Genomic DNA, 72089 nt, shown 5'->3' on the forward strand with positions numbered 1-72089 from the left:
CTGAGACCGGGACAGGAGAGGGGTGTGGCCCAGGAATCTGGACTGGGAGCCTAAAGGTGGGTCCCACAAGCCAGGTGAGCAATTACCTTGGGTGCAAGAGAGTACAGAAGCAAAGCCCTCCAGCTCCGCAATCAGGCAGGTCCAGGTTTGAATGCTGGCTCTGAGTCCTTGCAAAGCAGTTAGGTGAGCCTCAATCTTCTAACCTTCTAATCTGGAAAATCGGGTAACACTTACACGCTCTCATGGAAGTGTCTGTAAAGCACAATCATAACAGCTCAAGGACAGTTGATTCTTCTTCCATAGATGAGCTCAAAAGCCCCCAGACCTGCTTGTCTGAGCTGCGGTCACCTCTGCCCTCTACCCTGCAGCCCTGCAGCCCTGCCTCAAAGGAGGTTTCCTGGCTCAGCCCCCTCCTGGCACAGCCCCGTGACCCCTCTTCCCTCCCAGCTCCTTCCTTCCAGTCAGAGGAGACCCCAGAGAGCCCTGCACCCCCGCAGAGGCGGAACAGCAGGAACTTGGAGGAAATCTTGGGACTCTCTCCGGGAGTAAGTCAACAGGGGGAGTATGCGTATAAAGACGAGACAGTGTTCAATTATTTTATGGTACGACAGTTTCCACTTTTCTTCCTGTTGTTCTCCAAGAGGTATGTCCACGTTATTGAACTGCAGTCATTCAGTAGATCTGCGAGGTACCTGGGAACAGGCTGAGGGTTCTCTGTTTCCTAAATGAGAAGACAGAGCAGGGAGATGTGCGTGTGATTACCCACGGCTGGTGGCAAAGCTGGAGCTGACTTGCAAGGTGGAACCTTAGGTCCCAATCACCCATCAGACCTCGTGGCTTCTTGGGAGCCTTCTGCCTATAAAGATGAGAGGCTTGGGTGGAGACAGGCTGGGGACCCTCCACCTTGGAGGTCTTCAGGAACAGGGACCTCTCCTTTCTTTTGCTGTAAGAGAGCACGTCTCTAGAGACTGAAGGATGGACAAAATTACCTTTGGAGAGGGACGGAAATTGAAAGGAAAATAAGCAAAGGAGGTGCCCGAGACGAGGAATCACGCTTTCCCTCAGGAAGGGGGGAGATGCCGGCTGGGAAGGGGGAGGGGTCACCTTGTGGGACATTTTCTGCTTTGCTGGGGGTTGGAGCAGTGTGGGATTGCAATGACCTCTGAAGCCTTGGGACTTGCAGTCTAAGGAGATGGAGGGAGCGATAAGGGTGAGCTGGGGGTGTAGATGTGCTGATAAGAGGCTGGCAGAGGAAAGGAACACCTGCCCGGGAAACGCTCAAGCCCTAATGCTAGTCCTGGAGGGAGTGGAGGCGGGAGGGCCCGGTCAGAGCCGCACAGAGCAGGTGTGCAGGGCTGGCCACCAAGGGCATGGTCCTCGGGTCCCGGAGGAGGAAAGGGGGGCCCCCTCCATGCGTGGGCCTCCACCTCTGGGTCTCCCCCTCCCACTTGCGCTCCTTTGCCTGCACTGTCCTCTCCAACGAGAGGGGCAGGAACAAGCTGCCTGAAGGGGACCAAGCTGTCCCTCCTGTCCTACCTGGCAGGATTGAGATTCAGAAATGGCCTTCCTCATCTTTAAGGAGTTCTCTCCTCTTCCGTCCTCTGGCTTCCCTCCCCGTCCCCCCATACCCTTTGTCACGTCCTGCATCGCCATCCTCTTCTCCCTTCTCTCCTCTCATCCGTCCTCATTCTCCGGCAGCTTTCTGCAGGCAAGGAGTCCTACAAGCTCTCTCCCTCAGGTAGCAGTTCCCCTGCAAGATGATGCCTCGGGGTCCAGCACGAGTATGCAAGAGCTGGTCCAGGGCCCCGACTTCCCCGTCTTATCCCAGAGACCCTTGGTGCCAAGGGAGCCAGATCTCTTTTTCTGATGGGATGAGAAGGAGGAAAACATATAAACCCAGATTTCAATGTTTAGGTCATACCCTCCCACCCCACCTGCCCACAGCCATGTAGGGGAAGAATCTGAATACCATCCTTTAAAAGATGAAGAGGAATTGTCATTGGATGGTGGAATTATTTGCCTTTTTCGTTTTTCATAATTTTTTAACACTCTTTTGTAATAAGAAAAAAATGTGAAGGGGTTCCTGGTTTCCTACAAGGATTTATCTCCTCAGCACAGGGTATCAGGCAGGCGGGTGGTGAGGGAATGGGGGCAGTGGTAGCGGTGCCACCCGGTTCTTTCCTCTCCAGCCGCCCCTGTAAGACACCCCCGACGCCCAACTACCCTCCCCGGGCAAACTCACAGAGCCGGAGATGGCTTCTCATTTAGCCTTGAACCAAGAGGCTCCTCCCCCAAATAGCCAGGAGGTTGTTAGTGATTTTTTTTCCATTCAAGCATCATTTCCTGAACCTGCAGGTCAATGAGTGCAAGGGACAGGTGAACAGGGTCACCTGCTTACTTGAATCTTGCCTCTCCCATCATCAAGTGACCTCCTGTACCGCTCCCCAGTCACCCTGTCACCTGGCTTGGATCACCAGGAAGTAAACAGGAGGACGTGTCGGCTGTCTGGGACAGTCTCCCGATAAGCCCGTCTGATGGCATGGGCGGCATCCGTGGGAGGGAAGCTCCACGGGCCCTTCCATTTCTGCGATCCCCTCTTTCAGGAAGGGTACGTGTTTCTGCGCACATCCTCACCCCTGCACTTGGCGGTTCCTTCAGTTGCGGGGTACATGGATGCCAGGAGCGGTGTGAGCTGGTGGTGATAGTTCCAGCGTGTCTAAGACCCCCCTCCCACCTCTCCTGGCACCCCCTCCTGTCGCTCATGGCCAGTATCTGTCTCTGGTTTTTCAGGGTGGGGCTTCATCCTGTCTCCCCATCTCTCTGCTCCAGGAAGCAGACGCTAATAAGCCACAGCCCATTACCAACAGGTCTGTGCTCACCAGGGTCATGGGCAGGGGCAGGCACTGGGACGTGAAGGCAGGTCTCTTGAGATCCATTACTTGGGATCCTTGCCTCTGTCTGCCACGCTGATTTTTCTCTGAAGACTGTAACTCCTCCCACCCTTTAGAGATGGAGTTTAGACACTGGGTCTCTAACAACTTTTCCTCTGTGTCTGAGTACAGGAGGATGTGGAATGAGGGAAGATGGTGTTCAGTCTACCAGTACAAGAGGGCAATGGCTAGGATAGAGGGAAGTCCGGGAGAGGACGATGAGTGAGAGAAAGGTTTCCACTTGGGTCCAAGGCACTCTGCTCTCTGTCTCTCTCACACCCAGAGCAGGTACCCATCCCCTCCTCCACCTACGCCCTCCCCCTCCTTCATTTCTGACGGAGCTGAGTTTCATGCACAGCCCAGGACTTGAAGATCCCCATTTCGACATCCGGTCTGGGTCTCAGTTTATGCAAGTCGCTTTCCTTTGAGAAAGGCTGTACAGAGGAGTGGGAAGGTGTGATATTTAGAATCTAAAGAATCGGCCAAGAGCCCTGCTCTGCACCTTATTATCTGTGTGATCTTCAGTGGGCGAATCATTTCTTTTGTGAACCTCAGTTTCCTCATCTATATAATGGGTATGGCAATACCGTGACTTTGAGTCCTGGTTACTATGCGGATCTAATGATATAATGGACATGAAAGGACCCCACAAACTCTTAGGTCATTGCTGTGGCTCTGCACAGAATGGCCCACCGTGGTCATCCTGGAAGCCTCAGTTGCCCCCTGCTAGCCACTCTCCACGCTCTTGCCTGCCAACGGAACTCTCCAAGAGGACGGGATGAGGGTCAGGCCCACGACTGTGATGTCACAGAGCTCATGACATCAGAGGTCCTACGGAAGGGAAGGGGAGAAAACGGTGCTGGGAAGGGGTAAGCGCCGGGACAACGGACAGGGGAGGGAGAAGGGGGTCCTGCCGGGCCCTGGGGACTAGGGAAGGCCCATGACTTCCCTGGGCTCCCAGCTCTGCAGGGCAACATTCCTGGCATCCGTCCTGCTGCTGCTGCTGTGGGTCAAGGGGGTGAAGCCTCAGAAAGGGAGCCCAGACCTGGACGAGAGGAGTCAGAAAGAGAAAACACCCTCTACAGGTAGGTGAAGAAGGGGGACGATGCCTGAAGCCGGGGACCAGATCTCTTTGGAGTCAGATCACTGTTCAGGCCAGAGGGAAAGCTGAGATAGGTCTGGGTTACGGGCGGTCACCCCAGGCCCTACTACTGCAGTGTGAGTGTCCTGTAAAGGGCCTAGAGCCGCGGTTCCTCGCCAGGGCCATACTCAGGGTGTGCCGGGGCCAGCTGATGTGCATGGGACCCTGTGAATACGGGAAGAGGGTCTTGGAAGTTCACCCTTCTCTACGTTGGTCCCTCACTCCCCAAATGAGGTAACACCTTGGAGGAGGCAGTTTGAATTGGCAGTGGGGAGTGTGTGCCCTTGAGCTGGGGCTATGGCTGCACAGAGACCAGAAGAGACCCCCCCGGATGGAGCATCGCCTCTGTGGTCAAGAACAAGGGTGTGGGCAGTTGGGCTCCCAGGTTCCCCAATGTCTTCCTCTTTCCAAGGTGGGCCAGGGGCGGGGGGCGGGGGGGGATCAGAAACAGTCCTTTCATGCTGTCCTCCGTCCCCTGTTTCAGACCAAGATGGAGAACAGTTTGCAGAGCACTTTGTGGCCTCCTCGGTGGGCGAGCTGTGGCAGGCAGTGGACATGACCCAGCAAGAGGACGAGCAGACGTCAGAGGCGGTGGCAAGCCGTGGCTGCCTGCTCGACCTCGCCTTCTGCTTTAACTTGGCCGGCACCATGGTTTTCCTGTGAGTGACCTGGAGGCGGAGGCGGTGGCCTGATTCCTGGACGAGGACCTGGACATCTGCCTCCGCTTCACGGTAGCTTACTGACCACCTCCCCGTGGGGCTTCGGAGAGCTTCTCCCGAGGGTGACGTACATGCGGCCTCCTGGCTCTTGCCCACGACCCTCCCCCTCGGGACGCAGCATCAGAGAGACCCCGTGCTGGCCTCTCAGCGGCCCATGGCCCCTGCCCACCTTCCTCCCCACCCTCTGAGGGCCATCTCCAAGAGCGGAGACACCGGACCCCTGCCCTTCTCTCTCCCCCAGCCTCTCCTGGCTTTGTTCAGGACAACAGATGAGGGGTAGGGAGGCAGCAACAATGAAAGTAATAACAATCAAATCCTGGAAACAAGTGGGGCAGCTTAATTTTGTCTCTAACCGGTTTCCGCCGACCTTTAGCTCATTCACTGGTTCTTTCCTTGTCTCACGTCCTTGGAACTCTGCTTGGCGGTTTCTCCTCTGATTTTCTCTGACTTCTAGGCATCGGACATAGCAGGAAAGTGTTCTTAAGTGGCAGGCAGAAGCCAAGGGCCGGCTTTTATTTTTGGAACAGAAGGGGAGAGGAGGTATTGTCCTGATTCCAGGGATGGGGCAGGGAGATGCTGATACACCTGTACTGAGGTCTCTTTGGGAGCCAGCTGGGTTACCAGAGTTGGCAGCGGCTGGAGGGGTTCATGAGGGTGCCATGGGGACAGTGGAAGTGTCTGGCGAAGGCTGGGCTGTTGCTCAGGGGCCCGTGGATTCGAAGGGTAGGAGGGCTGTGAGTGTCCTGAGGATCCTGGGTGCTGGGGTCCCTACACATCACCTGGGGAGAAAGAGAGGTCCATACAGGGTAAGGAGAAAAGCAGGGTATCAGGGTCAGCAGGACACGGCAGACCTGGTGACCAGGTGGTAATGAGGGACAGCAAAGATAAAAGCAGGGATAGCAATGCTCCGAGGGCCACGCGGAGAAAGGAAGATATTTGCCATTTGCGGGTCATTTAATCTGGCAGTGGGTATCTGGGGAGGGCTGGTCTGTGCAATCATACCATTTGTAAGTGCCCCAGAGGTGGGTCTGCTGTAAGAACACTGTGTGGGTCTTTAAGTGCCCTGAGGAATTGGGGGCACGATCTGCCGAGGGAGAAGATGGCACTTAGCGGGGCTCCTGTCAGGTGGGGACCCCACTGCGTGGCGAGGTCTCCGAGGAGGAATGTGGTCTACAGATAGTCTGTTAAGGCTCTTTTTGAAGGGATCTGTGTTTCCAGAAGAAATGAGAGAAGATAAAAGTCGGGCTCATCTCAAGGAGGGATTTGGGAATAGAGTTGTTTTCCTTTTTTTGAAGGCACTGCTGAATTTGGTAGAAGAATTTATAGCAGGATGAAGGGATGGTCCCAAGGGGACATGTGTGAAAGGATGACATCGGGGATTTGTGCAACAGAGGGTTGGTGGCATTGGGGGGAGATGCTTAACAATATCTGAGTGTTAACAATAGGGTATTTATCTGACATGGACTAAGCCCTGGTGGGAGGTGTCGGCTGCCTACCTGGGCATAGCTTCGGAAGAAGAGTTGCCAGGGGCTGAGGTTCAGGCTGGGCAGGGTGGTCTCCCCACGGTACCATAATAGCCTCTTGTTGTATGCCTGGATATGGGAGTGGGATGGAGAGTCGCCCTTAGGCTCTAGACCCGTGGCCATCTGGAAATCTGATGCCCTACACGCAATATCCAAAACCAGTTCATGGTCCTTCTTTCCAAGTTCTGCACTGACACGCTGCTCTGAGCCAGGAGAAAAGGTACTTGCCGTGAGATCTATGGATCTAGAAAAGAGGGCTCTATGGAGTCGGAGGGGGTCCTCAAGTTGCCACCTGTTCAGTGGGGATGTGAAGGGCAGAAAGTTTTGCTATGTTTGCCTGAGGGATGGTGGAAGGAAAAACTGGGGACAGGCTGTCTATTCTGCTGGTAAAAATAGATCGCAGCCCTTGGGATGTGAGTTACCTGCAGTGCAATGGCCAGTCCCCCCGTGTCTGCAGCATCCTCCAGGAATGTGCGGGAGCCATTGAAGAAGGTCCCGTTGGGTAATGGAAAGGCAGCATAGTGGCGCTCCAGGCACACTAGCGCCCCCTGTAGGGCATGGGTGTCACAGGCTGGGCAGCCCCCAGGGAATACTGTTGAAAATGGGGCAAGGGAATGAAACGGTGAGGCGTGATGCAGGGGTGAAGACATGGGGGTACCACAAACTGGGCTGGCTCCCAGGAGCACTGCAAAGGCTTCAGAACTGCACGCCCCCCACCCCGGAACCCTCGCACAGCCTCCCTTCTCCCCCTCTAGGATGCCTTTGGGGCCTTCACCTGGGTTCCCGATGGCCCCATCTCCCAACGGCCCGCTGTTACTCACGGAGCTGGTAGAAGACGTGCAGCAGCTCATGGGCCATAACGCTGCCGGCAGCGCCAAAGTTCACAGCTCTAGGGAGCAAGGGCTTGTCTTACCCTCAGAATCCTTCCAAGTTTTTGGCCCCAATTCTCCAACCATCAGTCGCATCCATCATTCATCATAACATTGGTCCACTGCTCTTGGGAAACTTAGAATGGCCCATACCTGGGGTAGCCAGGGTGGAAAAACGGGGGTTGGAGGAGTCCGGCTGGGAAGACCACCACATGGTCAGGTATTGAATAGTAGGCATTTACGCCCCAGGGGAGCACCTGCCACCTGTGGAAAGAGTACATATGAATACCAGCTCTATCATTTACATGCCGTCCTTCCCAAATACTGTCACTGTTCCTGTTTCCCTGAGCCTCTGGCTTTCTTTCCTGCTGATTTTGGACGGCTATCTTTGGGATGCGGTGTCTGTGTCTCCCTCGCCCTCATACCTGTGGTTGGGGAAAGGCTGCAGGAAACTCCGGATGACTCTAGCTCGGCGGGATCGGACACAGCTCAGGAAGGACTGCAGGAAGCTGGGTCCAAGTTGTATCTGGGAGGAGGCAGGAGGCAACTCGAATACACGGAGACAAATGTAGATGCACACTGATATACCCTGATGCGGACATCTGAACCCAGACAGATAAGCCCTGATGCGCGGACATCCCCGGAATGGTGGAAAACCAGCGCCATGACACCAGTGCCTGCGTGGTACAAACAGGCTTCACACGTACCAGCACACAAATACTCAGGCAAGTCACACGAATGCATGGATGCGAGTGCTCACACGCGCTCAACGTGACCTGCAAAGATTCTACTCTTCTGCTGGCAAGATCCATAGTGTGGCTATCCAGCCATCAGGCCCCAGCAGCACCAGGGCAGGGAAGGGGTTTCTTAGGATCAACTAGGGAAAATGACTGTCTGCCACTCTGGTGGATCAGGGTGGGTGAAGAAGTTGAGGGTTAAAGAGTAACTGGCAAGGGCAGGAACCCACATCGTTGTATTCTTGTCTGGCTGGGTCTGGCTTCAAGGCCCATTCCGGGGCCCCCATCTTCACCTGCAGCTGGGTGACCTGGGAAGAGACACAAAGGTGGAAGGAACCTAGCTGCCCCAAGTGTTATCAGAAGGAATCTCTCCTGCTCACTGCCCCGTCCCTTCCTCTGGTAGTGCCCCCAGGATGTGCGTGCGGCATATTGGTGTTTATACTTGTGCCCTTGGCCTTGAGCACGCTCCTCCAGGCCCTCTGATCTCTTGATCCAACACTCAGTTCACACCTACTACACGTTCCCACACCGTCTCCTTCTCCTGGCCTTACCTTGTCCTGGACCTTTGCCCGGGTCTCTTCATCCATCCAAGGAAGCATTTGGAAGCGAGCGATGAGGGCATCCTTGATTGCAGTGAATAATTCCATGGCCTGTGGGCAGGACGGGGCAGGGAGAAAGAAACAGGATCAAGTTCAGCCTCAGTGCTGGGCCCTGCCCACTGGGCCTCTAGGAAGGGGCCTCGACCCTGAGGGGCTGCCAGAAGGAGGAAGGTCTCAGACAGAGAAAGTGGAAAGTGCTACCTACTAGGTGACCAAAAACTCAGGGTACGGAGAGCTGTGGGGATGTGAAGGAGGTACCAGGCACAGAAGGGGAAGGTGGGAACTGGTCACGCCTGACACCTGACGGGGTAGACAGCTCCTTTCCGTGACACTGTCCTTTCTCTCGGCCAGGCAATCGTCTCAGAAAGTGGCGGGAGGAGGTGGACCACCATCCCCTTCTCTGCTCTAGAGGGCCCTCGTCCTCACAGCCTGTTTCTTACAGCCTGCATTTCCTCTCTCCATCTTCCAGGGTTCCTCAGCTTCGCAACAAGCTGAAGCCTGCCCAGCTTCACACCCTGACTGTGCACTGACTGCTTCCTCAGCCATCTACCACCGTGTGTATTTCCTTTCTTGATGGAGGAAAATGGATGACGACACTGGGAGCCTGAGTTCAAATCCTAACTCTGCTATTTGGTAGCTGTGTGATCTTGGGCAAGTTTCTTAACCCCTCTGTGCTTCAGTTCTCTCTGCTTTAAAATTATAATAATAGTAGGAATTAAAGTAGTTGGTGCAAAGTGCTTATAAGAGTATCAGGCACATGGTGGGCACTGAAAAGTGTTCAGTAGTTATTTATTGGCACTTCTGAAGATGATAGCATTCCATTCTGATGTCATTTCACGTGTTGTTAAAAAAAAATCATAGGTAAACAAGGGGTAGGCTTAGAGGTCATGCAGTTCAATTTTCTCATTTTATGGTTGAAGAAACACATGAGCAGGAAAGCTGGGCGACTTGTCCAGGTCAGTGTGTGTCGTGCGGACTTCGTGTCTCAGAGCTAAACCATGCAGACCCTAGGGATGGAGCGTGTCCCTCTCTGGGTTCTCTAACTGGCTGGTTCTCTGACCACAGAGACCATCGAGAAGAGCAAAGTCGCTAGAACTAGGAGAGGATGGGTTGGCGGGGAAGGGGCGGAAGGACGTGGGCTGGGGAAGGGCCCTCACGTACAGCACTTCGGGTGCTGGGGCCGAAGGCCTCACGGACAAACAAGGCTGCCAGCGTAGGCTTGAAGAAGGCTGCTGTCTTCTCCACACACGTCATCCAGCGAGGGTGGGCAGGCTACAGAGACAAAGCTGGAATGAATGGCTCCCGCCAAGGCGTCTTCCTCATCCACTTTCCCAGGCCCGTCTCACCTAGACCTTCACCCCCAGAGCACGCTCTCTTTGCTGGACTTTCTGGGTTTGTCTCCCTTTACTCTATAACCCCTTTTGGTGACACACATGGGGTCATGCTGCTTGGCAAAGAGGGGCTCACATCTCCTCCGGGATTAGTCTCATGAGCCTGGGTTGGGCAAACTCTCCTTGTTTATTGCCTATTGAATATGAAAGCCAGGCCACCGGGAGGCATCCTTCTGGATGACTGAAAGGCTCCTGGGAAGGACAGAACTAGAGCCAACCCTCTCACTTTAGCAGGTCTGCCTGCCACCCTGTCCCCGCCCACCACGCCTGCCACCCTGTCCCCACCCACCACGCACAGAGCCCGGCGGAGACTCCCATCCTCCCAAGCTTCTTTACTTAAAAAAGAAATTGAAGAAGGAAGAGACTCCCTGCCTCCTGCCTTCCTACCCCACTCTCCAAATGGTTATTGAGGATCATATGGTAAGACCTTGTCTTATAAAGAAGGAAGTTATCAGAGTAAAATTGGGTTTTAGATACCATATTGTTTGGTGGGAGAAGAAGAAAAAAGAAAAGACTAGGGGCTTCCCTGGTGGCGCAGTGGTTGAGAGTCCGCCTGCCGATGCAGGGGACTCGGGTTCGTGCCCCGGTCTGGGAGGATCCCACGTGCCGCGGAGCGGCTGGGCCCGTGAGCCATGGCCGCTGAGCCTGCGCGTCCGGAGCCTGTGCTCCGTAAGTGGGAGAGGCCACAACAGTGAGAGGCCTGTGTACCGCAAAAAAAAAAAAAAAAAAAAAAAGAAAAGACTAAATATACGAATTCAGAGCACTAAGACACTTTCTGCCAGATCAGGGAAAAGGATATAGGATGAGAGGATGGACGTCTTCAACTTCAAAGGCAGAGAAACGGTTAGACAGAAAATCAAAAGAGGGGACTTCCCTGGTGGCGCAGTGGTTAAGAATCCGCCTGCCAATGCAGGGGACACAGGTTCGAGCCCTGGTCCGGGAAGATCCCACATGCCACGGAGCAACTAAGCCTGTGCACCACAACTACTGAGCCTGTGCTCTAGAGCCCGTGAGCCACAACTACCGAGTCCGCGTGCCGCAACTAGTGAAACCCACGCACCTAGAGCCCGTGCTCCGCAACAAGAGAAGCCACGGCGATGAGAAGTCCTCGCACCACAATGAAGAGTAGCCCCCGCTCGCAGCAACTAGAGAAAGCCCGCGTGCAGCAATGAAGACCCCACGTGGCCAAAAATAAATACATAAACTTATTAAAAAATAAAAAAAATAAAAACTCAAAGAGGGCCTTGGCAACTGGGGTGTTTTTTAACACATGTTTGACCAGAGACATATTACTGCCACAGGCGTTAGTTTCTGCAAAAATCCCCCGGTCAAATAATGTGCTAACAGCAGGATGGAAAAACTAAGAAACATAAAAGAAAGACGTTGGGGTGGATGGCTTTGAAGAGACGACCAAGCGTAGGCCCAGAGATGACGCAGGGCAGGTGAGAAACAAATTCAGGAAGCTGGCCTAAGGGAAAGCTGAGCTGCGACTTAGGAAAAACCGGCTAACATGCTAATTTGGGCTGAGTGGGCTGAAGTCATAAGACTTCATTCCTGTAACTTATTTATTTCCCCAGACGTCCTGGCAGGTCAGGCAGTTAGGCTGCCACCACGCATTCCGGTCCCTAAGGCTGGAGAGAGTTTATGGGGCTTCCGACAAATGAGGAAAGAGAAAGGAAGGCCAGCACTTCTGTCATCGAAGACACTCCCGGGCCTGCCTATTAGAATGTTTATCATTTTGGAGGTTGCTCCAGACCCGGGTGCCCACATCTGTGCGTTCTTGTCTGTCCCCTCACCATGAGACCTATTAAGGACCTTCTCCTGTTGAGGAGAAGGGACTCAGACACTTTCCATAGTGTATTACTTGGAGCTCTGAAACTCACAAATGTGAAATGCAAATAGAAAGGCAACCTCGGTCTGATAGCAATGCCTGGGTCAAGGGCAGGTGCTGCAGGCCCCCGATGACAAGCTCGGCTCTGAGGCTGCCTTTCATCAGACTGCTACCAGGGGTGGAGGGCTGCACCCGGGACAGGAGCAAACACATCAGCCTTGAGCTTGGTAGTGTGGACCTGCCTGCCCTTTCTACACCTCCTGGTTCTTGAGTTGTTTCCTGATCCCTTTGGCTGGTGCCTGCCCTTCTCTCCAAAAGCCTTTGCCTGTTCCATGCTGTTGCCCATAGCTCAGGCCACGGCAGGCCCTGACCTGGTTCCTGGAGAGTGTGGACACCACCGCGGACCACCCACTGCGCACCCTGTGCCACTCTGGGATTCTTTTGGTCACACTTGTGCTGAGTCATATGTTCTACGTGCGGGAAAATAACTTCCAGAATCTATAAATGAACGTAAGTCTCAGGAGTGGAGGTTGGCAGGTTGTATGTTCACTGCTGGGGGTTATGAGTATCTGAGCTGTCTCTCAAGACGTGGAGTGATAGAGTATACCACATTGATTGAAAATAGAGAAAAAGAAAAAAAATCATTGCTAAAATATAAAGGATAGAAGAAATACTTCAAACCCAGGATAATGAGGCTCAAAAGATTAATTTTAAGGAACAGAAAAATGTTGCGGGAGTGGGAGTGTGGGATTAGCAGATGCAAACTATTATATACAGGATGGATAAACAACAAGGTCCTACCGTAGAGCGCAGGAAACTATATTCAAAACCCTGTGACAGGGGCTTCCCTGGTGGCGCAGTGGTTGAGAATCTGCCTGCCAATGCAGGGGACACGGGTTCGAGCCCTGGTCTGGGAAGATCCCACATGCCGCGGAGCAACGGGGCCCGTGAGCCACAACTACTGAGCCTGCGCTTCTGGAGCCTGTGCTCCACAACAAGAGAGGCCGCGATAGTGAGAGGCCCGTGCACCGCAATGAAGAGTGGTCCCCGCTCGCCGCAACTAGAGAAAGCCCTCGCACAGAAACGAAGACCCAACACAGCCAAAAATAAATAAATTAATTAATTAATTTAAAAAACCCCCAAAACCCTGTGATAAACCATAATGGAAAAGGATATGAAAAAGAATGGATATATATGTATAACTGAATCGCTTTGCTACACAGCAGAAGTTAACACAACACTCTAAATCAACTATACTTGAAGGAAAAAATCTTTTAAAAAAGAAAGAAAAAAAGTTGCAGATACAAGCTTAGAACCATGAGTAATGACAGACATGATAAAAATCAGGAAAAATTCCAAGAGTCTGGAGAGAAGCAAATTTTTGCACAATTTTCAGTAAGGGGAAGGTAGATTTTAGAGATTACAGGTGAGTCAGGAATCCTTAATGTTAATTTCTAAACAAAATTCTAGAATGAATCATTAAACTGACTATTTTTGAACACTTGGAAAATAATGTGTAACTCCTGAGGGCCAGCATAGCACCACTGAGGACGAATAATATCAAAACCCTTTTGAAATGTCATCACTTTTAAAGGATCATTAAATTAGGACAAACGGTAGATCTGGAGTCACAAACTCAAACAGGGGCCATGAGGTAACCTAAGTGAGAGCAGCAGTCCAACGTCAGAACCCCAGGACAAGGGGTACGGCAAACCGGAGAGAGGGACGCAGCCCTGCTGGCTGCATCACTCAGTTCCAGTCATTTGTCGCCCCTGGAGACGGTTAGCTCCGTGTTGCCAGAGCTTCACATTGACAACAACAAAAAAGGCTGGAACTCTGAGTCTTGCTGTGCCATCACCTAACAGTTTATAAAAAGCTTCAAAGGCCAACAACACACACCTATGGGCCAGATTCAGCCTCAAGGACCACCGCAGTGCTCCCTCTGTACAGAGAATTCAGTATTTACGAACTGTGGATTATTAACTTAAACCCTCATACTTCAGTTGCGCCAGCTATAAAAATGAGCCTAATGCCTGTTCTGCCTTCCTGTTCCGCTTTCCTCACAAAGCTACTTGGGAGAGCAGGGGAAACACTACGTGGAACGTGCTCTGTAAATTCTAAAGTTCTGCCCCACTCTGTTGGCATGGTTTTGATTTCAAGATAGCAGTTGGTAAAACCAAAACTTACATCTTTGTGAAATCGATGGAGAAATCCACGTTAAATGACAGTGTGACTTGAGTGGATTCTGACTGACTGGTCCATAAGGGAACATCAGTGATTACTGACTCCAAGTTAGTACGAGCTTCCCCGACCACCCCCCCGCTGGACATCGAAGCACGTCCTCACCTAGTATGCCTCTCTCCCTTTCCTGTTTTATTTTTTCATAACACTTAATACCATCCAATATGTTTTTTTCAGCTTACTGTCATTCTGCCTCCATTAGAATATAAGTGTTTGAGGGCAAGGATTTTTGTCTATTTTGTTCATGAAGATTCCCAAGGGCCTAGAGAAGTGTCTGGCATATAATAGGGGCTCAATTAACATTTGGTGCATAAATGAACTGACGACTCTACGCTAGGTCTTCAATAATCTGACCCAATACTCTTCCCTCTGCAGAATTTTACCAGTAATCTAGATGAAGATGCTATAAATAAAACCATGAATGACCTGAGGCAGAAATAACAGATCATTGAAACAAAGGCTAAAATTACCTGAATAAATTGGGATGTTGCGCTGAATGTAAACAGTTCACGTTTAACGGGCAAAAATGTGAGGTTCTGCTTTTAATTCCCCAAACTCGGCTTCTCAAGTTTAATAAGAGGAAGATCTGGCTTAACAGCCAGGTTCATTGACGATATATTCAAAAGTCATAAATAAAATACGGTCAGATAATGAGACCTAACAGGCCTTCTGAATGAGGGCATTATCCATTAGAATTCGTTCAGAAGAATATGGTTAGACATCTGTAATTAACAACCACTGGATAGAAATACAAATTTTGATCAAATCAAGGCCAAAACCTTGGTGGTATCTTTGACTCCACTTTCACTCTCACACCACACATCTGTCAGGAAACACTGCTGCTTACCTTCAGGATATGATCTTTTAAAACATAAAACAGATAAATCCCTCTATAGGCCCCTGTTACATGCAGAGAAAAACCCAGGTCCTTACAGTGACCTACCAGGCCCAGGATGATCCCCTCCTCCCCTCTGATTTCCTCCCTACTCTTACCCTATTTGCTTTCTCTGTTCCAGGTGTGCTGGCTCCCAGGCTGATTCTCAAACCCCCCAGGCCAGGCTCCAGCAGCAGTAGGACAGCCTTGCCTGCAAGCCCCATCACCTCTGCTCAGCCAAAGCCACCAGGAGGATCCCTCACACTGCACCAAGCCTTAGCCAGCCTGCCCCGTGCCTTGTTGCAATGAAACGACATCCCTGTCTCCGCCGGAAAACCCGTTCTTCTCCCTAGACACTGCTTCCGTCCTACCTCCCGTTCAGATATCCCACTGATCATTTAAACCCATCCTCATCTCTCCCTCTTAGGAATTCCAAGAGTATCTAAACCAGAGTTTTCTCAGAACCCAGTGACGCCCATTCATTTACTTAGCGTATGACTGCTTTTGTGTTACAAGGACAGAGTTGAGTGGTTGCAACACAGATCACATAGACCACAAAGCCAAAAATATTTACTATCTTGACCTTTATAGAAAGAATTTGCCAAAGCATTTTTTGTTACCACCCACTATTTCTCAATCCTGCACAGTTTGCGGTTAAAAATATGGCCTCCCGGGTCAGACAGACCTGTTTTGGAGTGTGTTCCTTCACTTAGGAGCTGTGTGGTCTTGGGAACATTACATGTCCTTTCTGAGGACCTCAGAGGGGTTCTGGGAGTAGTAAATAAAATAAGCAATGCCTGACACAGAGTAACTACTCCATGTATTTCAGCTTTTATTATTAATATGTGTCATACGTGGTACTGTTCCAGACAGGTGAAAGGGCTTCACCAAGTCACAGAACTATTTGTTGGTAGGGTTTGATTCAGCTTTTAAGCCCAAGGACAATTATATATCCTATTAGATACATAACGCTGTTTAGAATATGTATATAAAGGATATATATGTGTATTAAGGGTGGTGACTTTAGCAATTCATAAGCCTTCTAAGTTTTTTAAGTGTGAATTTCAATGTTGGCATTCTTACACCTTTCAAGAAGCGCCACCAGGCCACGGTTCTGGGATTTCCCGGAGGCCGTCTGGTGCCAGGGATTTTGTAGCAACCCTAACTAAGAGGGGTTGGGGCTCTGTCTCATCTGAGTCAAGGGAAAGGCTGAGCCACAGGTTCTTGGGGACTAGCCTACCTGAGTGAAAATTCCAGAAAGGTTTTTGGGTTTTCTTTCTTTCTTTTTTTTTTTTAAACAACGATTAAGCACACAGACTCTGGAGCCAGACTTCCAGAGTTCGAATCCCAGCTCTCACAACTTACTAGGTATATTACCCCGAGCAAGCCCCTTAACCTTCGGGTCTCAATTTACCCATCAATAAAACAGGGACAGAACGGTCTGCCCATCTCATGGAATTGTTGTGAGGATCAAATCAGCTCATGTATCTAAAGGGCTTAGAAAAATATCTAGCACATTTGAAAGTCTCAATAGGCAATAACTACATTCCAGTCCCTGCGTTTACAATTCCCTTCTCTGAATTCCACAGATATTTCAGGTTGCCAAAGCCATGAGTTTCTCCAAGGCAGAGAAATGGTCCACGAATTACTAAGAAAAGAAACCCAGTGATTTTCAAGACTACCCTGAGGCCTTGCCTGAGGATGGAGGGCACCTTATGTTCTAGACGCCTCCTCCTGGGATTGGATGTGTCGACCTAGGATTTCAAAGTTCTCAGTAACTGAGTATGGACAGAGTAGACCTTGGTTAGTAGAGCACGTTTGGTACAGCTCCCTCCTCTGATATGTTGGGATCTGCACCACGAAGCCCACGGTGCGGCCGACAGAACCCTCGGGATGTCAGAGATGAGCTCCTCGTGAAGCACCTTTGGACATGGAACACTGGAGTCACCGAGACAAAGGGAAGGTCCCTGCCTCTTACTCCAGTGAACCCTAGGCTGTATGTCCGGCCCCTCAAATCACAGCGCTCAGGATAACCAGGCAAATAGTCTAGGGGTCATGACAAAAGAAAAGCAGGCCTTGATCACTTTAGAGCTTTATATCTAGACTTTTAACAATCAGCAAAAGGCCCTGGAGGTAGCCGGACGTGTGCCTAAGGGTCTGGTCCCTGGTGCCTCAGCTCTCAGCGTAAGCCTTGAGTGCCTCCACGAGAGCCCAGACCCTGGGGCATCTATCTTCATGCCCCTCCCTGCGGGGGCTATGCCCACGTTTATCCCCCCAAATGACAGATGCTCCTTTAGCCCCCCATCCGGGAGAATTCCTCCCCTCCCCTCCTCACCGTGGGTGGTCGTCCTGTCAGCTCCCCCAGTTTCTGGCTCAGCAATCTACGTGCCTCTTGGAATTTACTGTCCAGGGCTGGAGAAAGGGTCCCCACCAGACCCAGGATCATGTGACTCTGCAGAAAGTCCCTGTGGAGAGAAAAGAGACCCACAATATACCCCCGGGCTCTGGCGAAAACACCAGAAAAGCTTCCGCTTGGATAGGTCACCTTGATACTCTCGGGGAAGCCCTTCTCTGTATTAATAGAGAATAACTGCTTCACATGTGAACACGTCAAGAAGGGCTTTTCAAAAAAAAAAAAGAAGGGCTTTTCTATCTTTTTTTTTTACCCTAGTTTAAAAATACTTTATTGCTAAAAAAATTCCAAAACGATTAAAGTATCATCAAAGTTCACTGATCACAGATCACTTTAACAATTAAAATAATACCGAAAAAGGGTGAAATGTTGCGAGAATCACCCAGATATGACCCAGAGACATGAAGTGAGCAAATGCTATTGGAAAAATGGTGCCCACAGACTCGCCTGACACGGGGTTGCCCCAAACCTTTCACTTGTAAAAAACCACAATCTCTACAAAGTAAAATACAGCGGACGCAAAATTAAATGTTATCAACTAGAGTCACCATGTTGTACATTAGATCCTGAGACTTTGTTCACCTTACAACAGAAGGTTGGTACCCTTTCCCCAACGTCTCCCTATTTCCCCACCCTTCAGCCCCTGGCAACCACCGTTCAAAACTTTTGTCTGTTTTAAGAAGAGCTCTTCTTGATGTGGGTTGGGCTGGGGTGGAGAATGATAGAAGAAAGAACCAGATGAAGAGGCGGACCTCTCAAGTCACAGCGGGGGTGGGGGTGGGGGAAGGATCTGGGCTAGATGAAGGCTGGACTTAGATTCAACCAAACAGATTGAGCTACTTCCACAACCAAGAAACCTCAGCTCATCTTAAGATGCATCTTCTAAGAGCAACAAAGCTGGGATCCAGGACCTTTCTCTGCCCGGCTGGAAACTCTCTCACCGGGTTTGATTTGTATCCTTACATAGGATACAAATCGCACCTGCGTGAATGGTTGTTTGCTTCTCCCTGAAAGAATTTCTAGACGTTGCTGCCACTGAGTTACCATGAAGATGGGCTTTGAGCCCAAGGCCCTGGAAGGAAGCCACTGCCTTCAAGTGGTGGCCACACAGTATCAGGGACAGCAGTGAGCCCAACACAGAGCCTCACCCTCCCTCCTCCCACCTTCCTTGACGCCCTGATCTTTCCCACAAGGGCCCCAGAATCCTCTCACTACAGATGAGAAACAGCCTCTCCCCCAGGTTCTTCCCAGCCTTCACCTCCTCCATCTACTCATCCCACGTACCTTCTCCTCCCACCCACACCCCTCAGCTGCTGACAAGACATAAATGCCCAGCTGTCCCCAGCAACTGGCCTTCGAGCATCTCCCACAGCTCAGAGTTTCTTCACAGGCTGGGTGCTACTCCCAGCAAACCCCATGTCTTGTCAGATACCTGGATCCCTCATTTCGTGTGTGTTTCCCTACCCCATGCCCCCCGAGCCCCTCTTCCTGTTTCCACCATGTCCTCCTGGGCCGTCCATCCCACCCCCTCTCTGCCCCCACATGGTCCCAGATCCCTCCCATCTTTCTGCGAGGCCCTTACTAGCCTGCGTTCTCCAGTCTTCTTTGTCCCTGAGACCTCCGGTCCTCGGACCCTCTTTCCATCACCCTCCCACGTGGGGCAAACCTGTGCTTCGACAGCTGCTTTTCAACCAGTTGCGACATGTTTTTCAAATACTCCAGGTCATGGACTGCGACGGGATGAGAGGGGCTCAGGGACATTGGTGCGAATGTCGCTTGCAAGCAGGACAACCAATCGATGGCAGGGGCCATTTCCTTAAAGGAGGGATACGGAGGCTTGGGGGGACAGGAAAGGAGGAGAGGGGGCATCCCCTCCCTCAGGTAGGAAAGGGAGTGTGGGTGGGTGGGGGTTGAGGGAAAGGATGGAGCCAGGAAAGTTAGGGATGGAATGGAATTAAGGAAATAAGGAGGAAGAAGACAAGAAGGTCAAGAAAGTTTGGGAGCGAGACCCTCAGGCCCATCTTCATCCAGTCCCTGGTTCAAGGTACCTGCAGTTGGTCAATCGTGACCATCTGGAAGAGCTTTCCCTGTGCCTGCTGCTCCGGGGGCCTCAGAAACTGGTACAGCTGTGAGTTAATGGAGATGGAAAAGGAGGCGTGTTCTCCCACCTTGTTTGGGTCTCCTCCCAGCAAGGTTCCCAGGCGATTCAGGTAAGTCAGGTATTCCCGCAGGATCTGGGGGAGACGCAACCTCAGTCACAGCCACCGTCGGCCCCTGCCTTTCTCTAGCACAAGAGGTCAGGACCTTGGTCCCCAGTGCCATCTTACCTGGGCATAGTTCATCTCCTGCTTTTGCTTGAGGGGAACGTCAAACTCTGGCTGGTCTATCTGGACACAAGAGAGACTGAGAGAAGTGGGGAATGTGGAGGAAGGAGAGGACAGGTGTGGGGAGATGGGCATTTACCAGGAAGATGGCCCCAGGAGATGGACTAAAGGGGGCACAGAGGAGGAGCCAGAGAGCAAGGAAAGCCAGGGACTGGGGGCGAGGGACATGGGGGAAGAGTACAGATGTGCAAATGTGCAAAGAAGGTACTTCAACCAGTTTGGGGGTGCTCAGCAAGAGAGAAGCATAATAACCCATCCCGTAGGGAATCACTGTCTGTGCCAGGGCCAGGTCTAGGGTAAAGGGAGTGAGATGCCCGTCTCAAGTGCAAAAGTTGAGAGGTACTGAAAACTCAGTAATCAAGATCGATAATATCTTAATTGAAATTTAAAAAATCTAAATTAACGCTAAAAATCCCCACAGAATAAAATAGCAAAACTTTGCTCATCATGAATTTTCCCCAAAAATCCACAATGTATTTTTGATCATTTTTTTTGAATTGTAGATGTTTCCCCAAAAGTCCACAATAGAGTTTTGATCCATTGTTTTTTCCAAAAAAAAAAAAAATCCGCGATGAATAAAAATTTGATATTTTGTTCATCATGGATTTTTCCGTTGATTTTGACATTAAAAAAAATATTTATTGAAATACTATTTATCTTGATTAGTGAGTTTGGGTGCCCTCTTAAATTCTGCGCCCCAGGCAAGTAGCCCACTACCCTCACGTGCTTCACCCTACTTCTGACATCGGTGTGTCCTTGTTTCTATCCCGAAGATCTTTGCTCCCACGTTTTTTGTTTTACTTCTCCGACTTCAATATCCTACTCCCCCCTGGAGCTATATACTTTTCTGCTATCTTGAATAAAGCTTTCACTTGACTCCTTTGTCACATTTTCTGTCCAAACTTTAAAGAACTAAAAGTCATCTATGCCTTTGCTTCAACTTCCTTACCTTCCTCCTAACTCCATAAAATCGGAGTCCATCTCCATGACCATTTTGATGCTATGTCTAGAAGGTTTCCAATGGGGTCTTTTCATTCCTTATTTTCTAAGCTCAGAAGTCTCTGGAATCAAAGATAACCCCTCCCTCCTGAACTGGTCTCTCCCCTGTCCTTTGTGGCTCAGCTGTGCTGGTCTGACCCCCACCTCCTGACCGTTCTTACTCTTCTCCAGCACCACCTCATTGGGGTGCTCCCTCTGTAGTTCACTCTCTCTACCTGTATTTCCCCTTAGAGACCATTCAGTCTCAAGGTGATGGGAACCACCCTCCTCCCATTCACACCAAACCAACACTGTGGGGTCATTGTCTAGTTTCTCCATTTCTCTTATTGATATTCAGTCAGTCACCAGTCGAATCACCATGGACCATCCATCACCACTAGGATGAGGATGTAGGTAGCTGCCTACATCCTCATGCCTGGCCTCACTTTCCATTTCTGCCACAATCATCTTAGTTCAGAATCAACGTGGCTCATCTAGCTGCCTCGGCACCTCTAGGCTGACCTCGAAAACCGCTGACTGTACTTGGGCTCTACGTACAACCGTCATATTTGAAAGGCCTTTGTAGCTCATTTTTTTCTATTATGTCAAAAGTTATCACCTCAGTCCAGTGTCATAGGCCGGGAATAATCAGTCTCAACTTCATGTCTTCAGCGTTACTTTTACCTTCCACTGCACCCCACCCCTACCCGCAAATCCTCTGTTCGACAGACCAGCCTCCTTGCTGACCCCACAGAGGTGTCACGCCATTCCAGGCTCTTCCCTTAGCTCAGGACTTCCCCGCAGCCCTTATAAGGCCCTTTAGCTTCACCGTCAGCTGTACGAATCACCCAGGCTTCAGGACTCAGCCCACACTCTCCCTCCTTTGAGCTTCTCCTTAACCATTTCAGGTCTTAACCAATTTCCAAAGGCCACACCAGTTAAACTCCTCAGCACACCCTTTAGAACTGAATTTGAGAATGCCTCATGTGTATTATCAGGTCTTGTATATTCATCCTCATATAATTTCGTGGCATTTTTCAGAGTAGGGGCCAAACATATAGGGTCACATGGCCCACCACAATACCGATGCGTCCAAGGCTTTAATTTTTTTTTTACCCGCTCAGCAAACACCTGGTGTGGGCCTCTAGATGCCTGGCCCTGTGCTAGGTCCCGAGGACCTGAGCTGAATAAACCGTGGGCCTGTTCTCAAGAGGCTCAGTCACTAAATGCTGAGACGACAGGAAATGGGAGAACAGAGGGGTTCACCTACATCTCAGCCAGGGTTTCAGTGAAGATTTCCTGGAAGGGATAGTAATCAAGGCCAAAACTTGAAAACTATGTATGGGTTTTCCAGGCTGAGTGTGCGAACTGAGGAGTAGCGTTGCAGGCAAAGGAAGCCACGTATGCAAAGAACCGAATATCCTTGGAGCTGTAAGCGAGCGAGCATGGCTTGGGGTATTAAGGAGGAGATAAGGCTGGAGGAGTTTGTAAGGGTCATACTTGCAAGGCTTTGCTAAGGATTAAGAACCAGATCCTGACGACCTAGTGAGCCATTTAAGGCATTTAAACAGAGACGACAGCATAATTAGCTCTTGGTTTAGGAAGGTCCCTCTGGGGAAAATGAAAGCTAAATCATAGGAGGGCAATACTGGAGACAGGGGAACTAGTTGAGAGACCCTGGGGGTGATTCCGAGAAGCTACAAGGAAGACCAAGACGACTTCTGTCTTCCCAGAACTGCCCTGCTGCTCCTTTCCCTAATGTCACATAAAGTCCCTGGTTCTCACATCAATAATTTCCCTAAAGATAAGTCTCTTCCCTGGATCGCACATTTTTCCTCTCCGAGGAAATGTGAGTCAGGCCCAGGTTTTACTACATTTTTTGCCAGTGCCTCCCTCACCTGGATGACCGGCGTGTACGGAGGGGTGGGAAGAGGTCGCAGATAGGCTCTGAAGAATGGGAAGTGACCATATTGACTCATCAGAAGGCTCAGAGTTCGGTTAAAGCCTAAGGGAGTCCAATCACCGGAGACTGGCCAGCCTCCAAGCTGGGAAGGAGAGAGAGAGGGCTCAGCACAGGGACAGTCTCCGAGACCAACCCCCCCACCACCATTGCTACTTCCTGACCTCTACTCTGAGTCCCTTAACCCCTTTAGGGCTCCACCTCTATCCCTCTTTCCCTACCCTCACCCAAGGTCCTAATACATCCACAGGCCATTAACATTTCCATCTCCCTCCCAAATCCCTAGGAAAGAGACCCATCCTCTAGGGGGAAAAAGCGGCAGCCTTGAGCATATGTTGGTCTTGCGTGTTATGCATCCAGAAAGGTTGATGCCCCGGGTCTCACCTCCTCAATAACTTGTCTGAGGGGACCAGCCCCTGCACCCTCAATGGCACCTGTGTCCATGCACGAGCTGTAGAACTGGAAGGCTTTCTCCTCCCCAGAGTCCAGGCGCCAGGAACCTGGGGCTTCTAGAAACCAAGTGTGGGAGAATTAAAGGAGTGGGGCACCAGCCGGGAAGGTGGGAGACAGAAAGGTTATAGGAAAGGGAAGACTTCCAGGGATAAGGAGGGAAGGGGAGAAAGAGAGGGATGAGGAAAACTGGGAAGATGGGATGAGCTGGATCAACCTGATGGAAGAAAAAGAGCCGGGAACGGGAGCACGGACAAGACAACAAGGAGGATAAAGGAGAGGTGAGGGAATTCCCTGGCGGGCCAGTGGTTAGGATTCCACACTCTCACTGCCAAGGGCCCGGGTTCCATCCCTGGTCGGGGAACTAAGATCCCACATCCCACAAGCTGAGCAGCGTGGCCAAAAAAAAGGAAGAAAGGTGAGAAAGGAAATAAAGACGAAAAGACAGGGGAGGAAAAAAAGAAATGGGATAAGTAGAGTATGGAAAGAGGAGAAAGTAGAAATGAGAGGCAGGAGGGAGATGAATGAAGGAATTAGAAATATTGGGGAAATCAGAGGACTTCTGAGGGATCAGAGAGAGGAAAGTGCATGAGGAAATGTTCAGCAAAGAGAAAACATAGGGGCAGGCTCCCCTAGTCTGGACTCTCCCCTCTCTTTGATCCCAGGAAACAAACAAACAAACACAGGACAATAACCCAAACACAAACCCACTTGAATCCTCCACCTTCTAATATCTAACACCTCTCCCTCAGTCCCCCTGGCATCCTTTCATTCTATTATGGGCGGCAGAATTTGTCCGAAGTGTGTTTTTTCTTTTCATCTCCATACCTTAAGTGAAAGCGTACCCCTCTACCATGCAGGGAATACCCACCTCCACTTTTTTCCCGTCAAAAGAAGGAGGGCAAAGGGATACATTTATTTCTTCCAGATTCCAATTGATACCGTCAACAGGTTCTCTGGGTTCCCATATGCAGGAAATGCATTCCTTTTGTTACATGCTTACTCCCAAATCCTCGCCACCATCCACCAACTTCCTGGGACCAACTTCCTACTTCCTATGTGGCCTTGGTTCCTCCCTCACAGTTTTCCTCTCAGTTCTTTTCAACACAGCCACCATCTACAGGAATCTTCTTACCTCCAGCCTTTTTAACTTGGTCCTCCTCTCCCTCCAGCATCTCTTTTGTGTCCATCTATATTCATTCCCTTACACACAACCCAATAAAGACCCCTCCGTCACTTCTCACCCACTACACCACTTCTTTCCTCCCACCATCATCTCCAATCAGTCATCTCCATCATCCCAGTTCAGCTTCTTCCAGTTCAACTTGCACACCATGGTCCAAAGTTTCAGGGAGAACAGGAGATAATGGTGAAAAGAGGGGGGTCTGGGAAGTGATGGGAGGGAGAGGATAACACTGACAAGGGTGCATTAGGAGACAAGAAGGGTCTGAGGGCTGGACAATGAGAGTGATGGAGAGAAAGATTAAAGTGCAACAGGTGGTGAGGAGATGCCAGTGCGGGAAGACACCTGGCATAGGGTAGAAATTGAAAATTTAAGGGAGATAACACAGAAGATGGAACTTGGTGAAAGGGAGAACTTGGAGAGAATGGAGCAATCGTGGATAAATGGGAAAGGAGAGAGGATAGGGATTAGGTAAAGAAAAGATGAAGGGAGGGACAAGAAGAGATGGAAGAGAGGTGGTACCTGCGGTGAAATGTACGGTGATGGAGAAGCAAACCTAGCAGTTCCCTGAGAGCCAATGGAGGATGGTGCAAGCCAGGTGTTCCACAGGCACACAGGCTTGGAACAGTTGTGATCATTCTAGGCTCAGTGGCACCCATGGCAAGAGAATCTTCCACCCTGATTTCCTTACCCAGTATTCTCTGAAGTCGGCGCTTGTTCTCCTTTGCAAGAGCCTGAAAAGAACTAGTGGTCCTGTTGGTGTTTCCACAGGCAAAGCTAAAGAAATCAGTGCAGGGGGCCACACTGGTGTTTCCAGAGGCCAGGTAAAGACTCAGGAGGTCCCGACACACAGGCATCTCACAGTGGGCTGTGGGGAAAAGCTCAGAGCTGGGAAAGAGAAAGTGATGAGGGCTCCCCCAAGGGGCTAAGCAAAGGAATGTCTGGGGAGGGAAAGGGACAGAGACCCTGGTGAGGAGGAAACGGTCTGACTGGCGGCCAGGAGCGTGATTCAAGGGGGAAGAGGTCGGGAACCCGGGGCCCCAGAAGGTCGGGATGGGTGTCAGTTAATGGACACAGAGCCTCAGGCTGATGGATGGATGGATGGGGTCCAAGAATGAGGGAGGGCTGAGTGGGTCGTGGGAGACCTAGGATCTCACTTACCAGGACCACAGCCCTTGAAAACGTAGCCCCAAAGCAGCAGAGAACCACCAAGGATTAGACTGAAAAGCAGGACTGTCATTAGCGCTCGCCTGGCCATCGCCCACTGTCTGCTGTGTACAGCGGGCAGCCCCTCTTCTGGAGATCTCTGCGCAGAGAGCCAGGAGGTGAAAACCACAAGATGGAGAGAGGATATTGGGAGAGGGGTGGGGAAAGGGAGGGGAGAGGAGAAAGAAGGGACAGTTAGTGCTAGGGCCCCTTTGTATGGAGATAACACCCCTCATTATCCCAAACCCAGCCCTCTTTGGACCCCTGGGAGCTGGCAGGGTTGTCATAAATCTGCCCCACACAGGTCACAGAGGTCACTTACCTCCCGTCTCCTGCGGGTCCCCACTCCGCTCGCTGGCTCAGACACCATGGCTCTCCCCCACTCGTCTCCACCCTCCTGAACTGAATGAGGAGGAGGGAGGACAGAGAAGCTGGTTCAGGAAGGGGGGACATTAAAGAGAGTTATATCAGGCCATTTGGACACCTCCCCCTGCCCACCTACTCCCCCGTACACACACGCGTGTGCGTGCGCGCACACACACACACACACACACACACACACACACACACTTGTGTATCTGCATGCCAGGGCAGTGCTCCCAGAAGTGCTTCAGAAGGAACCTCTCCCCTAAAGGTATCCCTAACCTCCCTCCCTCCCTCGCCCGTCACCTCCCTCTCCTTCACCAGTCCTGTCCTCCAAGCCTCACATCCCTCCTCTCCAGGGGCAGGCAGGGCACTCACACACACCATCCAGCCGCACCTCCCACCCTAGGCATCTGACTCCAAAAGGGAATGGCTTTCTCCAGGGGACTTGCCGTCTGTCTGGCCTTTTCTCTGGCTCCCAGAATCCTTCCTGGTCCTGCTCTAGGTGCTGAGTCTGAGGACGGGGATTCAGGAAACGGCCTCCCTCCTACTCCACCCCAGTTCCTTCTCCCTGGAGAAAGGGCGCTTCTGCCACCTGGCGCCCCTGTGCCCACTCACAAGCTATTGGCCTCTGGGTGGAGACTGTTTATCAGTCAGGAGACACCCCAGCCTCTCCTCCTCCTTTATCTCAGCCTCTCAGAGGAGACGGAGGGAGGGAGACTTCACTCCCCAGGCAGTCTTGCCCTGGGTGGCTCCTCTGGCCCTGCTCTGTGACTCTGCTCACAGAGCTTCTTTATTTCTGAAATATTCTTTCTTCTCTCCTTTCTTCTATGATTGAAACCTCTTGAGTCCTTCAATTCTCAGGTCAAATGCCACCTTCCCTGGGAGGTCTCCCTGCTCCACGCCCATTCCCCCTGCTCCCAAGCATGCCTGATGTCTTCCCTGGTGTGTCAGAGCCCTGCTGGTTGCAGGCAGAGCAGTCCATGAAAAAGCCCAACAAACCAGGAGATCTGCTAATGACTAGCCCTGTGACAATGAACAAGCCATTTAAACTCTCAGGCAGGTAAGTTTTGTGGTTTGGAAAATGAGGATGGAATTTGCCTTTGAATATCTCACAGGGTCTCATACCTTCTACAAAGAATAAAGTGTGGACAAAGAACGTTGCCTGTCATCTTAGTAAACAAAGGATGTTACAGCCATAAAGCCATTAGCTACTGTAGCCGTCCCAATGGTGCATGCTGAGAGGACTCAGGATGGGGAAAACCAGGATCCTGGTCCTAGATAGTAAAGTGCATATGAAAGGAATAATTTCTATAAGTCCAGATTCTTGCATCTTCCGTACATAGAAAGGCACTAAACTCATTAACTTGAGATGTCTGTTTTTTCTTTAATTAGCAGTAAAACTCCTATATATCCTGGCTCCTCCCTTACCTCTTTGGAACAGTCCCTGAGAGCTGAGAGGCTGTAACCCGGGCTTAAGTCCTCACTAAGTCCATTAAGTAAAACATAATTCTCAACTTGCAGGTTGTGCTTTTTTTTTTTTTTCAGTCAACAGAGGCACGACTGACCCTCTAGTTCTATTACTCAGGTGGCTTGTATCTTCATCTCCCTGTTGACTGCAAACTCTCTGGTAGCAGGGACAATGTCCCTTTTTCCTTCACACCCACCTAAGATGTTTCATAAACACTTGTAGGAATGAATTGCTTTCTAAGCCAGAAATTCTCTTTCCCACATCATACTGAGTCCTCACCTGGGGTCTTAGCACATCTCCGAAAGGAAGTATTTCACCTCTGTCCCTTGTTTCCCCATCTCAGGCAAAATGGAACTTACTAGGATAGTCACACTAACGATACCTTGACAGTATTTCCCCATCAGCCCTGTGCTATGGTGTACTTGCCGGGATGGGGTAAGGACGGCTCTGCGGCTGGAGAAGAGGAATAAGGTTCCTGTGCTGATGGGCGGCATGTAGTAAAGCATCGTGAGAGTCGGTGAAGAAACGGTACAACTTCACACGTTAGAATAAAAAGGGACTGAGGGATTTGAGGAAGAGTGTGACATAATGAAAATAATATCTGCAAAAGGCTGGTGCGGTCCCGGGGATCTGGATTGATTAGATAGAAGACAAGAGAAACAGTGCTGGTTCGGTGGTACAGGAGTGATGAAGTGCTGCTTGGCCCAGGGTGAGGGCAGAGGGAGGGGGATATATGGAAAGAAAACACTTATAGAGGAAAATAAAATCATGGAAACCGATTGAAGGGGGGTACTGTATAACAGTGTATATCCGCCACAAATGAGCTTCTGAGTTTATTTCTGGATGTCCAAGAGAATAGTGATGCCAGTTGGTTAAGGGCTGAGAGCAAAATGATGATTCAGGATTTTAGAGGTTTCTGGTCTGTTTGGATACAAATCCATCGTACCTTCTCTATTCCCTTCTCCAAAAGTCCAGCCCTCTACCCATGGACTTCTAGCTTCCTTCACACCCGCTCCCCTTCCCCACTCCTTTTCCACCAACCGAGTCCTCTGGGCTGAAGTTTCTCTAGGAAAATGATAACAGGGCCAATTCAGATTGGATAAGAGCAAGCTGAGGCACAAGTGCGCTGTGGGACATCAGCCCTGTAAACAGCCCCCCTGGCCTGGGCTTAGGCTCTGAGCCAACCGTGGAGATACAGCCGCCAGGCCACCCCTCCCTACCCTGCTGCCACCTAAAGTCAGAGTAACCTCTGTTCCGGTTGCTGCCTCTGGAGTAGGAGGCCCCTTATCTCCCCCGTCCTGGTCTGCAGCGTCATCTCCACTACCGCGGCCATTCCCAGTCCCACCAAGCACCTCCACGCAGCCCCGAGGCAGCCTCAGCTCACAATCAACCCCAGGCTCAGGGAGCAGACACACACTTAATCTTCGCAGACACCGCCTCCTGGTTGCTCTCACTGTTCTGTCCAGTCCATTCTAATCCCAGGACCTTCCGTCTGATACCATAATGATGTCCAAATAATAAGAGCAATATTTACAACGACATTTTTACTGACTACTTCCTATGGTGCAGGGACTACAATAAATGCTTTGTTTACCTATATTTTTCCATTCAGCCTTCACAGTAATTCTATGAAGGAGATAAGATCTATTTTCCCCAGTTTACAGAGGAGAAAACTGAGCTATGGAAGTGCAGTAAACCTACCCAAAGTTATAAAGTCAGTATCGATCAGAGCTGGGAATGGAACCACAGCCTTACCAATTGGACCTCTTGGTCATTAAGATTCAGTTTCTGGAAGTCTCTTCCTAGTTAGTCTTCCTTTGTCTAAACTCTTTAAACTATCTTTCATGGCTTGACCTTGTTCTGTGACTGCCTTGGGGGGCTGTTATTCTCCAAACACTCAAACATCTAATTTCCCCTTTTGAAGATGTGGCCTTTGTTGTCTGTCCACAATCAGCTACCATCTACAGCTGGTTAAGGTATCAAAATCAAGAATGGGCCGTTTATCTACATATGGTGGCACTCTCAGGTGTATACATCTAAGATCACTTGATTTTGGTGGTAACAACTAAGAAGCTACCTCCTAAGAGCAATAAACATGGTTCTGAATGAGCCAGAGGAGGCCTTGGTGTCACAGGCAATGCTGGGGATTGACAAGATGAGGAAGAAAGAGATTCCTGGGTCAGTCTGGGGGCATTCTAACTGCTCTTTCAAAAGAAGCCATATTGAGAGGTGGGGATCACGCTTGAGAAAGAATAATTTATGACTTTTGAAACAGTTTCAGCTGCAAGTGATGGAAAGCTCTTAATATTTTAATTTGCATATATACTTTTTCTTTTATAGATATAAGACTAAAATACACAATCCCTGTTCAATTAAATTAGGAAATCAACCACAAATATATTTAACAGCAATAGTTTGGTTGGTATTGAATATGGCAAAAACTTGAAAGTAATGCCCCAAAGACTGAAGTTTCAAATGTGTACATCAACACGTCTCCAAAGCAGGACACTTGTTTTTTACTTTTCTTAGTATTTTTTTTCCAAGCCACCACTCTCTTCTTCCCAATCCAACAGGTGTCCAGGGCAATACTCTGGAAGCAAGAGACTCTAATGGACACAGGTATCAATTCAATGTATGTGTCCTCAAAAAGAATTTGCATAAGCTCTTGCTAAGTCTACTGTCTTCGTCAAATAATGCCATAATAACGCCTTGTAACGCATCACTCAAAACTCAGTGGTTGCAAAAACAAGCATTTATTCTCATGATCAAAGATCTGTGTGTCGCCTGCTGTTCCACTGATGTAAGCTGTGTTCGTTTGTGCTTTGGGCTGCATCTGGGTGGGCCTGGATCTAGGCATTAGGTTCCTGCAGGTCTGTCGCATGTGTGTTTCTTCCAGGGCCCAAGCTGAAGGGGCAGAAGTTAAGCAAGTCATGTTTTCCCATAAAGAATCACCAGAGGGCAAGACTGAAGCCAAACCATGCAAGTAATTAAGACTCAGTCTTTAACCATGTTTACCAGTGTTCCATCGGTCAAAGTTAATCACATGGCCGAAGCCAACATCAATGGACCAGGAAAAGAATACTTTCCTCATAGGAGGGGAAGAGTAGTGATTATTTGCTAAATAATGAATCCAAACCATCGCACCTACTTCACTGAAAACCTTACATACTCTCCAGCTAGTGTGAGGGGTTTGGTTCACCTGTGTGGTAGCAGAAATATTAGCACCCTAGGTGAGACCAGCAAAAATCTACACAGAAAAGAAATGGCAGGAACCCAAATGGTTCAGCCTTCTATGTGAGGAAACCCCACAGATCTTTACGGCACACAAATGGTGGCCTTTGTTTCATCTGCCCTCAGGCACTGCAGGGCATCTCAGGACATGTGGCAATGTGGCATCTGTAAGGTCGGATCTTAACAAAACGGCACCGCGAAACAAAGGAAAGCTTCAAGTGAGCTTTATTAGGGAGCGGTCCCGGGCGAGGTTCACTGGTCCGAGAGAAAGGGGCCAGAGAAGTCGCGTCCAGTACTGGATGAGGGGAATTTTTATTGGGGTAAAAGCAGAAGGTGGCTTGCAAGGGGAGGGGGTGGTTTGCTATACAGGGTAATTCCTTATTTGGTGAGGATACAGCAGGGCCAGGTGTTGGTTGGTCTGTTGTGGGGCGTAAGCCCATTTTCCCTTCCCGTCAGCCCCATTGTTTTCTGGGCAGGAAGTTAGAGTCTCTTGTTGATTCCCAGAACAGGTGAGGTCATTATGTCCCAATGCCTCTCCTACCTCATACTGGTCGATGTTTTCTCTTACGCCCCGGGCCTAATTTCACCCCGGCCAACGGACCTTAGAGCATCCCCTCATCTATGAACCTTTACACCAGCCTGTCCACTCATGCAAATGTCATAACGCCACCCTACTTTTGCAGAAAAAAATGTTTCCAAAACTCTTACCAATTTAATATTGAACTTGACCACTTAACTTCTTCCTGGTTCTCCTGCTGACTCTCGGCTCCGTCCCCTCTTTTAGGCCTAGCACACATCCTTCACAGTTGACGCCTGAGCTTCTTTACGCAGATTTAAGTTTGTACACACCGTGAGGATTTTGACGTACACTCATGCCTTGGAACTTCAATTCCCTGCAGAATCAGGAAAGGTCCTATAATCCAGCTCCACCCCTCAGAGTTTATTCTCAGTCTCCGACACTGGCTGGATAATACCCCAGGTGGACCATAAATGGGGATTACAGGTGGTGGAAGTCCTTTGGAAACCATGAATAGAAAAACTCCAAAATCAAGGCTAAGTCATTGGTAAGATGTGTTGAGTTCAAGAACTAGAGATAGAATGAAGCCGCCAGGAGTTGGCAAGGAAACTAGGCTCCAGAAAAGAGTATCCGTAGGTAAGCCCTGACAGGTGGTTTTTGGTTTTTTTTCTTTTTTTGTAATGCAGGTGCCTGACTTAAGCTTAGATTGCCTAGGTGTCCATTTCAAAGAGGCGTCCACTTCAAAGCCAAATATCACCAGCCACAGATAAAGGGCCAGGCTGCCTCCCCCACTGAGGCTGCTTTGTATTAGAGATCCTGGTTGATTTCAGTAACCCACCATTTGGGCTACTTGTTTTTTTCCTCTTCCCGTGCTTTAAATTCCTGCTCTTATGTTTTAAATTCACCAACAAAGAGCAAGCCACAAAACCCTAGGTCCTCACCCTCAACCCCAATAAAAGCAGAACCCCAAGGCCTTGCGTTCTCTCTCTCTCTAGCCTCGACCTTGCTGTGTAGCCCTGGGTGTGCTGTGCATTTCCAGGTCTTGTAAGTAATAAAACATTATGTTTTTCAGAGCTTCCTGATGGTTATTGCTAAAGGCCATCTTTAGCAATAAAGATGCTAAACATTATTACATCATAATAAGAACCACAAGAGCTGGTCCAACCACAACATTACTTATTGATAGGCTGGGACAACACAAAAGAATATCTAACTTCAGAGCCTGGGGAAATCTGCATAGATAGCAATCAGCTAGCTGTGTGTGTTCTCTTTGGTGTCCAAAGAATCACCTTTGCCTGGCCTGATGCCCGGATTCAGTTTTGTTTTCGTTTGTTTTTCTTCCAGTTTTCTTGAGATATAACTGACATACAACACTATACAAGTTTAGGGTGTACGGCGTAATGATTTGACTGAAATACATCATGAAACGATTATTACAGTAAGTTTAGTATCTTATTTCTTTAATTTTGTATCTCATATAGATACAAAATTAAAGAAATAAGGAAACAAAATTTTTCCTTGTGATGAGAACTGTTAGGATTGATTCTCCCAACAACTTTCAAATATTGCATTTTATGTAATATACAAGTGTTAATCATATTTATCGTGTTGTACATCACATCCCTAGTTATCTTATAACTGGAAGTTTTTACCTTTTGACTGCCTTCCTCCAATTTTCCCTCCCCCACGCCCCCACCCCCGCCTCTGGTAACCACAAACCCAATCTCTTTTTTTCTTTCTTAACATCTTTATTGGAGTATAATTGCTTTACAATGGTGTGTTAGTTTCTGCTTTATAACAAAGTGAATCAGCTATACATATACATATATTCTCATATCTCTTCCCTCTTGCGTCTCCCTCCCACCCCTCTAGGTGGTCACAAAGCACCAAGCTGATCTCCCTGTGCTATGCGACTGCCTCCTACTAGCTATCTGTTTTACATTTGGTAGTGAATATATGTCTATGCCACTCTCTCACTTTGTCCCAGCTTACCCTTCCCCCTCCCCACGTCCTCAAGTCCATTGTCCAGTAGGTCTGCATCTTTATTCCCGTCTTGCCCCTAGGTTCTTCATGACCTTTTATTTTTTAGATTCCATATGTGTTAGCATACGGTATTTGTTTTCCTCTGACTTACTTCACACTGTATGACAGACTCTAGGTCTATCCACCTCACTGCAAACAACTCAATTTCGTTTCTTTTTATGGCTGTGTAATATTCCATTGTATATATGTGCCACATCTTCCTTATCCATTCATCTGTCGATAGACAATTAGCTTGCTTGCATGTCCTGGCTATTGTAAGTAGAGCTGCAATGAACACTGTGGTACATGACTCTTTTTGAATTATGGTTTTCTCAGGGTATATGCCCAGTAGTGGGATTGCTGGGTCATATGGTAGTTCTATTTTTAGTTTTTAAAGGAACCGCCATACTGTTCTCCACAGTGGCTGTATCAATTTACATTCCCACCAACAGTGTACGAGGGTTCCCTTTTCTCCACACCCTCTCCAGCATTTACTGTTTGTAGATTTTTTGATGACGGCCATTCTGACCGCTGTGAGATGATATCGTGTAGTTTTCATTTGCATTTCTCTAATGATTAGTGATGTTGAGCATTCTTTCATGTGCTTGTTGGCAATCTGTATCTCTTCTTTGGAAAAATGTCTATTTAGGTCTTCTGCCCATTTTTGGATTGGGTTGTTTGTTTTTTTGATATTGAGTTGCCTGAGCTGCTTGTACATTTTGAAGATTAATCCTTTGTCAGTTGCTTCATTTGCAAATATTTTCTCCCATTCTGAGGGTTGTCTTTTCGTCTTCTTTATGGTTTCCTTTGCTGTGCAAAAGCTTTTAAGTTTCGTTAGGTCCCATTTGTTTTTTTTGTTTTTTTTTTTTTTTCCATTTCTCTAGGAGCTGGGTCAAAAAGGATCTTGCTGTGATTTATGTCATACAGTATTTTGCCTATGTTTTCCTCTAAGAGTTTGATAGTGTCTGGCCTTATATTTAGGTCTTTAATCCATTTTGAGTTTATTTTTGGGTATGGTGTTAGGGAGTGTTCTAATTTCTTTCTTTTACATGTAGCTGTCCAGTATTCCCAGCACCACTTATTGAAGAGGCTGTGTTTTCTCCACTGTATATTCTTACCTCCTTTATCAAAGATAAGGTGACCATATGTGCATGGGTTTATCTCTGGGCTTTCTATCCTGTTCCATTGATCTATATTTCTGGTTTTGTGCCAGTACCATACTGTCTTGATTACTGTAGCTTTGTAGTATAGTCTGAAGTACAGGAGCCTGATTCCTCCAGCTCTGTTTTTCTTTCTCAAGATTGCTTTGGCTATTAGGGGTCTTTTGTGTTTTCATACAAATTGTGAAATTTTTTGTTCTAGTTCTGTGAAAAATGCCAGTGGTAGTTTGATAGGGGTTGCATTAAATCTGTAGATTGCTTTGGGTAGTATAGTCATTTTCACAATATTCATTCTTCCAATCCAAGAACATGGTATATCTCTCCATCTATTTGTATCATCTTTAATTTCTTTTATCAGTGTCTTATAATTTTCTGCATACAGGTCTTTTGTCTCCTTAGGTAGGTTTATTCCTAGGTATTTTATTCTTTTTGTTGCAATGGTAAATGGGAGTGTTTTCTTAATTTCACTTTCAGATTTTTCATTATTAGTGTATAGGAATGCAAGAGATTTCTGTGCATTAATTTTGTATCCTGCTACTTTACCAAATTCATTGATTAGCTCTAGTAGTTTTCTGGTAGCATCTTTAGGATTCTCTATGTAGAGTATCATGTCATCTGCAAACAGTGACAGCTTTACTTCTGCTTTTCCGATTTGGATTCCTTTTATTTCTTTTTCTTCTCTGATTGCTGTGGCTAAAACTTTCAAAACTATGTTGAATAATAGTGGTGAGAGTGGGCAACCTTGTCTTCTTCCTGATCTTAGTGGAAATGGCTTCAGTTGTTCACCATTGAGGATGATGTTGGCTGTGGGTTTGTCATATATGGCCTTTATTATGTTGAGGTAAGTTCCCTCTACGCCTACTTTCTGGAGGGTTTTTTATCATAAATGGGTGTTGAATTTTGTCAAAAGCTTTCTCTGCATCGATTGGGATGATCATATGGTTTTTCTCCTACAATTTGTTAATATGGTGTATCACGTTGGTTGATTTGCATATACTGAAGAAACCTTGCATTCCTGGGATAAACCCCACTTGATCATGGTGTATGATTCTTTTAATTTGCTGTTGGATTTTGTTTGCTAGTATTATGTTGAGGATTTTTGCATCTATGTTCATCACAGATATTGGTCTGTAGTTTTGTTTTTTTGTGACATCTTTGTCTGGTTTTGGTATGAGGGAGATGGTGGCCTTGTAGAATGAGTTTGGGAGTGTTCCTCCCTCTGCTATATTCTGGAAGAGTTTGAGAAGGATAGGTGTTATCTCTTCTCTAAATGTTTGATAGAATTCGCCTGTGAAGCCAGCTGGTCCTGGGATTTTGTTTGTTGGAAGATTTTTAATCACAGTTTCAATTTCAGTGCTTGTGATTGGTCTGTTCATATTTTCTATTTCTTCCTGGTTTAGTCTTGGAAGGTTGTGCTTTCCTAAGAATTTGTCCATTTCTTCCAGGTTGTCCATTTTATTGGCACAGAGTTGCTTGTAGTAATCTCTCATGATTCTTTGTATTTCTGCAGTGCCAGTTGTTACTTCTCCTTTTTTCATTTCTAATTCTATTGATTTGAGTTTTCTCCCTTTTTTTCTTGATGACTCTGGCTAATGGTTTATCAATTCTGTTTATCATCTCAAAGAACAAGCTTTTAGTTTTACTGATCTTTGCTATCATTTCCTTCATTTCATTTTCATTTACTTCTGATCTGATCTTTATGATTTCTTTCCTTCTGCTAACTTTGGGGGTTTTTTGTTCTTCCTTCGCTAATTGTTTTAGCTGTAAGGTTAGCTTGTTTATTTGAGATGTTTCTTGCTTCTTAAGGTAGGATTGTATTGCTCTAAACTTCTTGCTTAGACCTGTTTTTGCCGCACCCCATAGGTTTTCGGTTGTCGTGTTTTCATTGTCATTTGTTTCTATGTATTTTTTTCTATGTCATTTGTTTTTTTCTATGTCATTTGTTTTTTCTATGTCATTTGTTTCTATGATTTCTTCAGTGATCTCGTGGTTATTAAGTAATGTATTGTTTAGCTTCCATGTGTTTGTATTTTTTTACAGATTTTTTCCTGTAATTGATATCTAGTGTCATAGCGTTGTGGTCAGAAAAGATACTTGATATGATTTCAATTTTCTCAAATTTACCAAGGCTTGATTTGTTACCCAGGATATGTTCCATGAGCGCTTGAGAAGAAAGTGTATTCTGTTGTTTGTGGATGGAATGTCCTATAAATATCAATTAAGTCCATCTTGTTTAATGTATCATTTAAAGCTTGTGTTTCCTTATTTATTTTCATTTTGGACAATCTACCCATTTGTGAAAGTGGGGTGTTAAAGTCCCCCACTATTATCATGTTCCTGTTAATCTCCCGTTTTATGGTTGTTAGCATTTGCCTTTTATACTGAGGTGCTCCTATGTTGGGTGCATAATTATCTACAGTTGTTATACATTCTTCTTGTATTGATCCCTCGATCATTATGTAGTGTCCTTCTTTGTCTCTTGTAATAGTTTTTATTTTAAAGTCTTTTTTGTCTGATATGAGAATTGCTACTCCAGCTTTCTTTTGGTTTCCATTTGCATGCAATTTCTTTTTCCTTCCCCTCACTTTCAGTCTGTATGTGTCCCTAGGTCTGAAGTAGATTTCTTGTAGATAGCATATATGTGGGTCTTGTTTTTGTATCCATTCAGCCAGTCTATGTCTTTTGGTTGGAGCATTTAATCCATTTACATTTAAGATTAAGACCGAAGCCCGAGCCTCAGCTCCCAGCCCTGCCTGCCCCGGCGGGTGAGCAGACAAGCCTCTCAGGCTGCTGAGTGCCGGTCGGCACCGATCCTCTGTGCGGGAATGTCTCCGCTTTGCCCTCCGCACCCCTGTTGCTGTGCTCTCCTCCGTGGCTCCAAAGCTTCCCCCTCTACCACCCCCCATCTCTGCCCGCGAAGGGGCTTCTAGTGTGTGGAAACCTTTCCTCCTTCACAGCTCCCTCCCAGTGGTGCAGGTCCCGTCTCTATTCTTTTGTCTCTGTTTATTCTTTTTTCTTTGCCCTACCCAGGTACGTGGGGAGTTTCTTGCCCTTTGGGAGGTCTGAGGTCTTCTGCCAGCGTTCAGTAGGTGTTCTGTAGGAGCTGTTCCACATGTAGATGTATTTCTGATGTATCTGTGGGGAGGAAGGTGATCTCCGCGTCTTACTCTTCTGCCATCTTGAAGCTCCTCCTGCAATCTCTTTTTAAATGACTTTGTTTTTGAAGTATAATTGACCTACAACACTATGTTAGCTCCTGTTCTACAACATAGTGATTCAATATTTCTACACATTTCAAAATGATCACCACGATAAGTCTAGTTCCCATCTGTCACTGTGCAAAGACATTACATAGTTATTGACTATATCCCCACACTGTACATTTCATATGCATGACTCATTTATTTTGCAACTGGAAGTTTGTACGTTTTAATCTCCCTCACCTATCTTTTTCCTCCTCCCATCCCCCTCCCCTCAGGCAACCACCTGTTTATCCTCTGTATCTATAACTCTGTTTCAGTTTCATAATGTTTGTTCATTTGTTTTGTTTTTTAGATCCCACATATAGGTGACATCATACAGTATTTGTCTTTCTCTGTCGAATTTATTTCACCCAGCATAATACGCTGTAGGTCCATCCATATTGTCACAAATGGCAAGATTTCATTCTTTTCTTATGGCTGAGCAATACCCAATTGTGTACATATATACCACATCTTTTTTCCTGATGCCCTGATTCTTAAGTTAGAGCATCTGCTACCCATATCATTCATTAGCTGTTGATTAATTGTATTGTCACCCAACCGGGGAAGTTTACTCTGCATTGGAATTGAGAATCACAGTCATACCTCCACCTGGGATGCTATTCCCTTTACTCTTTCTTTTCCTTTTTTCCCCCTAAAATTCAATTCATTCGCTTACTTCTATTTAAACACATGCACATACGCACACATAGAGCATCATCTCGGAAATATCGTTTCCTGGATTGTAATTTTCTGTATCCTTTATTTTCAAAGGTCTACCTTTTCCTGGAACTATTAAGACAGAGTGTTTTGGTCTTCTCTCCCTTTTTCCTTCCCAGCAGCAGGGCAATCAGTGGGGTTGACATCTCAATGGGCCACATCTTTCCTGTGGTCCAACCTCCTCCACCCACCTTTTTCAGTCTTGGTTCTACCATTCTTCATCTGATAGCCTCAGTAAATATATTCAGTATATTTTCCAATAGAAATGACATTTTAGCTCTAGACAGGCTGGAGTTAATTTGAATCTGGGTTCTACCAAATACAGTCATGTGATGTTGGGGAAAATCTCTTAATGAACCCGTACCGCTAATTTCTATAAAACAAAATCATCATACCTTCTATGACAGATTAGCACAAGGACTTAGTAAAGGAAGCCGTGTTTTGTACACTGCCTTGCAAATTGTAGGCCAAGAACAAATGATAGCTATCATCACTTGCATGTGTTTGTTTATATTGTTTCAGAGTTTCCAAAAGCAATACAATAGTATCAGCTCATCTGTGCAGTAAAGAATAAATGATTCTGAACCTGGTTTTTCTACTTTTAGTTTGTCTCAGATCTCGATGGAATATCAGACAAGGCTAAGAATTTGCTGAGAGGTTGAGGACACTGGAGAATGTCTTCTTTAAAAAGAGTTTGGGGAGAGTGTGGGTTTTCCTTTCCCTCACCTCACCATGAATCGTGTTTACCACTCACTTTGAGCCTAATAAGGAGGTTCAAGAGAATGATTTGGAGAACTTGAGATACCAGGAAGTAGCAAATGACTTATGCCTGAAAATTATAAAGACAAGAGAGTGTGGCTGGGTACCTGCACAGCAAAGCACGCTGCCGTAGACACAAGATGCAACGCTACAGATGCGCGCATTCAGTACACCGTCTGTGCTCTGTGGATCCCGTGGAAAGGAGCTGGCCAGGAGCTGACGTGAAATGTACATGCTGCAGGGCTTCCTACCGGAAGAGAGGCCACCCAGAAGGAAGAGGCTGGACACATGCCTATGGAAGAAAAAAGGAAGGCAAATTTATGAAGGGCAAGCCAGGAGAAGCGTAATTCCATTTGGAGGTCTTGAGGCAGATGTTTCTAGTGAGAATAACTCTGAAGAGCCCACCAAAGAATCCATAAGAGAGACAACTTTGGATATCAGCCTCATCTAGAGGGCTCCGAATCAGATTAAAAGTGAATCCTTTTCCATCTCTTACTTCTCCTCCGCTCCCAAGCAACAACCTGGAAGGAACCAAAACTGCAGTTGCAAGTTAGAAAGGAGATCGGTGGAGAAGAAGAGACGCTGACCATGACCTGCATTTCCTATTGCAGCCGTCAAGCCTGAGACAAGTGCAAATTGGGGAAGGGGAAAAATTTTGAAAGCAACAAAAATTCAGAGTTTTGGTGGTAGATCAGACTGCCCTCGTTATTACCTAGAAATGACTGGAGATTCTGTTACTACCTAAAGTAACTGGAAAGCTACTGGACTTCCCCAAGATTTCACCCAGAGGTGAAAGATTTCACCCAGTGGTGATGAATAAGCTCCTGGAGCAGGTTTTGTGGGAATAGCTGTAGGAAAGAATAAAGACAATTTTGCTCGTGCCTTGCTGAGTCTAGTTCCGTTATTAAACCAACTGCATTAACTGCATAAGGAACTTGACTTTTCTCATCATGTGAAAATTGAGAGAATTATACTTTGCATTATTTCAAGTAAGTCTATCTTAAAAATACTAATGTTATAAAACATTTAGCATGGATTGGTCCTGTTTAATGTTCAGTAAGTATTCTGTTTTGCATAAAGGATTGGTGAACAATAATTTCCCCATTTGGAAGAACAGAAAACAAGAGAATGGAACACATTGTGTGGTCTCCCTTTGTGAAACCCTTAAAAAACACAAAAAATATGATTGACCTATTAGGAAGTATACCAGTATTGCTCTATAATAAACAACCCCCAAATCTGGTGCCTTAAAAAAAATGGATTGGCTCTCCATTCTATGGCTTGGCAAATTAGGTAGTTGGAGTGTCAGCTGTACTCGTTTATATGTTTGGTTTCAAATGGCAGCTCAGGGCTGCCTAGTCCAGGATGGCCTCCCTCCCTGTTTGGTGGTTGGCTGGGATTGTTAGCCAGGGCATCTCATTCATGGGGCCCCTCCAGAGGCTAGCTCAGGCTCATTCCAATGGCAACTGGATTCCAAGAAAGCAAGAGTGGAAGCTGCAAATCTCTGGAGACCTAGGCTTGAAATTCATACAACATCACTTCTGCCATATTCTCTTGATCAATGCAAGTCTCAAAGCCAGACCAGACTCAAGGAATAGAAAAATAAACTCCATCACCTGAGGAGAGGAACTGCCAAGAATTTGCAGCTATGTAATATGCCACAGGGAAAAGAAAGAACAGTCTTCCCCAAGAGATGACATATCATGAAAAGATCACCGAACTAGGAATCAGAAGACCTGGCTTTCAGTCCTACATTTCTCATTAACTAGTTATGTGATTTTTACCTAATTTCCCATATCTGTAAAATCTAGTACTCAAAGCCTGTGAGACTAGGTTTCTGATTTAGTCTCTATTTCTTCCTTCTCTGGGGGCCTTAGAAGTCGCTATAGACTTAAGGCCAGAGCATCAGCATCAACTTATGGGAACTGTTTCTCTGTTTCCCCCTTAAAGATAAGCAGAGACCAGAGAAGGAAAAACCTAGGTCCACCCAACCCTCACTTCTGAAAGTTCTGGCCAAAGGTATCTAAGTAGAAGTGCCATGTGGTACCTATTTGAAATCCTCCTTAGGGGATATCTGGCATTTTCCCATTGCCTACCTGTGCCCCCTCCCCCCTACTTTTTTGGGCCCTTTCTTCCATTCTGCTGTCTGGAAGGCGTATGCCTCACGGATAATAAGAATGAGGTTCACACTTGAGAGATGGCAGATTGATGAGCTAGAAGGAATCCAGTGTCTAGGTGGCTAGGGACTTTGTGGAGATGAGCATCTATACCAGCCCTGAACTACATCCCTACAGACTTTTATATGTGAGAAAATTACTGTTTTATTTAGGCTGCTGTGGGTTGTTTTTTTTTCTTTCTTTCTATGTCTTAGAGTTGACTCCAGTCCTACAAATAACTAGATGTCACTAACCAATAAAAATGAGCTTTGGGCAATATCTACCCACCGAAGTTTGTTAGGTACAGATGACCATGTTGTGAACTGCACAACTCTAAGGACTGCCAATTACATGGACTAGAATGTGAATGGTTTTCCATATGGTTGTGTCACAGGGCAACCCTATACTTAACAACTAACATAATGTGAAAAGAGGAAGTAGATTTTATATCTCTTATGTTATTCCTATACTGCTTTCTGTTTCACCCAGAGACCTAGGTGTCCTTGTTCAAACTGTTCAACTTGGCATTATTTTTATGAGAGCCTTTAAGAGTTAGAGTCCTCCCAGGAAAACAGAAACCACTGTAGATATTTCAGACAGAGGAAATATGATACATGTAATTGGATACACAGATGATGGAAGAATTGAGAATGGGTGGGGGGACAATGAGACCACCCCAAAATTACCATCAAGAAGCTACTACAATCGTTAAGGCTGGGGGAACAAAGGATAGAATGTTACCAGAGACCTGGAGTTGGGGCTACCCAGCAAAGATGGAGCCATATTGGATCTGCTCAGCAAGCTTGGACCACAGGAGACAGAGCTGTCCAGGGGGAGCTGTAGCCACAGAGGAGATACAGGTGGCACTGAAGTGCCAGCTGAAGCAGACAGAGAAGGATAAATACCCTGGCTTTATCTCCACTTCCACCCTCTTCCTCTTGGCTGAATTTTCCTAGAATTCACAGAGGAGGGGGCCTTGGGAAACTTAGATCCTTATGATACAGAGCATGGCAGAAGAGGTCAGGTAACTGATCTGCAAACAAACAAGTGATTTTAAGAGTATTTGTCTTTGTAAGGCTCTGGGCACAGGTACTGCTGCTTCAAGGTCCAGATAATCAATGGTGACTCAAAGCTGGGAAGAAAACTCTTATCTTCTCTTATACAAATCTCAAGAGCATCTTGAGAATTAGATGTTTTTCTTCATCCAGAAACAGCATCCTTGGAATGAACATGGCTATTCTCATGACAGTCTGCAATCTACAGATTAGATACAATCTCTATCAAAATTCCAATGACATTTTTTACAGAAATAGAACAAACAATCCTAAATTTCATATGGAACTACAAAAGACCCAGAATACCATAGCAATCTTGAGAAAGAACAACTAAGCTAGAGGCATCATGCTTCCTGATTTCAAAATATATTGCAAAGCTACAGTAATCAAACCAGCATCGAACTCTATCAATGGACAAGTGGAATTTGGAATTAAAAACACTATAACATTTACATCAGTACCCCCCCAAAATAAATACCTAGGTATAAACAGAACAAAATATGTATAAGATCTATATGAGGGAAACTACAAAACTTTGATGAACAAAATCAAACTAAATAAATGGAAAAATATTTATTGTTCATGGATAGGAAATCTCAAAATTGTCAAGATGTCATTTCCTTCCAACTGATCCATAGATTCAGTGCAATTTCAATCGAAATTCCAGCAAGTTATTTGTGGATTGACAAACCGATTTTAAATTTATATGGAGAAGCAAAAGACTCACGAACATGATATTGAAGGAAAAGAACAAAGTTAGAGGGTTGACACAATTCAATTTCAAGATTTACTATACTGATACAATAATTAAGACTATGTGATATTGGGGAAACAATAGACAAATCAATGGAACAGAAAACAGCCCAGAAATAGACTCACATAAATATAATCAATTGATTTTTGACAAAGGAGCAAAGGCAACAGAATGTAGCAAGAGACTCTTTTCTTTTTTTTAATTTTTATTTTATATTGGAATATAGTTGATTAACAGTGTTGTGTTAGTTTCAGGTGTACAGCAAAGTGATTCAGTTATACGTGTACAAGTATCTGTTCTTTTTCAAATTCTTTTCCCATTTAGGTTATTATAGAATATTAAGCAGAGTTCCCTGTGCTATATAGTAGAAAGTCTTTTCAACAAATCATGTTGGAACTAGTGTATATCCAGATGCGAAAAAAAAAAATCTAGATGTAGACCTTATACTCTTCACAAAAGCTAACCTCAAATTGATCACAGACCCAAATATAGAACTTAAAACTATAAAACTAAGATGGCAGTGTGGGAAGACGTGGAGTTAGGATCTCCCCACAACTAGGGCGCCTGCCGGCCACTGGTGGAAGACTCTAACCCCCAAGGAAATGGGAGGAACCCCGGAGTGAACCAGTAGGACACAGGGGGACCGAGGGGGGAGGAGAAGTGGAGGCCAGAGAAGATCGGGGCCCCTGAGGCCAGGGAGATCAGGAGAGGCAGGCGGGAGGGGCCCTCTGGGAGGAGTGGGAGAGGAACAGAGGGTGATTGCCCCTTCCACTCGGGCATGGGGAGCCTGCTGAACTCCCACGCCAGTTCCCTGCCCTCCAAGGCCTCCCCTTCCCCATCCCCCTCTGGTCACATTGGTCTTGGAGGCATAGTAGGGAGGCCAGGGAGATCAGGAGAGGCAGGCGGGAGGGGGCCTCCGAGACCCAAGACTGGAGGAGCAGGAGAGGGCATTTGCCCCACCCATTTGAGCCCAGGAAGCCTGCTAGGCTCCGAGGTGAGGGCCCCTGCCCTCTGAGACCGGGGTGGGGGGCATGCCTGGGCCCCTTCTGTTCCTTGAGTCTAAGCCCCACCCTCCACAGCCCCCAGGGCCTTTTCCATCCTACTGGGTCCTGAGCATTGGCCCCGCCCACCACCCAAACCTCGCCCTTGCTTAGGCCCAACTCTCCACAGCCAAGGCCTTCCCCCTGCCACCATTTTAATTTTTTTTCCTTTTCCCTCCTCTTTTTTACTACTGTGGTACTGATGTACCTTCCAGTTGTTGATCATCTATATTTTTATTTTTACATTCTTTCTAACATATCTGTTAGTTTCGTAGTCTAATTTTATTTTTTACCTTTTTTTTTTTTTTGGCCACCCCATGCAGCTTGCAGGATCTTGATTTGTGAGCCTAGGGTTCAGTGGAAGCTCCTGAGGTGGGAGCTCCAAGTCCGAACCACTGGACTAACAGAGAACCTCAGACTCCAGGGAATATTCATCGGAGTGAGGTCTCACAGAGTTCCTCATCTCAGCACCAAGACCCAGCTCTACCCAATAGCCTACAAACTCCAGCGTTGGAAGCACCATGCCAAACAACCAGTAAAACAGGAAAACAATACCACTCGTAAAAAAAATTAAAAATGAGACTGCAAAAAAATATGTCACAGATGAAGGAGCAAGGTGAAAACCTACAAGACTAAATAAATGAAGAGGAAATAGGCAATCTACCTGAAAAAGAATTCAGAGTAATGATAGTAAAGATGATCCAGAATCTCAGAAATAGAATGGAAAAACACGGACTGAGAAAATACAAGAAATGTTTAACAAAGATCTAGAAGAACTAAAGAACAAACAAACAGAGATGAACAACACAATAACTGAAATGAAAAATACACTAGAAGAAATCAATAACAGAATAACAGAGGCAGAAGAACGAATAAGTGAGCTGGAAGACAAAATGGTGGAAATAACTGCCGAGAAACAGAATAAAGAAAAAAAGAATGAAAAGAACTGAAGACAATCTCAGAGACCTCTGGGACAACAGTATACACACCAATATTTGAATTATAGGGGTCCCAGAAGAAGAAGAGAAAAAGAAAGGGTCTGAGAAAATATTTGAAGAGATTATAGTCGAAACTTCCCTAACATGGGGAATGAAATAGTCACCCAAGTCCAGGAAACACAGAGTCCCATACAGGATAAACCCTAGGAAAAACACACCAAGACACATATTAATCAACCTAACAAAAATTAAATTCAAAGAAAAAATATTAAAAGCAGCAAGGGAAAAACAAAAAATAACATACAAAGGAATCCCCATAAGGTTATCAGCTGATTTTTCAGTGGAAACTGTGCAGGCCAGAAGGGAGTGTCAGGATATGCTTAAAGTGATGAAAGAGAAAAACCTACAGCCAAGATTACTCTACCCAGCAAGGATCTCATTCAGATTTGATGGAGAAGTCAAAAGCTTTTCAGACAAACAAAAGCTAAGAGAATTCAGCAGCACCAAACCAGCTTTACAACAAAGGCTAAAGAAACTTCTCTAAGGGGGAAACACAAGAGAAGAAAAATACACACAAACACAAACACAAAACAATTAAGAAAATGGTAATAGGAACATACGTATCGATAATAACCTTGAATGTAAATGGATTAAATGTCCCAAACAAAAGACAAAGACTGGCTGAATGGATACAAAAACAAGACCCATATATATGCTGTCTACAAGAGACCAACTTCAGACCTAGAGACACATACAGACTGAAAGTGAGGGGATTGAAAAAGATATTCCATGCCAGTGGAAGCCAAAAGAAAGCTGGAGTAGCATTCTCATACCAGACAAAATAGACTTTAAAATAAAGACAATTACAAGAGACAAAGAAGGACACTACATAATTATCAAGGGATCAATGCAAGAAGAAGATACAATAATTATAAATGTTTATGCACCCAACATAGGAATACCTCAATACATAAGGCAAACACTAACAACCATGAAAGGAGAAATCAACAGTAACACAATAATAGTAGGGGACTTTAGCACCCCACTTACACCAATGGACAGATCATCCAAACAGAAAATAAACAAGGAAACACAAGCTTTAAATGACACAACAGACCAGATAGATCTAATTGATATTTATAGAACATTCCACCCAAAAGTGGCAGAATACACTTTCTTCTCAAGTGCACATGGAACATTCTCCTGGATAGATCACATTTTGGGTGACAAATCAAGCCTCAGAAAACTTAAGAAAATTGAAATCGTATCAAGCATCTTTTCTGACCACAATGCTACGAGACTGGAAATCAATTACAGGAAAAAAACTGTAAAAAAACACAAATAAATGGAAGCTAAACATTGTGCTACTAAATAACCAAGAGATCACTGAAGAAATCAAAGAAGAAATTAAAAAATACATAGAGACAAATGACAACGAAAGCACAATAACCCAAAACTTATGGGATGCAGCAAAATCAGTTCTAAGAGAGAAGCTTAGAACTCAATCTCACCTCAAGAAACAAGAAAAATTTCAAATAAACAATCTAACCCTACACTTAAAACAACTAGAGAAAAAAGAACAAAGAAAACCTAAAGTCAGTAGAAGGAAAGAAATCATAAAGATCAGAGCAGAAATAAATGAAATAGAAACAAAACAATAGCAAAGATCAATAAAACTAAAAGCTGGTTCTTTGAGAAGATAAACAAAATTGATAAACCCATAGCCAGACTCATCAAGAAAAAAGGGAGAGGATGCAAATCAATAAAATTAGAAATGAAAAAGGAGAAATCACAACTGACACTGCAGAAATACAAAGGATTATAAGAGACTACTACAAACAACTATATGCCAATAAAATTAACAACCACGAAGAAATGGACAAATTCTTGGAAAGGTACAATTTTCCAACACTGAACCAGGAAGAATTAGAAAATATAAACAGACCTATCACAAGTAATGAAATTGAAACCATAATGAAAAATCTTCCAACAAACAAAAGTCCAGGACCAGATGGCTTCACAGGTGAATTCTATCAAACATTTAGAGAAGAGCTAACACCGATACTTTTCAAACTCTTCCAAAAGACTGCAGGGGGAGAAAAACTCCCAAATTCATCCTACAAAGCCACCATGACCCTGATACCAAAACCAGAAAAAGATATCACAAGAAAAGAAAATTATAGACCAATATCACTGATGAACATAGATGCAAAAATGCTGAACAAAATACTAGCAAACAGAATCCAACAGCACATTAAAAGGATCATACAACATGATAAAGTGGGATTTATCCCAGGGATGCAAGGATTCTTCAATATATGCAAATCAATCAATGTGATATACCACATTAACAAATTAAGGAATAAAAACCATATGATCATCTCAATAGATGCAGAAAAAGCTTTTGACAAATTCAACACCCATTTATGATAAAAACTCTCCAGAAAATGGGAATAGAGGGAACCTACCTGAACATAATAAAGGCCACATATGACAAACACACATCATACTCAGTGGTGAAAAACTGAAAGCATTTCCACTAGGATCAGGAACAAGACAAGGATGTCCACTCTCGCCACTCTTATTCAACATAGTTTTGGAAGTCCTAGCCACATCAATCAGAGAAGAAAAAGAAATAAAAAAGAATACAAATTGGAAAAGAAGAAGTAAAACTGTCACTATTTTCTGATGACATGATACTATACATAGACAATCCTAAAGATGCCACCAGAAAACTACTAGAACTAATCAATGAATTTGGTAAGGCTGCAGGATACAAAATTAATGCACAGAAATCTCTGGCATTCCTATACACCAACAATGAAAAATCAGAAAGAAAGATTAAGGAAACTCTCCCATTTACCACTGCAACAAAAAGAATAAAATACCTAGGAATAAACCTGCCTAAGGAGGTGAAAGACTTGTAGTCAGAAAACTATAAAACACTGATGAAAGAAATCAAAGGTGACATAAAAAAGAGAAATATACCATATTCTTGGATTGGAAGAATGAATATTGTGAAAATGACTATACTACCCAGAGCAATCTACAAATTCAATGCAATCCCTATCAAACTACCAATGGCATTCTTCACAGAATTAGAAAAAAAAATCTTACAATTTGTATGAAAACACAAATGACCCCAAATAGCCAAAGCAATCTTGAGAAAGAAAAATGGAGTTGGAGGAATCAGGCTCCCTGACTTCAAACTATACCACAAAGCTACAGTAATCAAGACAGTATGGTACTAGCACAAAAACAGAAATATAGATCAGTGGTACAGGATAGAATGCCCAGAGATAAACCCACACACATATGGGCACCTAATTTACAACAAAGGAGGCAAGAACATACAATGGAGAAAAGACAGCTTCTTCAATAAGTGATGCTGGAAAAACTGGACAGCTACATGTAAAAGAATGAAGTTAGAACACTCCCTAACACCATACACAAAAATAAACTCAAAATGGATTAGAGACCTAACTATAAGGCCAGACCCTATAAAACTCTTAGAGGAAAACATGGGAAGAACACTCTTTGACATAAATCATAGCAAGATCCGTTTTGACCCAGCTCCTAGAGAAGTGGAAATGAAAACAAAAATAAGCAAATGGGACCTAATGAAACTTAAAAGCTCTTGCATAGCAAAGGAAATGATAAAGAAGATGAAAAGACAACCCTCAGAATGGGAGAAAATATTTGAAAAAGAAGCAACTGACAAAGGATTAATCTCCAAAATTTACAAACAACTCATGGAGCTCAATATAAAAAAAAACAAACAATCCAGGTAAAACATGGGTGGAAGACCTAAATAGACATTTCACCAAAGAAGATATACAGATGGCCAAGAGGCACGTGAAAAGACGCTCAACATCAATAATTATTAGAGAAATGCAAATCAAAACTGCAATGAGGTATCACCTCACACCGGTCAGAATGGCCATTATCAAAAAAGCTAGAAACAATAATTTCTGGAAAGGGTGTAGTGAAAAGGGAACCTTCCTACACTGTTGGTGGGAATGTAAATTGATACAACCACTATGGAAAACAGTATGGAGGTTCCTTAAAAAACTAAAAATAGGGGATTTGGAAGATGGCGGAAGAGTAAGACGCGGAGATCGCCTTCCTCCCCACGGATACACCAGAAATACATCCACACGTGGAACAACTCCTACAGAACTCCTACTGAAGGCTGGCAGAAGACCTCAGACCTCCCAAAAGGCAAGAAACTCCCCACGTAACTGGGTAGGGCAAAAGAAAAAACAGAGACAAAAGAATAAGGACGGCACCTGCACCAGTGGGAGGGAGCTGTGAAGGAGGAAAAGTTTCCACACACTAGGAAGCCCCTCCGCGGGCGGAGACTGCGGGAGGCAGAGGGGGGAGTTTCGGGACCGCGGAGTAGTGCACAGCGACGGGTGCGGAGGGCAAAGCGGGGAGATTCCTGCACAGACGATCGGTGCCGACCAGCACTCACCAACCCGAGAGGCTTGCTGCTCACCCACTGGGGCCGGCGGGGCTGCGAGCTGAGGCTCGGGTTTTGGTTTTGGACGGAGCTCAGGGAGAGGACTGGGGTTGGCGGCTTGAACATAGCCTCAAGGGGTTAGTGCACCACGACTAGCCGGGAGGGAGTTCGGGGAAAAGCCTGCACCGGCCGAAGAGGCAAGAGACTTTTTCTTCCCTCTTTGTTTCCTGGTGCGCGAGGAGAGGGGTTTAAGAGCGCTGCTTAAAGGAACTCCAGAGACGGGCGCGAGCCGCGGCTAAAAGCGCGAACCCCAGAGACGGGCGCGAGCCGCGGCTGAGGGCGCAAAAACCCCAGAGACGGGCGCGAGCCGCGGCTAAAACCGCGGAGCCCAGAGACGGGCGGGAGACGCTAAGGCTGCTGCTGCCGCCACCAAGGGGCCTGTGTGCGAGCACAGGTCACTCTCCACACCCCTCTTCTGCGGAGCCTGTGCAGCCCGCCACTGCCAGGTTCCCGGGATCCAGGGACAACTTCCCCGGGACAGCGCACGGCGGGCCTCAGGCTGGTGCAACGACACGCCGGCCTCTGCCGCAACGTCACGCTGCCTCAGCCGCCGCAGGCCCGCCCCGCACGCAGTGCCCCTCCTTCCCCCATCCCCCAACCCCCGGCCTGAGTGAGCCGGAGGCCCCGAATCAGCGGCTCCTTTAACCCCGTCCTGTCTGAGCGAAAAAACAGACGCCCTCCAGCGACCTACACGCAGAGGCAGGGCCAAATCCAAAGCTGAGCCCCTGTGAGCTGTGAGAACAAAGAAGAGAAAGGGAAATCTCTCCCAGCAGCCACAGAAGCAGCGGATTAAAGCTCCACAATCAACTTGATATACCCTGCATCTGTGGAATACCTGAATAGACAAGGAATGATCCCAAATTGAAGAGGTGGAATTTAGGAGCGAGATCTATGATTTTTTTCCCTTTTCCTCTTTTTGTGAATGTGTACGTGTATGCTCCTGTGTGACATCTAGTCTGTATACTCTAGCTTCCACCATTTGTCCTAGGGCTCTATCCGTCCATGACTTTTTTTTAAAAATTCTTTTTCTTAATAATTAAGTTTAATTGTAATAACTTTATTATACTTTACCTTCGTTCTTTCTTTCTTTCCTTCCTTCCCTCCCTCCTTTAGACAACGAATCACCCCAAATTGAGGAGGTGGTCTCAGGGAGCAGGATTTATGATTTTTCCCCCTTTACCTCTTTTTGTGAAGGTGTATGTGTATGCTTCTGTGTAAGATTTTCTCTGTATAGCTTTGCTTCCAACATCTGTCCTAAGGTTCTATCCGTCCCTTTTTTTTTTTTTCTAAATATTTTTTAATTCAATAACTATATTATACTTTATTTTATTTTTACTGTATCATCTTTCTTTCTGTCTTTTTTTCCTTCTTTCCCTCCTTCCTTCCTTCCTCCCTCCCTCCCTCCCTCCTTTCTTTCCTTCTTTGCTTCTTTCTTCCTTCCTTCCTTTCCTCCTTTCCCTCTTTCTTTACTCATACTTCTACTAATTCTCCCTACTTTTTCTCCCTTTTATTCTGAGCTGTGTGGATGAAAGGCTCTTGGTGCTCCAGCCAGGAGTCAGAGCTCTGCCTCTGAGGTAGGAGAGCCAACTTCAGGACACTGGTCAACAAGAGACCTCCCAGCTCCACATAATATTAAACGGTGGAAATATCCCAGAGACCTCCATCTTAACACCAGCACCCAGCTTCACTCAACGACCAGCAAGCCACAGTGCTGGACAACCTATGCCAAACAACTAGCAAAACAGGAACACAACCCCACCCATTAGCAGAGAGGCTGCCTAAAATCATAATAAGGCCACAGACACCCCAAAACACACCACCAGACGTGAACCTGCCCACTAGAGAGACAAGATCCAGCCTCATCCAGCACAACACAGGCACTAGTCCCCTCCACCAGGAAGCCTACACAACCCACTGAAACAACCTTAGCCACTGGAGACAGACATCAAAAACAACGGGAACTACGAACCTGCAGCCTGCAAAAAGGAGACCCCAAACACAGTAAGATAAGCAAAATGAGAAGACAGAAAAACACACAGCAGATGAAGGAGCAAGATAAAAACCCACCAGACCTAACAAATGAAGAGGAAATAGGCAATCTACCTGAAAAAGAATTCAGAATAATGATAGTAAGGATGATCCGAAATCTTGGAAGTAGAATGGACAAAATGCAAGAAACAGTTAACAAGGACCTACAAGAACTAAAGATGAAACAAGCAACGATGAACAATGCAATAAATGAAATTAAAATCACTCTAGATAGGATCAATAGCAGAATAACTGAGGCAGAAGAACGGATAAGTGACCTGGAAGATAAAGTAGTGGAAATAACTACTGCAGAGCAGAATAAAGAAAAAAGAATGAAAAGAACTGAGGACAGTCTCAGAGACCTCTGGGACAACATGAAACGCACCAACATTCGAATTATAGGGGTTCCAGAAGAAGAAGAAAGAAAGAAAGGGACTGAGAAAATATTTGAAGAGATTATAGTTGAAAACTTCCCTAATATGGGAAAGGAAATAGTTAATCAAGTCCAGGAAGCACAGAGGGTCCCATACAGGATAAATACAAGGAGAAACACGCCAAGACACATATTAATCAAACTGTCAAAAATTAAATACAAAGAAAGCATATTAAAAGCAGCAAGGGAAAAACAACAAATAACTCACAAGGGAATCCCCATAAGGTTAACAGCTGATCTCTCAGCAGAAACCCTACAAGCCAGAAGGGAGTGGCAGGACATACTGAAAGTGATGAAGGAGAATAGCCTGAAACCAAGACTACTCTACCCAGCAAGGATCTCATTCACATTTGATGGAGAAATTAAAACCTTTACAGACAAGCAAAAGCTGAGAGAGTTCAGCACCACCAAACCAGCTTTACAACAAATGCTAAAGGAACTTCTCTAGACACGAAACACAAGAGAAGGAAATGACCTATAGTAGCGAACCCAAAACAATATAGAAAATGGAAATAGGAACATACATATCAATAATTACCTTAAATGTAAATGGACTAAATGCTCCCACCAAAAGACACAGATTGGCTGAATGGATACAAAAACAAGACCCTTATATATGCTGTCTACAAGAGACCCACTTCAGAACTAGAGACACATACAGACTGAAAGTAAGGGGATGGAAAAAGATATTCCATGCAAACGGAAACCAAAAGAAAGCTGGAGTAGCAATTCTCATATCAGACAAAATAGACTTTAAAATAAGGACTATTAAAAGGGACAAAGAAGGACACTACATAATGATCAAGGGATCGATCCAAGAAGAAGATATAACAATTGTAAATATTTATGCACCCAACATAGAAGCACCTCAATACATAAGGCAAATACTAACAACCATAAAAGGGGAGATCAACAGTAACACATTCATAGTAGGGGACTTTAACACCCCACTTTCACCCATGGACAGATCATCCAAAATGAAAATAAATAAGGAAACACAAGCTTTAAATGATACATTAAAGGAGATGGACTTAATTGATATTTATAGGACACTCCATCCAAAAACAACAGAATACACATTTTTCTCAAGTGCTCATGGAACATTCTCCAGGATAGATCATATCTTGGGTCACAAATCAAGCCTTGGTAAATTTAAGAAAACTGAAATTGTATCAAGTATCTTTTCCGACCACAACGCCATGAGACTAGATATCAATTACAGGAAAAGATCTGTAAAACATACAAACACATGGAGGCTAAACAATACACTACTTAATAATGAAGTGATCACTGAAGAAATCAAAGAGGAAATAAAAAAATACCTAGAAACAAATGACAATGGAGACACAACGACCCAAAACCTATGGGATGCAGCAAAAGCAGTTCTAAGGGGGAAGTTTATAGCAATACAAGCCCACCTTAAGAAGCAGGAAACATCTCGAATAAACAACCTAACCTTACACCTCAAGCAATTAGAGAAAGAAGAACAAAAAAACCCCAAAGCTAGCAGAAGGAAAGAAATCATAAAAATCAGATCAGAAATAAATGAAAAAGAAATGAAGGAAACAATAGCAAAGATCAATAAAACTAAAAGCTGGTTCTTTGAGAAGATAAACAAAATAGATAAACCACTAGCCAGACTCATCAAGAAAAAAAGGGAGAAGACTCAAATCAATAGAATTAGAAATGAAAAAGGAGAAGTAACAACTGACACTGCAGAAATAAAAAAAATCATGAGAGATTACTACAAGCAACTCTATGCCAATAAAATGGACAATCTGGAAGAAATGGACAAATTCTTAGAAATGCACAACCTGCCAAGACTGAATCAGGAAGAAATAGAAAATATGAACAGACCAATCACAAGCACTGAAATTGAAACTGTGATTAAAAACCTTCCAACAAACAAAAGCCCAGGACCAGATGGCTTCACAGGTGAATTCTATCAAACGTTTAGAGAAGAGCTAACACCTATCCTTCTCAAACTCTTCCAAAATATAGCAGAGGGAGGAACACTCCCAAATTCCTTCTACGAAGCCACCATCACCTTGATACCAAAACCAGACAAGGATGTCACAAAGAAAGAAAACTACAGGCCAATATCACTGATGAACATAGATGCAAAAATCCTCAACAAAATACTAGCAAACAGAATCCAACAGCACATTAAAAGGATCATACACCATGATCAAGTGGGGTTTATTCCAGGAATGCAAGGATTCTTCAATATACGCAAATCTATCAATGTGATAAACCATATTAACAAATTGAAGGAGAAAAACCATATGATCATCTCAATAGATGCAGAGAAAGCTTTCGACAAAATTCAACACCCATTTATGATAAAAACCCTCCAGAAAGTAGGCATAGAGGGAACTTTCCTAAACATAATAAAAGCCATATATGACAAGCCCACAGCAAACATCATCCTCAATGGTGAAAAACTGAAAGCATTTCCACTAAGATCAGGAACAAGACAAGGTTGCCCACTCTCACCACTCTTATTCAACATAGTTTTGGAAGTTTTAGCCACAGCAATCAGAGAAGAAAAGGAAATAAAAGGAATCCAAATCGGAAAAGAAGAAGTAAAGCTGTCACTGTTTGCAGATGACATGATACTATACATAGAGAATCCTAAAGATGCTACCAGAAAACTACTAGAGCTAATCAATGAATTTGGTAAAGTAGCAGGATACAAAATTAATGCACAGAAATCTCTGGCATTCCTATATACTAATGATGAAAAATCTGAAAGTGAAATCAAGAAAACACTCCCATTTACCATTGCAACAAAAAGAATAAAATATCTAGGAATAAACCTACCTAAGGATACGAAAGACCTGTATGCAGAAAATTATAAGACACTGATGAAAGAAATTAAAGATGATACAAATAGATGGAGAGATATACCATGTTCTTGGATGGGAAGAATCAACATTGTGAAAATGACTCTACTACCCAAAGCAATCTACAGATTCAATGCAATCCCTATCAAACTACCACTGGCATTTTTCACAGAACTAGAACAAAAAATTTCGCAATTTGTATGGAAACACAAAAGACCCCGAATAGCCAAAGCAATCTTTAGAACGAAAAAAGGAGCTGGAGGAATAAGGCTCCCTGACTTCAGACTATATTACAAAGCAACAGTAATCAAGACAGTATGGTACTGGCACAAAAACAGAAAGATAGATCAGTGGAACAGGATAGAAAGCCTAGAGATAAACCCACGCACATATGGACACCTTATCTTTGATAAAGGAGGCAGGAATGTACAGTGGAGAAAGGACAGCCTCTTCAATAAATGGTGCTGGGAAAACTGGACAGGTACATGTAAAAGTATGAGATTAGATCACTCCCTAACACCATACACAAAAATAAGCTCAAAATGGATTAAAGACCTAAATGTAAGGCCAGAAACTATCAAACTCTTAGAAGAAAACATAGGAAGAACACTCTATGACATTAATCACAGCAAGATCCTTTCTGACCCACCTCCTAGAGTAATGGAAATAAAAACAAAAATAAACAAATGGGACCTAATGAAACTTCAAAGCTTTTGCACAGCAAAGGAAACCATAACCAAGACCAAAAGACAACCCTCAGAATGGGAGAAAACATTTGCAAATGAAGCAACTGACAAAGGATTAATCTCCAAAATTTACAAGCAGCTCATGCAGCTCAATAACAAAAAAACAAACAACCCCATCCAAAAATGGGCAGAAGACCTAAATAGACATTTCTCCAAAGAAGATATACAGAATGCCAACAAACACATGAAAGAATGCTCAACATCATTAATCATTAGAGAAATGCAAATCAAAACTACAATGAGATATCATCTCACACCAGTCAGAATGGCCATCATCAAAAAATCTAGAAACAATAAATGCTGGAGAGGGTGTGGAGAAAAGGGGACACTCTTGCACTGCTGGTGGGAATGTGAATTGGTTCAGCCACTGTGGAGGACAGTATGGAGGTTCCTTAAAAAACTACAAATAGAATTACCATATGACCCAGCAATCCCACTACTGGGCATATACCCTGAGAAAACCAAAATTCAAAGAGAGTCATGTACCAAAATGTTCATTGCAGCTCTATTTACAATAGCCAGGACATGGAAACAACCTAAGCGCCCATCATCGGATGAATGGATAAAGAAGATGTGGCACATATACACAATGGAATATTACTCAGCCTTAAAAAGAAATGAAATTGAGCTATTTGTAATGAGATGGATAGACCTAGAATCTGTCATACAGAGTGAAGTAAGTCAGAAAGAAAAAGACAAATACCGTATGCTAACACATATATATGGAATTTAAGGGAAAAAAAATGTCATGAAGAACCTAGGGGTAAGATAGGAATAAAGACGCAGACCTACTGGAGAACGGACTTAAGGATATGGGGAGGGGGAAGGGTGAGTTTTGACAGGGCGAGAGAGAGTCATGGACATATACACACTAACAAACGTAGTAAGGTAGATAGCTGGGGGGAAGCAGCCGCAAGGCACAGGGATATTAGCTCGGTGCTTTGTGACAGCCTGGAAGGGTGGGATGGGGAGAGTGGGAGGGAGGGAGACGCAAGAGGGAAGACATATGGGAACATATGTATATGTATAGCTGATTCACTTTGTTGTAAAGCAGAAACTAACACACCATTGTAAAGCAATTATACCCCAATAAAGATGTTTAAAAAAAAAAAAAAAAAAAAAACTAAAAATAGAACTACCTTATGACCCAGCAATCCCACTACTGGGCATATACCCTGAGTAAACCATAATTCAAAAAGAGACATGCACCACAATGTTCACTGCAGCTCTATGTACAATAGCCAGGACATGGAAGCAACCTAAATGTCCACTGACAGATGAATGAATAAAGAAGATGTGGCACGTATATACAATGGAATATTACTCAGCCATAAAAAGAAACGAAATTGAGTTATTTGCAGTGAGGTGGCTGGACCTAGAGTCTGTCATACAGAGTGAAGTAAGTCAGAAAGAGAAAAACAATACAGAGTGAAGTAAGTCAGAAAGAGAAAAACAAATACCGTATGCTAATGCATATATATGGAATCCAAAAAAAAAAAAAATGGTAGTGATGAACCTAGTTGCAGGGCAGGAATAAAGAGGTAGGCATAGAGAATGGACTTGATGACATGGGGTGGGAGGGCAAAGGTAGGGTGAAGTGAGAGTAGCATTGACATATATACACCACCAAATGTAAAATAGTTGGCTGGTGGGAAGCAGCAGCATAGCACAGGGAGATCAGCTCTGTGCTTTGCGATAACCTAGAGGGGTGCGATGGGGAGGCTGGGAGGGAGGCTCGAGGGAGGGGATATGGGGACATGTGTGTGCATATGGCTGATTTGCTTTGTTGTGCAACAGAAACTAACACAGTATTGTGAAGCAATTATACTCCAGTAAAGATCTATTAAAAAATAATAATATAAAATAAAATAAATTAAAATGAAATAAAAACTATAAAACTCCTAGAAGATAACATAGGAGAAAACCTAGATGACCTAGGCTATGACCTTACAATGACTTTTTAGGTAAAACATCAAAGGCATGATCCATGAGAGAAACAACTGATAAACCTGACTTCATTAAAATTTAAAACTTCTTTTCTGTACAAGACAATGTCAATGGGATAAAAAGACAGGCTAAACACTGGGAGCAAATATTTGCAAAAGACACATCCAACAAAGAACTGTTATCCAAAATACACAAAGAACTCTTACAACTCAACAGTAAGAAAACAAACAACCAGATTAAAATATGGTTCAAAGATCTTAAGAGATACTTCACCATAGAAGATAGACAAATGGGAAAGAAGCATTTGAAAAGATACTTCACATCATATGTCATTAGGGAAATGCAAATTAAAACAACACTGAGATACCAATACACGCCTATTAGAATTCTATTAGAACTACAACGAAGAGTAGTCTCCACTCGTCGCAACTAGAGAAAGCCCACGCACAGTAATGAAAACCCAACGCAGCCAAAAACAAATTAATTAATTATTTTAAAAAAAGGAAAGACAACCTACAGAATGGGTGAAATGTTTTCCAGCCGTATATCAGATAGGGGTTAAGATGCCATATATATAAGGAACTCATATGGCTTAATACCAAGGAAATATATAATTTGATTAAAAAATGGGCAGAGGAATGGAATAGACATTTTTCCAAAGAATTCATACAAAAGGACAACAGGTACATGAGATGCTCTACACCAGTAAGCATTGGGGAAATGAAATTCAAAACCACAGTGAGATATCACCTCACACCCATTAGAATGGCTGTTACCAAAAGGACAAGAGGAAAGTGCTGGCAAGGATGTAAAGAAAAGGGACTCCTTGTACACTGTTAGTGGGAATGCAAATTGGTACAGCTACTATGGAAAACAGTATGGAGGTTCCTCAAAAAATTAAAAATAGATCAATCCCATTTCTGGGTGTATACCCAAAGGAAATGTTAATCAGGATCTCAAAGAGATACCTGCACCCCAATGTCCTTTTGCAGCATTATTCACAAGAGCCGAGATATGGAAACAACATAAATGTCCATCAATGGATGAATGGATAAAGAAACTGTGATATATATATATATATATATATATATATATATATATATATATATGTACATACACACACATGTATATGTATATACACACATATATAATTATACATGTTATATATATAATATATATTAATGTGGTATAATGTATATGGAATACTATACTGCTATGAAAAATAGGGAAATCCTGCCATTTGTGAGAATATGGACAGACCTTGATGGTATTATGCTAAGTGCAGTAAGTCAAAGAAATACAAATACTGTATGATTTCACTTATATGTGGATTCTAAACAAAAAGCTGAACTAATAGAAACAGAGATCAGAATGGTGGTTGCCAGTGACGAGGGGTGGGAGAAATGGGGAGATGTTGGTCAAGGGGTAAAAATTTCCAGTTATAATAGGAATAAATGTGGGGCATCTAATATACAGCGCGGTGACTATAGCTAACAATGCGATATTATATACTTGAAAGTTGCTGAGAGTAGATTTAAACATTCTTACTACAAAACAAAATAGTTATATGAGGTGAGGGTTGTGTTAATTAACCTTATGTGGTACTCATTTCACTTTTATATATGTATATCAAATCATCACATTGTACACCTTAAACTTACACAATGTTATATGTTAATTATATTTTAATGAAGCTGGAGGGAAATAAAGATTACCCTCACCAAAGAGTGCGGGTATCATCTAATCTGCTGTATGCCCAAATAGAACACAAAGGTGGAGGAAGGGCAAATTTGCTGTCTTTGCTTGAGCTGGGACATCGATCTTCTCCTGCCCTTAGACACTGGCACTCCTGGTTCTCAGCCCTTCGGATCAAAAGCACAATCCATAAAAGGAAGAATTAATGAATTTGACTTCATCAAAATTAAAAATTTTTGCTGTTCAACAAACCTTGTTAAGACGATGGAAAGACAGCTTACAGGGACTTCCCTGGTGGTGCAGTGGTTAAGAATCCGCCTGCCAATTCAGAGGACATGGGTTCGAGCCCTGGCCCGGGAAGATCCCACATGCCGCGGAGCAACTAAGCCCGTGCGCCACAACTACTGAGCCTGCGCTCTAGAGCCCACAAGCCACAACTACTGAGCCCACGCGCTGCAACTACTGAAGCCCGCACGCCTAGAGCCCGTGCTGCAAAACAAGAGAAGCCATTGCAGTGAGAAGCCCAGGCACCTCAACGAAGAGTAGCTCCCGCTCACCACAACTAGAGAAAGCCCACGCAAAGCAACGAAGACCCAATGCAGCCATAAATAAATAAATTTATATTAAAAAAATTTTTAAAAAAGACAGCCTACAGACTGGGAAAAAATATTTGCAAACCACATATCTAGCAAAAGACTAGCATCTAAAAAAATACATATGTGTGTGTGTATATATATATATATACACATACGTATTTTAAAACCTCTCAAAACTCAACATTATAAAAATAAACAAGCCAATTAGAAAATGGGCAGTAGACATGGAGGGGTATTTCTCCAAAGAGGATACAAAGATGACAAATAAACACACTGAAAAATGTTCAACATCATCAGTCATTTGAGAAATGCAAATTAAAACTTAAATGAGCTATCACTACTACATATCAGAATGGCTAAAACATTCTGGATAAATCTCCAAAGGATTATGCTGAGTGAGAAAAAGTCAATCCCAAAAGATCATATACTATATTATTCCATTTATGTAACATACTTTACATGCCAAAATTATAGGAAAGAAAAAATTAGTGGTTGCCAGGGGTTAAGGAGGGTAGGGGTAGAATGGAAGTGGGCATAGCTATAAAAGGGGAACATGAAGGATGCTTGTGGTGATGGATGTGTTCTGTATGCTGACTGTATCAATGTCATACCAATGTCAATATCTTGACTGTGAAATTGTACTATAGTTTTGCAAGACATTACTACTGGGGGAAACTGAGTAAAGGGTACATGGATTTCTCAATATTATTTCATACAACTGATTGTGAATCTTCGGTATCTTAAAATATAAAATTTAACATTAAAATGATTGTCAAGTTGTAAGATAGGTCCAAAATTGTCCCAGAGAATAAACAGTTTGCTTCTTTATTACAAGCAACAGAATCTGTTTTAGACAGTGTAGTCAGAAAGGGAAACGATTCAAAGATATTTGGATATCTGAGATAGGCAGAGAGAGAGAACCAGAGTCTATGCAGCAAAAACACTAGAATCCCATCATGCTCTGGCCAAAGTGCCCCTCCTGCTGCCCAGACCCTGTGGCCCCCATGAGTGATTCTGGGGAACAGACAGCAGAAGCTCTGACACTACATTTGCCCAAAGTTGATCCACACTCCGTACGTTCTCCTATTATTCACTTTACAACCGATATCTGGTGCAGGTGTCTCTGATTGGCAAAGTCAAGATCATAGCCTGTGCCTGACTGCAGGAGAGTCTGAGAGAGCATGGTCCAAGTTCTACCCTGGAAAAGAGGGATTTATACTATGGGAAACTCCCCCAAGACAGGAAGGTGTTCGAAACATACTTGTCAAGCACAAACATGGCAAATGTCCACCACAGTTATAATACCATGTTTTGCCAAAAGGGATTATTTACTTTTTGAAAATTTTCAAATTCTGGTGAACAGGGGAGGTGAAGGAAGGAAGGGTGCCTCTTTGATAACTTTCTCATGTCCCCTTCAGTTCTTCTTATTCCTTATTTCTTGATTCAATATTGATATATTGTATTTTTATTAACAAGTCATTCATTTCACTGACCTTTTCAATTGTATTCAGTGTGACTAAACTTTCAACACTTTCTCCATTGCTATAGATTCTCTTTATTTCTAATTTTATTTTTTATTTCTTTTTTATTACAAAATACATGTTCATTACAGCCAATGTGAAAACCAAAAAAGCACAAAAACGACAAAACTCTTTTGAAATCTAGGATCCAGTAATAACCCCAATGAATTCCCCAATACCTATTCTACTCGTATCCCAGGGTAAATGCAGTTTAGGTGAAACTGACTCCACCACCATACTATTTGACGTAAGGCAATCAGAATGATTTCACACACACACACACACACACACACTCTCTCTCTCTCTCTCTCTCTCTCTCTCTCTCTCTCTCTCTCTCTCTCTCTCCAATGCCTCATCAAGGTAATTAGTTCAGTTATAATCAAACAGTGCCAGGCATCCTTCTGGCCAAAGATTGGTCCAAGAGTGGGCATAGGACCTATTTTGGTCCAGTTTTAAGAAACCCAAGACTCATGTTTGTTAGAAGTTCTCTTCCTTCTACTACCATCCAGGTCTGCCTAGTGTAAAGGAGAAGGTATTTAGCTGTAGAGCTGCAGGAAGCCTATGTGGAAATAGAGCTTATATTCAGGAGATGGAGTTAAAAGTGGAGAGAGAAAAATATCTTCATCCCATCATTTGCATTCCTAACACCAGATTCTTGTAAGTCTAGTCCCAGGTGGTTTTTCCTTCTTAACTGAACAAAAAAGGTTTTCAGATGTATCATATGACAATAATAAAATGTGCATTTTGCCTCCAACCATGCTCTAGATCTACTTGCGTGACTATCTTGGTAAGGGGTCTCCAGGACAATTCTTTCTTGGGGACTGGAGTCTCCCAACCAAGTGCTATTCTGAAATGAAATTTTCTTACTTTGCTTTCCAGATTGTCCTCTACATTTTCTAAAGCCTGTGGTCCATAAATATAGAACTGGCGGATGTAACTTGATTTTAGTACAGCAGTTTAGCTTTTGGTGCCAATGCTATGTTTGAAATGTAAGAGTGTTACTGGATTTTTACAATCTATATTTAAAAGACTAGTGAGTTAACTGAGCCTGGAATGGCCAACCATTCTTGATGAGGTCAGAACCACACCTTGTGGTTCTCCTGAAAAGAGATGATCCAGAGCCTACCTGACTGTGGATGTCTGTGGGTGACCTCTGTCCAGGCTACTACTCCCGAGCTTCCTGACATCCACTTAAAAGGGCAGCCAATTTCCTTGAGGGCTCACAAACTGTCAAGATTATCCCCAAACTTCTCTCCCAGCACTTCCATACACTGTCCCTGGAGTAGTGAGAAGTCATAACTCTTTAATTCTTTCTTTGATATAAGCTTCTTCCCTGAAAGGTGGATTAAAGCTAGCATGCTTTGCTGATACCTTAAGATGCACTCAGAGAAATAAAAGTATCCATTCTTAGCACCACCCAGCAACTAGAAAGAAAATCCAAGTCCAGGGACCTTCAACTCCAATTCTCATATTTATGGATAGCATGTAGCACTTCCAGGCCTTGTCTATATCTCTAGCAGGTATTCATTATTACGCCTGTTTTCAACTGAGGTCATAGTTCTCAATTTTGCGTTAAAACTCTTATCATTAGCGCACGATGAAACTACTGTGCTCATTGTACCTGCCTCTGACCACGACACATGGGCTTCTCACAGCCTCAGAACATGCACTACCTTCTGGATTTCCACTCCACCTTTCTGCCTGTTTTGGGAAATTGCTGTTTCTAGATTAAAAAAAAAAAAAAGTAATAAAGGTGGGGCAGGGCAAGGGTATGTGCAGTGTTCTGGCACCCAGAGGGAGAGACTGGCAGACCATGAACAATACACAAATAAATGCTGCAGTTTTAGGTAGTTATAACTGCTATAGCTGTTTTAGGTAGCTGTAACTGTGAGGAAAAATAAAACAGGAACGGGGGTGGAGAGAGATGGAGGGTGGTGGTGATGAAGTTCCATTTTTGATAATGTAATCTGGCATTCGAGCAGAGGAGTCAAGGAGTCAGCTGTACAACTGGAGGGAAGACTTTGAACTTTCCTTTATGTGTGATGGGAAGACACTAGAAAGTTTTTAAAGAATCACCCAGTCTCCTGGGGGAGGTGGTGTTGAACAGAAGCAGGAGACTGTTAGAATCATTGCAAAATCCAGATTAAGAGATGATGAAGATACAGATTAAAGTGATAGCAATGAAGGTGGTAAGAAGCAGTTGAAATCGAGATGTATTCTAAGATAGTGCCAACAAGACGAGTTGATGGATTCCATGTGTGATGAGATGAGAGAGAGAGACGTATCAAGCATAATGCCTAAGTTTGATACCTGAATAGCTTGATGAATCATGGTGTCATTTCCTAAGGGAAAGAACACTGAGGGAGAAACAAGCCGTGGGTGGGTGCATGTAGAAATCTTATTAGGCATTGAAGTCGAGATGTTGAGTAGGAAACTAAATATAAACATCTAGAGATCAACGGAAAGTTCAAGGATAGAGATAACAAACTGGAAGTTTGAATTTAAAAAGACTACCTTTATAATGATAAGTTTGCTGAAGAATATAGGGGGTAACTATGCAAATGTCTAAAATTTGCTCTGAAACGCATCCAAAAAGAAAATGGATTGTTGCATAGGTAGAAGGATGGATAGTTGGATATGTTATAAAACAAGTAAAATGTTCGTTGTAGAAACTAAAAAAAAAAAAGGCTATCTTTAAAGCCAAGAGACCAGAGGACATCACCTAGGCATCAATCTAAGAGGTCAGAGCACGGGCCTCTCTAATATTTGATGGCCAGAAAGAGAAGAAGCCAGCAAAGAAGATCAACTGGGGGAACGTCAGGATTTTGCATCTGTGTGTGCGTGTGTATGTGTGTGTACTTCGATGTTTTTAACCGGCAGATGTTGCGGATAATCCAAGAGATGCAACGGGAGATGTATGGATATCTATCCAGATCCCTTTATGCACCAGAATTATTCTATGTCTTTTTAATTACATTTATCAGAGGTCTATTAATTTTCTTCTCCTCTTCAAACAACCAGCTCTTAATTTTATGAATGATTTATACCAGTTATTTTTCATATTATTCATTTACACTTCTACATTATTTTCCTATTTTGCTTTAAATGAATACTTTGTTCTATTCTAGAATTTTGCAATGTAGCAGTTTTTTCATTAATATCTTTTTTTTTTAATTTCTTATTAAAGACATTTAAATGAGTACATTTTCTTCTAAACACTGTTCTGGCCACATCCCCAAACATTTTGATATGCAGAACAATGTTTATTATTACTTTAAAATAGTTTTTTATTGCATTCTTAATTTCTTTCCTAAGCCAATTTTTTAAAAAGTATTTTTCATATACCAAGAAATTAAATAACTTGTTAATATTTTTATTATTCATTTCTTCTTCAAATGGGTTATAGTTACAGAATGTGTTAGCAGAATTCCTGCTGTTAGAAGGTTGGTGGCTGGTATTTTAAAAACACCTCTATATAGAGTCTGTCATACAGAGTGAAGTAAGTCAGAAAGAGAAAAACAAATACCGTATGCTAACACATATATATGGAACCTAAAAAAAAAAAAGTTCTGAAGAACCTAGGGGCAGGACAGGAATAAAGATGCAGACGTAGAGAATGGGCTTGAGGACAGTGGGAAGGGGAGGGGTGGGCTGGGACGAACTGAGAGAGTGGCATGGACATATATACACTACCAAATGTAAAATAGATAGCTAGTGGGAAGCAGCCGCATAGCACAGGGAGATCAGCTCAGTGATTTGTGACCACCTAGAGGGGTGGCATCGGGAGGGTGGGAGGGAGACGTAAGAGGGAAGAGATATGGGAACATATGTATATGTATAGCTGATTCACATTGTTATAAAGCAGAAACTAACACAACATTGTAAAGCAATTATACTCCGATAAAGATGTTTAAAAATAAATAATAAAAAAATAAAAACACCTCTATGACTTATAATTATGATTTTGGGGGGTGACAGTATATACAAGTATAGTTTGCATTTTTCTCACCTAATTTCATAAGCATTTAAGTTGCCTGAATAATTGCATCATCCAAGTCTTCAATATTTTCATTTATTATTTTATCATGTTGGTGTTGTCCATCCCTGCCTTTCCCACCCCTAAGAATCACCACTCTCTGAGGTAATACTAACCAACAAGAACTACATACAGGTCTTTGTACTATGAGTACGAGAGTTTGATGAGAGTGTGATGAGTGCTCCTTAACAGCTGATCTGTGGTGGCTGGATGAGCCTCCTGGGTCAACACTTTCCTACTGTGACCTCTACAATGACTGGTGCCAAGGAACTTCTGTATCCATTTCTGGTTGTAATCTCCACTAGGACTGGATCTCAGCTCCACCTCAACCACTGCTGTTCCCTGGGAAGCTTGATTCTGTTCCCTGAACCCTCAGCTCTCCATGAACAGACGAGCCAACCACACTTATGTGTCCCTGGTTACTGCCTGGTGCTGACACTTCCTGCATTTGAGGCCCTATTTGGGACCTTCTCAAAGTACTGAACTCTGCCTCCCCAAAATCCATGTTTGCCCCTGGGATCTACCCACCTTGGAAAGTCACTAGACTGTTAAATCTAATCCTCGCTTCCTTCTCTTGCCACAACTAACGTGTGAAGGTTCTAGCATGCCTGCTACCTGAACTTGCTGAGGTCACTCTCGTCCTGATACTGTACACTCTCACCACAAATGCATTATTTTGTCACTCTCTCTGGGTTAGTCTGGGTTAGCAGAGAAGCAGATTAACTAGGCAAATGTTTATCGGGGAAATGCCTGGGAGAGAATATGGGGAGGGAGTCAGAGAAGGCTGGGAGAGTCATCGAGCACAATGCAAGTCTGACCTGGAGTGAAGGGAAGAAGGAGATAGGGTGGGTGCCACAGAGACTAAGGAGGCTTGGGAAATCACTGGGGAGTCCTCAAGCTGAAGTGTCAGTCAGAGAAATCCCTTGTCTCCAGGGATGGGTGTGCCTTAGATCCCATGGGAGCAGCCTGTGGGTGGCATAGCCTCCCACAGGGATGGATTTCACAGCCCAGCAGCTGGAGCTCTCCTCAATTAGTCCATGGACTTGTAGGGCTGCAAGGAGAGTTCTGACAGCTGCCATACTTTCCTCCATTTTCAACAAGTTTTCAGGGACTTTCCTGGTGGCGCAGTGGTTAAGAATCTGCCTGCCAAGGCAGGGGTACAGGTTTGATCCCTGGTCCAGGATCTCCTGGTCCCAGAAGATCCCATATGCTGCAGAGTAACTAAGCCCATGCACCACAACTACTGAGCCCACATGCCACAACTACTGAAGCCTGCATGCCTAGAGCCCATGCTCCGCAACAAGAGAAGCCACCGCAATGAGAAGCCCGCGCACCACAACGAACAGTAGACCCTGCTCGCCACAACTAAAGAAAGCCCACATGCAGCAACAAAGACCCAATGAAGCCAAAAATTAATCAATTAAATTAAAAAATAAACAAGTTTTCATTCATGTTTTACTGCTACCTCGACTGAATGTAAAATTAAGTGTCCTTTTTTTATTGTGCATTTTCATTGTTATACAGTGACTATTATGATTAATAATGTATCCATTGTCTTCTAGTATATCGAAATGCCATTTATACTTTCCCCAAAATTTTTTAGTGATGTCTTAGTTCATCTTCTATTTTTAAACTTTATAAATTGGCTTTGTTTTTAAATATAGCGTGAGATTTTTCTTGAGAAGTGAATTTTATCTTTTTGAGAAATAGTAGTTAAGTTTGAAATCCACTCTACTGAATTGTTCTTCTCCGTTCCCTACTTGTTATTCTGTTTTGCTTTAACAATTATGCCTTTTTATACATAGACAGCATTTATATGTACTATTTTCTAAAATGGATTGAAGATAGTTTTATTTAACTCAATTCTACAAGGTTAAGTAACAAAAACATTCTTATCTCTATTCATATTAAACACTGGAAACAGGAACTTTGGACTCTGTTCTCTGACATGAAGCTTTGCACTAATTTCGCCGTGTCTAAATGTGTGTTTCGTTCATTCCGCTTTTTGATCTCATATATTTTGAGTCCAGCATTATCCTGATCATAATATTCACCTAGCAGTTGTCAGAGTTTTCAATTAACTCTTTCAACACGGTTTTCTCACACAGTAAGCTGCTGAAAATAACTTCTAAATTTATTTAGAGATGAGACGTGGACAGAAAATCTCTCTCTAGTCTTTGAACCTGTGAATATTCATTCTACCTTTTTTTTCTCGAATGATTGATCACTCAACTAGAAAAATGGCCTTTGGAGGAATAGATATTCTTTAAGAATTTATAAATACTGCCCTATGCCAGGATTTTATGATTTAGATTCTAAAAGTTATACTTATCCTAATCTGTAATCTTTTGAATATGAATCAGCTCCTTTTTAGATTCACGTATCTTTACACTGTCATTGAAATGAAGGTGGAAGCAAATAAATGTATTAGTTGGTTCATCTTTTTTTTTTCTATTAGCCAGTATGTTTTTGGTTGTGAAAAACAGAAACCCAACTTGAACCAACTTATCAAAAAGGAGAATTTTTTCCCCACATGACGGCAAGAAGGAATGCAGGGCAGTTGTTATAGCTGGATTACCTTCCTCTCCATCTCTCTTCAAAGCTTCTTTCTAATATTGGCTCCATGATCTACTGCAGCCTGGCCTCCTCCACAGGGGTAGTTACTGTTCCAAGGATGCATGTCCCTTAATTCCCACCGTCAAAGCAGGAATGACTCTTCTCCTCCAAGTCCAGTTTGAAAAATGATGAGAAAGAGCTGTGATTGGTTTTGCCTGAGTCAGGTAGATACCTGCATGATCAATTATAATTGGGGTGAGGTGGTGGTTATATGATTGGTTCAGTTGGGGTTTGATATCTGCCTTTTGGCCTATATATTGTGGTGGGGAGCATGGAGTTGGAAAGAAAACTGAATATTCTTTAAGCCAAATGTTTGCAAAGGGGAAAGGAGTATTTCCCACGAGAAAGAGGTGCTGCCTTAGAAAAACGAGGGAGGAGTTGTAGGCAGACAAAACAATCCCTATTCATGATAACAACTTTTACTGATTTAAAACCACCTATTCAGGAATTCCTTTTAACGCAAGACAAATCATTATATACCATTCTCAAGTTCAGTTACTGTTTATTACTTCATCTGAATCCAATTACAGTTTGGGTTTAATTTCTTCGTCTATGCCATCAGTTGGACTTTTAAGAGTTAACAACATTCTTCTTTCTAAACACTTAAAAAATAATTTTAAAAAATCAAATAATATTGCCATATGCAACATAAAATGTAAAAGTTTCCGGCCTGTTGCCCATCCCTCCCAAATCTCCAATCAACTGCTATAACAGTGTGGTATGTATCTTTCTAAGCCTTTTTCCCATTCATATCCTAACACACAAGTACAAGGATACACACACACACAGAGAAAATATTTTTAACATAATAATGCTTTACATAATATTCTGCAACTTGCCTTTTTATTTTAAAGTGCTCAATTTTATACATCAGTACATATAGTATTCCCTGTTTAATGACTACATAGAATTTTATTGTGTAGATAAAACATAATTTATTTAACCTGTCCCTTTTCAGTTAGTGGTTAAGTTCCTTCTAGTTTCATTAGTTCAAAGCAAAGGAAACATGTTTCCAACAAGGGTACACAAATCCTTGTGTATACATCTCTGCACCCATGTCTAAGTATATCTAGAAGAACAATTCCTAAAAATGGATAGCTGGGTCAAAGTAACATTCTTAATTATCCTATGATAGTTAATCATTATGTTACTGCTTCTTTTACTCTAACCTGCCCTGGTTTCACAACTGCTACAACTCCTCTCATTTCTTTGCTAACAAATTTCCATTCTTTATATTTTGTTCATGATTTTTGAAGTCATTCCATTACAGAGAAGTTAGAATTTCTTCTGGGCTCTCATGTGTTATGCAACTGTTTTATTGTGCTAGAATACTGTTCTTGACTCATTTTTGCCTATCCACTGTGAATTTTAGATATCGATGTTTTCATTTGTTTAGACTTTGTGTTGGAATTCTCTTGTGTTCATTAGAAAAAGGAATCTCTGACTGGTTATTCTGCCATTTTGATGACATCTTCAGTTAGGCATTTTAAACAATATACTCCAAAACACCACCGGTCTGATAATTATCATTTTATTTTCCAGAGAGCCTAAGTTTTAAACTCTTTATCATTGAAAGCTTTTCTATTTCATTTAAACATCAGGTATGAAAACCAGTCTCAACACATCCTACTGAGCATACCTGAATGTGATTCGGTCCCTCATGACCACCATTAGAAGGTCACAGTCATACTATGATCTCTGAGGTTGTTCCTGTACAGAATGAACCCATATGTTGCTGTCTTAAATCCTGGGATTGGCTTTGTAGAGTTTTTTCCTCCCAACATGCATCTCAGAATGTGAGCTGACACACTCTCGGTGCGTTCAGTAGACCCTGCCCCTTCCTATCTACTTTGCATGAGTAAATCATGTGATCAAGCTTGATATAACTGTCTCCAAGAAATAAGTTAAATAAATAGAATGAAGGAATCCTAACAGATTTCTGGTGAGGGACGTGCCTAAACTTTATTTTGTACGTGGACTTGGACATCTATTTTGCCTGCTCGGTGGCTTATTTTTGCTATTTCCTGATCGCAGCCAGAATCTAGAAAGGGGAGGTGATTCTACAGTTAAATTTTGGATGAATAAGATCTTACTATACATATAAATTAGCATACAGAGAACGAGGACTCTAGAATATCCCAAACACAGCATTTTTTAAGTGCCAGAATATCAAAGGAAGATATAACCAGATTCAAATATTAAAGCATCAAAGTAGAATATATTCACATGGTTCAAAATTCAAAAAATATTTTGAAACATTTTTCTCCCCATCTGTCCCCAACCACTTGATTCCCTCTCCCTCACAGGCAGCCAATGTTATCAATGTTCTAGTGCACATGTATAGAAGTATTTTAAGCACATATATGCAAATACATACAAACACTTTTTTGTGCAAATGGCAGTATATTAAACACATGCCCTATGCCTGGCTATATATCTCGCAGATTATTACATATCCATACATGAGGAATCCCTCTTTCTCCTTTTCCTTTTTCAGTGGCTCCGGATTATTCCACCATATGGATGTGCCATTGTTTATTTTACTGTTTCCCTACTGATCAATATTTGTTTTCAATCATTGCTTTTACAACCAATGATGCATTTAATAATCAAATACAGACGTCATGTCCTCATGCCAGAATATGTGAATGACAATTCCTGGAAGAGGAATTGCTAGGTCAAGGGTAGATTTTTAACTGTGACAGATATTACAAAATTGTCCTGTATGCAGGTTATTTCATTTTACATTACCTATATTCCCACAGTGTGTTATAAAACTTTGATATTTGCCAATTTAATAAGTGGAAACGGTATCTCAATGTAGTTTTAATTTGCATTACACCTTTATGAGTAAAGATGAGGTTTTTCTTGCATGTTCTTATCTTGTGCCTATTTTTTCTACTAGATTACTGGTTTTTTTCTTATTGATTTGTAGGAGTTCTTTATATATTAGGCAAATTAACCTTCTATGATATGAGTTGCAGATATATTTCTTGGTTTGTCATTGTCTATTGACTTTGTTTTGAGTGGTACTAACCATATTTTTTTAAATTCTTAATAAGTCAGATTTGTCAATCTTTTCTTTTTTTTACTTCATTTTATGTCACACTTAGAAAAGTCTTGGCCATTCCTATAAACATTCTTTTATTTCTTATGCTAAGTTTATGGTTTATTTTTTGCATTTAAACCTTTGACCCATTTGAAATTCAACCTGGTGTAACATACGCAGGAATGGATTTCACTAATTTTTTTTTTCCTAGATGGCCACCTAGTTGTGTCACCATATATTGAATAATCCACCTTTTTCAAATGATGGTAGTTGAGTGTTATAATTATAATTACATACTCTGCTTTACAGGTGGAGTTCCTCCTCATTATTCTCCTCTTTCTGAATATTTGTGGCTATTTTTTCCTTGCTTATATAACCACATAAAAATTTTAATCAGCTGTCTAGTTTAAAAACTGCTGTCATTTTTTTAAAATTTATTTATTTTTGGCTGTGTTGGGTCTTCATTGTTGCACGCAGGCTTTCTCTAGTTGCGGCGAGCGGGGGCTACTCTTCATTGCAGTGTGCGGGCTTCTCGTTGCGGTGGCTTCTCTTGTTGCAGAGCATGGGCTCTAGGTGCGCGGACTTCAGCAGTTGCGGCACGCGGGCTCTAGAGTGCAGGCTCAGTAGTTGTGGCGCACAGGCTTAGCTGCTCCATGGCATGTGGGATCTTCCCAGACCAGGGCTCAAACCCGTGTCCCCTGTATTGGCAGGCAGATTCTTAACCACTGTGCCATGAGGGACACTCTCAAAAACTGCTGCCATTTTTAATTGGAATTTTATAATTCTTACGGATGAACTTAGGGGAGAATTGATATTTTTGCATTAAGTTCACCTTTCCATTTGTTCAAGTCTTCTTATGTCTCTCAGGAGCATTTTGAAGTTTATGTAGACCTTGAAAAATTATAAAATTTATATAATAGTTATATTTCTTTGTTATTGTTGCTTTTGTAAATGAGTGCCTTTTCCTTTATCTTGTCTTCTAATTGGATTTTTTTTTTTTTTGGTGGATGTGAAGGATTTTGTTTCTGAATATCAATTGTGTACCCAGCCACATCACTGAGTCATCTTACTGTTTTTTAGTTTCTTGAGTTTTCCAGATAGCCAATCAAATTATTTGAAATTAAGGTTAACTTTTCTTCTCCTTTTAAATATTTTATACCTGCATTTTTTCTCTTGTCTAATTGCATTGGCTAACATG

The 72089-nt window shown here is 43.9% G+C and overlaps 2 protein-coding genes across 2 annotated transcripts; one reads left to right on the forward strand and one right to left on the reverse strand.

Annotated features, from left to right (window-relative positions):
* The first annotated feature begins 3870 nt into the window (after nucleotides 1-3870).
* Nucleotides 3871-4734, forward strand: LLCFC1 (LLLL and CFNLAS motif containing 1). The gene is made up of 2 exons (XM_065883598.1): nucleotides 3871-4015; nucleotides 4556-4734. The coding sequence occupies exons 1-2, from the start codon at nucleotides 3871-3873 to the stop codon at nucleotides 4732-4734; spliced, it is 324 nt and encodes a 107-aa protein (XP_065739670.1).
* A 673-nt stretch (nucleotides 4735-5407) lies between these two features.
* Nucleotides 5408-27769, reverse strand: KEL (Kell metallo-endopeptidase (Kell blood group)). The gene is made up of 19 exons (XM_065883599.1): nucleotides 27646-27769; nucleotides 25752-25831; nucleotides 25385-25529; nucleotides 24915-25091; nucleotides 22975-23099; nucleotides 22529-22675; nucleotides 19596-19655; nucleotides 19317-19502; nucleotides 18935-19083; nucleotides 17191-17320; nucleotides 9680-9790; nucleotides 8471-8569; nucleotides 8150-8227; nucleotides 7608-7708; nucleotides 7336-7446; nucleotides 7135-7202; nucleotides 6736-6905; nucleotides 6287-6382; nucleotides 5408-5569 (listed from the first exon to the last, which is right to left on the reverse strand). Exons 1-19 carry the CDS (start codon nucleotides 27767-27769, stop codon nucleotides 5408-5410), a joined length of 2319 nt encoding a protein of 772 aa, XP_065739671.1.
* Nucleotides 27770-72089: the final 44320 nt, after the last annotated feature.

Source organism: Phocoena phocoena, chromosome 9, assembly GCF_963924675.1.
Source record: "Phocoena phocoena chromosome 9, mPhoPho1.1, whole genome shotgun sequence".
NCBI classification, from domain to species: Eukaryota; Metazoa; Chordata; class Mammalia; order Artiodactyla; family Phocoenidae; genus Phocoena; species Phocoena phocoena.

Excerpts from the sequence above, each read along its gene's own strand:
- LLCFC1 (XM_065883598.1), top strand. The coding sequence starts at position 3,871 with ATGACTTCCCTGGGCTCCCAGCTCTGCAGGGCAACATTCCTGGCATCC. Across the intron at positions 4,016-4,555 it reads AGAGAAAACACCCTCTACAG|ACCAAGATGGAGAACAGTTT; the intron begins GTAGGTGAAGAA and ends CCCCTGTTTCAG.
- KEL (XM_065883599.1), bottom strand. The coding sequence starts at position 27,769 with ATGCTTTACTACATGCCGCCCATCAGCACAGGAACCTTATTCCTCTTC. Across the intron at positions 25,832-27,645 it reads GATGGGGAAATACTGTCAAG|TTCAGGAGGGTGGAGACGAG; the intron begins GTATCGTTAGTG and ends CTCCTCATTCAG. Across the intron at positions 5,570-6,286 it reads TCTTCCGAAGCTATGCCCAG|GTGATGTGTAGGGACCCCAG; the intron begins GTAGGCAGCCGA and ends CTTTCTCCCCAG.